The following is a 72,089-nucleotide window of genomic DNA, read 5'->3' as shown; positions in this document are numbered from 1 at the left end:
ACTAATTTATTATTCAATTATAAACAATTAAGTATTCTAATAATTAATAAAATATATTTAACTGATTTTGAGATAAAATTGAAATAAATTTTTCCAGCCATTCGTTTTGTCTCTTATTTTTCGCCCTTTTCCTCTCCCCATTACCGCCTCCACTCCTTTCTCTTTCTCACTTCTTCTCTTTTACCGCCAGCCGCCGCCCCTGCTCCCTCCAGGGCCGCCGTACCTGCTCCCTCCGCCTCCCCATTGGACAGTACAGCTTCGATATTTGTGCTTATTACTCTTCCCCTCTCCAGTAGATAGCACAACTTCCCTTTTCTTTAGCGACCACGTACTACTCTCTCGCACTAAATCTCTTTCCACCACAGATTGATTGATTTACCTGCTTCAGGCTACCAGGAAGGCGGTTAGTTTTCTTTATGCTGCTTTTACTTTGATTTTTTATATCTATCGAAGAACAAACCGTGCCAATCATGTATGCTCTGTTTTGATCACTGCAATGATTAGGGTTTCGATTTGTTTTTATCCTTTTAATTGTTGTCCTGTTGTTCTTTAGGGTGTTTTATGAGTAATGGGTTTCGGAATTTGTCAAAGGGTTGGTTCAATATTAATAGTTCACTTGTAGGTCAATGTCGTTTCATTTGTTATGCCAAATTGCCCCCATTAGGGATTTTCCATGTTTTGGGATGTATTGCTTTGATTATGTGGGTTTTCTGTGAGCACAGAAATAGCAGGGAATTCATTTAAAAAATGCAGGGAAAATTTTTTTTAGAAAAGTAGGGTGAAATTGAGGGGCTTAGACAAGTAAGTGGCACCGCGGTTACTCACCGTGATGCCATAATTTTTATAAAAAAAAAAAAGAATTTCTCTATGTCACCGTGGTTAACCGCGGTGGCAATGATATTTTGAAAGAAAAAAAATTTTTAATAGCCACCGCGATGATGAACCGCGGTGGCATTGATATTTTTAATTTTTTTTTAATAGCCACCGCTGTAAGCAACCGTGGTGGCACTGATATTTAATTTTTTTTTTAATCAGCCACCGCAGTCAGTTACCGCGGTGGCACATTTTTGCCGTTCGAATTTTCGGCCTCTGACATCGCGCTATCTTAGCGCAGTGACAATCAATTTTTCTTTTCCAGTGTCCGACACCGCGTTATCTTAGCGCGGTGACAATCAATTGTTCTGCATTATCTTCTGCGGCACCGCGATTGCTTAACGCGGTTCTTTTAGCTATATAAATCAGACGCTATTCTCACATTCATATACACTGAAAAATCAGGAGAAGCAGCTTCAAAAAATTAGCATTCAGTTTCTTATCCCTTGGACTCTCAAAATCAGCCTTCGAAAAATTCATACACCACCATACCTCGTAATTCTTCTAAAATTTCTTCACTTTTTATTTGAAGATTTACAATTGAAAAGGCGTATAGTAAGTTATTTATTAAATTTTTTTGTTATTTGTTTCTTTTTTAAATCTTATTATATTATGAAAAAAATTTATATTGATGTGTATTTTATTTTGTTTTGAAAATATAGCGGAGCAAAACACTGTTGATATTGTTATATATTTTGGAGGTCAACAAATCAATTCGAATGGTTCTGTAAGTTATAATCGCCCTCCACTCGGATTTATGCAAATTTTTCGTAGTACTACATTTGCTGAGTTAAGAGTTAATTTTGTATGAATAAATTGGTATGGATAGGAATAGTTTTAAATTGGATATATTCTTTAAATACATAACATTTAATTTTGGTCAAAGGAATGAGATGTTGGCAATTAAGAAGGATCGTGATATGAAATTTTTTTTTAAATCCGGTGAATGGATATGTGTCGATTGATATTTTTGTCGAAGCGGAGAAAGTTCTGCAAAATGCTGTACTAGATGACTCAACTGTTGGTGATTGGGGAACGTATATGTCTATGATAACCCAAGATTTGCCGAGCTTACCAGTAGTAACTCAATAAATGGGGCAGTTTGGTCGTAATAAAGATTATGCAGGTTCATCATTGTATGTAGGCCCATCGTCGTATGCAGGCCCATCATCATATGCAGGGACAAATGCATATTCAGGTTAATCGGATTACGCGAGTTCATCTGAATACAATGATGAAGATATCGAGTTTGAAGCGGATAGCTTGTTGAACACTGAGCAAGTTGACTCAAAATCAGATGAGGTCGAAGTACAAGACCAGATTGACCAGAATAATGACGATGATGGTGATGTAAGTATACTTGTTAGGATGGATGTTCTTGGTGAGAATGCACAAGAGCATTTTGATTTGAAACTAAATCTAAATTGCTCTTGTGAAAATTAAAATAAAATCACATTAAATAAAATAGAAATTTTATAGACATCTCAATTTACATATGCAATATTTTTATGCTTTCCGTATATAATACACAACTCTAATAATGCCCTCCAGTGCCAGAACGTGGACGTCTTCTGTTTTTTCGAGGAGGATTATCATCTCTTTGGTCACTGGGTGTATTCACATCGGTGTTTTCGAATAGAATTGGTGATGCAACATATTGTCTTCGAATTTGCGGGTTAACATTATGTGTAAACGTATCATCAAATGATGGCATGTGTGGAGCATATGGAGTGTAAGTAGTCGATGGACCTGTTTTCGAGTTAAAGCTCCACGGACCAGCCTCTATGTACGCTCGACGGACCAGCCTCGGTATGTACGCTCGACGGACCAGCCTCGGTATGTACGCTCGACGGACCAGCCTCGGTATGTACGCTCGACGGACCAGCCTCTGTGAATGCGTTGCCACGAGTTGTGTGAACCAGTCTAACTCGAACACTTGGATACCGTGAATAGAAAAAGTTCATAATTTCACGTCCGATCGTACGTGCTCGCGCTCGAGTATCTCTTGATGACTGTTGATCATCTTCGAAATTTTCACAGTCAATCACTAGCTGCTCCATTCTATTATACTGGTAAACAAAATCAAATTAGCAGCATAATCGACTGGCTAAAATAAATGAACATAAAAAAATATAAGGTGCTTACCACATATTCCTAATCACGGGTGTTAGTTGGTCGATAGCCCGACGTGTTCGTAGACAATGTGTTATGTGAAATCTGGACCCGAATAATTTGATGATACCAGTTCATATAGTCAGGACGGTATCAAGACCACCTTCAATAACGGGTCATTCCACCACCAGTGATTGCACATCGTTCCATTTCGCAATATAGTTCGTGTGAAACGTTGCCCAATCCATGTCATGACGTCCCCGCCTATCTATTGTGTGTAAACGACGTTCACTGATTAATGGGTTTGGGGGGATGTCTTGCACATAGCCAAATTGGCGGAGAACCCTCTCCGGGTAATGCATTTCCACCAGCGAATAATTGATCAATAGGCAGCGTATATTCCACGGTGTGCGTATTGCTAAAAAGGCAATGTCCGAAGCTCGAGTGCATTATCATCATACGGATTCCAAATAAACTACAATACCATATAACGCTAATCAATATACTTGGAACAAATGCATCAGAAATACACTAAACGTAAAAAATAAATCGCAACGATATACCTCATTTAATTGCATACCATCCAACACGTTCCTTATTATACGTAGAGCATTGTGCGCAGTATGAGTACGGGATATATGATACGACCACCTAAAATTAAAATTATGAAAAGTAAGTGAAATCTATATAAATAAATAAAAATGTTCATACCGTGCAGCATATGGAGGGCTAGGTAGAATGTTGTCAGGGTCCATTATGGTCGAAACCAGAGTTGAAGCTTCGCTCGAGGGAATGGGTGCAAGTGTTATGATGCGAGATCATGCCCATATTTGTAATAATTGCATGGCACCGCCAATATTATTTTTCCCTCATTGTGATGCTGTACACAGCTCTCGGTATAGATAAGACAACACTGTTGAACCCCAATTTGAGGTATATTCTTTGTGTATATTTTCCATATGCCGTAAATATAACAATGACACGGTGTTCCCCGTAGCATTAAGGCACAACACACCACCAATAATGCACATGGCACATATACGTGCCTCCTGTAACACAGCCTCAAACGGGCTATCATCATCACATGTATTTTCTAATAAATATTCATATAACACTGTCAGTTTTATTTTTGACCATCTAAAAGCATTTTCATTTGGCATAAAATCCAACTATTGATGACAATAATTTTGCCACCGTTGTGTACTATACCTTGTATCTACCCCGATAATAAGATTATCTTTCACCGGGAGTGCCTAGATGATGGCGATATCCTGTAGTGTTACAGTTGCTTTGCCCGCCGCAAAATGAAAAGTATGCATCTCGGGGTGCCATCTCTCTACTAAAGCAATAATTAAGTAGGTATTAATTTTAACATGCCCACACTGCAAAACACCAAGAAACCCCATATTCTGGAATACTTGCAAAATACGAATATGACGTGGTGCTAGTTGTAAGACACGAAAAAAAACTATGTCACCGCGTCGTATTGATAAAGTTGTATCCGAATTTTTGGACACATCTTCTGATCGATGATTTAATTGCCCGTACAAAATACTGGTATCAATAGGGCCAAAATTAGACATACCCTAATTTTTTTTAAAGAGAAAGGTGTAAAAATTGTGCAAGAACAAGAACAAGAACAATAAAATTGGGCGGAAAATGTTGAAAAACAAGAAAGAGAAAGAACAAGAACAATGAAATTTGCTGAGGAAATGTTGAAGTGAAGTGAAAAACAAGGATTGCAGCTCACATTTAAATAGTGTGAGATGCAATTGTCACAGGGAATTTATTTAAAAAATGCAGGAAAAAAAATTAGAAAAGTAGGGTGAAATGGAGGTGTTTAGAAAAGTAAATGGCTCACCGCGGTGCTATAATTTTAAAAAAAAAAAAAAAATCTCTATGTCACCGTGGTGGTTAACCGCAGTGACAGAGTTTTTTAAAAAAAAAAAAATTTATGTGCCACCGTGGTAAATGACCGCAGTGGCAGGAATATTATATTAAAAAAAAAACAAAAACAAAGATAGCGGTTCTTCACTGAATTCCAAAAAGAAAAAATAGTCAAACTGCAGCCTGCAATTTTGCAGGCTGCAGGCTGAGCCACCGCGCTTACCAAGTGTGGTGGCTCAGCTTTGATTTGACCACACTTTAATAGTGTGGCCCATGACAATTGCAGCTCACACTATTTAAGTGTGAGGTGCAATCCTTGTTCTTGACTTCACTTCAGCAACATTTCCTCAGCAAATTTCATTGTTCTTATTCTTTGTCTTCCTTATTTTTCAACATTTCCCGGTCAATTTTATTGTTCTTGTTCTTGTTCTTGCACAATTTTTACACATTTCTCTTTAAAAAAAGTTAAAGTGGGTATGACTAATTTTGGCCCTATTGATATCAGTGTTTTGTACGGGTAATTAAATCATCGATCAGAAGATGTGTCCAAAAATCCGAATACAACTTTATCAGTACGACACGGTGATATAACCTTTTTTTATGTCCTACAACTTGCACCACGTCATATTCGTGTTTTGCAAGTACTCCAGAATATGGGGTTTTTTGGCGTTTTGCAGTGTGGGTATGTTGAAATTGACACCCACTTAATTACTGCTTTAGTAGAGAGATGGCGCCCCGAGACGCATACTTTTCATTTTTCGGTAGGCAAAGCAACTGTAACACTGCAGGATATCGCCATCATCTGGGCACTCCCGGTGGAAGATAATCTTATTACCGGGGTAGATACAAGGTATAGTATCCAACGGTGTTATTGTCATCAATAGTTGGGTTTATGCCAAATGAAGATGCTTTTAGATGGTCAAGAATAAAACTGATAGTGTTATATGAATATTTATTAGAAAATACATGTGATGATGATAGCCCGTTTGAGGCTGTGTTACAATAGGCACGTATATGTGCCATGTGCATTCTTGGTGGGGTGTTCTGCCCTGATGCTACGGGGAACACCGTATCATTATTATATCTACGGCGTATGAAAAACTATACACTAGGAATATACTTCAAATTGGGGTTCAACAGTGTTGGCTTATCTATACCGGGAGCTATGTACAGCATCACGCGGGAAAAATAATATTGGCGGTGCCATGCAATTATTACAAATATAGGCATGGTCTCGCATCATAACACTTGCACCCATTCCCTCGAGTGAAGCTTCAACTCTGGTGCCGACCATAATGGACCCTAACAACATTCTGCCTAGCCCTCCATATGCTACACGGTATGAACATTTTTATTTATTTATATAGTTATACAGAATTTTGATTTCACTTACTTTTCATAATTTTGATTTTAGGTGGTCATATCATATATCCTGTACTCATACTGCGCACAATGCTCTATGTATAATAAGGAACGTGTTGGATGGTATGCAATTAAATGAGGTATATCGTTGCGATTTATTTTTTACGTTTAGTGTATTTCTGATGCATTTGTTCCAAGTATATTGATTAGCGTTATATGGTATTGTAGTTTATTTGAAATTCGTATGATGATAATGCACTTGAGCTTCGGACATTGCCTTTTTAGCAATGCGCACACCGTGGAATATACGCTGCATATTGATCAATTATTCGCTGGTGGAGATGAATCACCCGGAGAGGGTTCTCCGCCAATTTGGCTATGTGCAAGACATCCCCCCAAACCCATTAATCAGTGAACGTCGTTTACACACAATAGATAGGCGGGGACGTCATGACATGGATTGGGCAATGTTTCACGCGAACTATGTTGCGAAATGGAACGATGTGCAATCACTGGTGGTGGAAGGACCCGTTATTGAAGGTGGTCTTGATACCGTCCTGACTATATGAACTGGTATCATCAAATTACTTGGGTCCAGATTTCATATAACACATTGTCTACGAACACGCCGGGCTATCGACCAACTAACAGCCGTGATTGGGAATGTGTGGTAAGCACCTTATATTTTTTAATGTTCATTTATTTTAGCTAGTCGATTATGCTGCTAATTGGATTTTGTTTACCAGTATAATAGAATGGAGCAGCTAGTGATTGACTGTGAAAATTTCGGAGATGATCAATAGTCATTAAGAGATACTTAAGCACGTACGATCAGACGTGAAATTATGAAATTTTTCAGTTCAAGGTATCCAAGTGTTCAAGTTAGACCGGTTGACACAGCTTGTGGCAACGTATTCAAAGAGGCTGGTCCGTCAAGCTTTTACCCAGAAACATGTTTATCGACTGCTTACACTCCATATGCTCCATATATGCCATCATTAGATAATATGTTTACACATAATGTTAACCCGCAAATTCGAAGACAATATGCTGCATCACCAATTCCATTCGAAAACACCAATATGAACACACCCAGTGACCAAATAGATGATAATCCTCTTCGAAGAAACAGAAGATGTCCACGTTGTGGCATTGGAGGGCATTATTAGAGTTGTGTATTACATACGGAAAGCGTAAGAATATTGCATATGTAAATTGAGATGTCTATAAAATTTCTATTTTATTTAATGTAATTTTATTTTAATTTTCAGAAGAGCAATTTAGATTTAATTTAAATTTAATATATATACATTATGTATATAGTGTATATATTTAAATTTAATCTAGACTCAATCTACAAAACTAAGTTATGTATATAGTGTATATATTAAATTTAATATAAAATATAACATGATTTTAACGTTTTCCATTATTCATCGTTTTATAATTATTATTAAATACAAAGTATGATTATTTAATACTTTGATCACATAAATATAAAATTGATTATTAAAAACGTTGTTTAATTATTAAGTAAGTTCATTTTAGTTCCCATTTAATCATTTGCAATTACAAATTTGTGTGTGAGGGACCAAATTATAAATAAAAAATTAAAATGTCTATAAAAATTTTACAAGATTTGCATTACAAAGTTGCATTTCACCATATATAGCATGATACAAAGTTATTTTAACAATATGAGAAAACTGTGTATATAGCAAGATAGAATCATTCCCGAGGTTGGCGAGCCTGATATTTAAAATAGTCCTATTGTTTCTTATGAATGAGATCCTGGCCATGAGTATATAAAATGTTTAATTTAAATATAATATTTTATATATGTTAAAAAAAATTGATATAATTTTTAAGTATTTTTGTATTTATTAAGTATATTTTATAAACTAATATTTAAATTAATTAATAAGTTAGTAAAGTATTTAATTTAATAAAATTTTAAAATAATATAAAAACAATAAATGCTTAGAACTTTATTACAAAATGTAAGGTGTAAAACACTTTCAAACTTTAGATGGTATAAAGATACTTTCTTAAGTAGAATAATGGAATTATCGGAATGTAACACTGAAAATCAAAAGTTATTGATGGTCTGCCTAGTCTATTTGCAGAAAGGATTTGGAAAAAACTAAGAAAAGACCAGATTAACATTTCATATGAAAATTATACTTGTGGAGCTCTAATAGATACTTGTATTCAAGAAGGGTTAGCTTTGTGTAATGAAATAAAGCTTAATCAACCAATTAAAAGGCAGAACCTTGATGAAAGGAAACAATTAGGACAATTTTGTCAACAATTTGGTTTAGAAAACCCTACTACTAGTAAGGATCATAAAATTAATAAGCCCTACAAATCAAAACACAGAAAATATTCTCAGAAACATATAGAAAAAAAGAATAAAAGAAAAGAAGAAAAATCTCAAAGAAAGCCGAAATATTCGAAAAATAAAAATAGATATTGCAAGATTTGTAAAAAATTTGGTCATACTGCAAAATACTGTTGGATTGAAATGAAAATTAATAATCTTGAAATATCAGATGATATAAAGAATATAATAATACAAACTTTACAAGAGTCAGAATCTGAAAATACAGAAACATAATCAATAAGTACTTCTGAATCAGAAGAAAAAGAAATATTAAATGTATTAGGTAATGAAAATATTTCAGAATCAAGTTCAGAATGCGAACCTTCTAGCTTAGGATTAGCCTGTCCTAAAAAATTAAATAATATTAATAATAAGAATGATATTGAAAAATCTTAATTGTATAAAATACTTTCCCAATTCTCATAAATGAAAATTAATGTTCTTACTTCAAATCATGCTTTTGAATTATTAAAAGCAATTAAAGATCCGAAATTAAGGATGCAAATTATTGATGAAATTAATACTGAATCTAGTACATCCACTTCTTATAATCCAGAAGAAGACTTAAATGAAAAAATTATAAATCTGAAAAGATCATATAATATGAATGAGGTAATGAACTAACTTAGAAGTAAATATCAACATAAAGAAGATAATATATTTCTTCAAAATTTATATAAAGAAATAAACAATTTAAAAGAAAAAATTAAAATATTAAAAGATAAAAATATTATTCAGGAATCTAGAATTTCTGACTTAGAAAATATTTTTAGATTAGAAAATATATCTCAAAATGATAATAAACTAAAAATAGATGAGCATAGTATTTTCTCTGAAAACTTTTTATCTACTATAGAAATGGTTATATCCCAAAAATGGTATATAAAAATATCTCTTTTGATTGATAATCATTATACAAAATCATTTACAGCTCTTGTTGGGATAAAAATCATTATACGAATAATATTTAGAAAAGTTACTGTAAGAGTGTCTGTTTCTATTAATTTAGAAAAGGCCGAAAAATTATGAATTTTTGCATTCTTTTCAATATGAAAACCCTGTTGTAGAAGGTAAAGACCTTGATAAACTTTTCCTAATTCTAGTTTATAATTTCTTTCTATAACAAAAATATAATTTTTGACATACGTATCAATAAACCATGACACAAAAGGAATTAAAGCATTTTTTTCTTTGCAAATCTTATAAAATTCATCTTGAAAATATAACATTTCTTGTTTATCAAAGCTTTGGAAAAACCATTCTCTGAATCGGCTATAACCTACGTTTTTAAATTCTTCTGAAATAATTTTTCTGGTTGGAGAGCCAGGACTAAAATCTATAATAGAACTATAATTCATTAAATATTAAACTCCATTTCTGACATAGTCGGTTCTAACTCATTATTATCCTGAGTTTGATTATTAGCTTCTCTTACAATATTTTGTCTATTAATGTATAATTTTTCTGTAACAGGGGTGAATATTTCTGAATCTCTTATTTGAGAAGTAGAGGCTCTAGAAGGCATAGGAGATTCTACCCTATAATCTATAGATAATATGTAAGATCTCATCGAGTTATATTTCTGAAATAGTAATGATTTCATATTTGTTTCAAATTTAATATTTACAGTTCCTTCATTATTTTGAAGAATATCTATAATATTATTATGATCATATATTTGTGACCTTTTAGGTACAACTTGTTCAATTATCCAGTTTTCTGAAAAAGTTATTTCTTCCCATTTAATGGGTCTTCTTGTAGTAATATTTGAATTACTGAAGTTGGTTTCAATTAATATAGTTTCATTTTTTGATTTGTCAATCTTTTCACATTGTGGATTTAATGTAAATAAAGGCTTATAATATATTCTATAACAGATACATATTACTTCTGTTCCAGGCATATAATCATAACCATGAGTTTTAACATTTAATGTCAAAGCATCTAATATATTAATATCAGATAAAGATAATTGTAAATTTGGATATACATTAAAATAAACTAGTCCATGTGCCAGACTAGATTGTATGATACCCATGAGGGATTGAATCCAATTGAAATTCCTACCATCTCTTAAGGCAGCAATAAAGCTTTCTGGTAAACCTTCCAAAGTTAAAGGTTTAAATGCAATTTGTACAAGCCCTATATAAAGGAATTTATGTGTTTGTCTATAATGACTAATATATTTTTCAGATAATAATTTTATTATCATTTCATCATTATCTAATGAGATAGATTCTTCAGTAGTTTTTACTACTTGTTTGAATCCTAATTTTTCAAAAGTTCCTAATTGATATATTAATCTTGGTTAAACATTTGGAATTGTCCATCTATTTAATAGATCAATATTCTGAGGTATGTCATATTCCTCATTTTTAATATTTTTAATATTAGAATTCTTATAAAGTATGTTCATGTAATTCATGAATAAAGTCATGTGTTCATCCATAACATATTAATTACTACTACCATGGCTCTGATACCATTCACCACCAGAATCATCAACCATCATCAGTAAGGCAGGAATGCAGGGATAGGATAATTTTACAAGATAATGAATAATGGGCAACTTTTTTCATAAAATTATATCCTAATACAATACTCCAAACTGCCCCTAACAACGCCTTCAACATGATATTAAAATATATTTAAATTAATTAATAAATTAGTAAAGAATTAATTTAATAAAATTTTAAAATAATAAAAAAAACAGTAAATGCTTAATTTAAATATATATTAATAGTTTTAGTATAATATTTTATATAAGTTAAAAAAAATTGATATATATTTTAGGTATTTTTATATTTATTTAGTATATTCTAAAAACAAATATTAAAATACATTTAAATTAAATAATAGTTTAATTTGATTAATAATGTAACATTTTATTAAAGTTAAAAAATTTGATATAATCGTAGGATTGTTATATTGATTTAGTATATTTTATAAATAAATATGAAAATATATTAAATTAAATAATAACTTAGTTTAATTTATAATATATGTTAAGTTGTATATATAATGAAGAAGAAGGGTATTTTGGACAATTGCACTAACAAAAAAAGCTGAAATAGGATAAAAAAAAAAAAAAAACCCTACTCTCATTTCCACCACGTGTACAACACCTTCCGTCAATTTTGGACGTAAGGGGTCTTTTTTGCAGGGTTTCAAAATTCACAAGGTCTTTTATGGCTATTTATTTAACACAGGTAAATTTTGTACAATTTTAGCATAACACATGAGGGTATTATGCAATTTTCCCTTTTTAAAATATCAACAAATTATCCAATTACATTAATTCACATATTTAAAAGGATCCTTTCCAAAATTTCAGCAAATCATTCATTTTTTCTCTTGTGAAAATCGCATCTTTCCTTTCCTTCATTAGTATTGATTAAAGCACACAGCGTGGGCATGTTTAATCAGTCTTGCAATACTGTCTTGAAATCTTTTCTTCCCTTTTTGGTGCCTTTAGCTTGATTTTGCCATCTTTATCCAATATCAAATCTTTTTAGCTAAAAATGCAATAAATCCACATGATTATAAATATTTTAGCTAAAAAAGAAAGGTAAAATCACTATAAGATCATGATAATTTGCGTAGTTATCAAATACCCCCACACTTAGCTCTTTGCTTGTCCTCAAGCAAAATCAAGACCAATTATGCATTTAAAACTCCCTCCAAATTTGAACATACTAAAGGCAAGTTGTAATCACGTGCAAAGTAAATAACTTATTTCATGAAAAAGATAATTCAACATGTATCCAAACAAGTTTTCGCATAATGACTATTATCAATGCCAACATGTATCCAAATAACTAGTGGATTATTTCTCTCCACTTTCCATTCTCTCAAGTGGATATGACTCAAGTATTTCTCTAGATACTTATTATGACAATACTTCACCATAGGCTTGCTTGTACATCACATCTCTACCACTTTGAAATATGCACATATATGGATCAAAAGGTTTTTAATTTTGATTGTAATGGGGCTTTTGGTTTGGGGGTAGGATATTAAGGTTAAGTTCCAAGAAACTAATTAGAGCATCAAAGGATTGAGTGAACAATAAACCAAAGCTCTCAAAAGTTCCTCGTTTACCCATTTCATCCCTCAAAATTTGTCAATTCTTTGAATTATGCCTTTCTATTTCTTTTGAAGAGATTATTCATTTTTTTTCGTATTGGCCTCCTCACATTGCTCTGCTTCTTTATTGTTCTCATCTTCTTCCTCATCGCTCTCATCTTTTTCGCTCTCTTCTTCTTCGGTGTTTTAGTCCTATTCTGAGTCATTGTTGTGAGATGGTCTTGAAGTGGAAGGGACATCTCCGGTAAATGAGTGTATTGCATTGACAAACTGAAAAAAAACTACCGTTTCAAGTGACAAGGCCCATTCGTATCAAACTGGCCATGCCTAACGGTTCCAACTCATGTCCCTAACTACGTTGAAGTCACATCCAACCAGCCACGGTATATCAACACGCTGCAAAGCCAGGGTTTCTAGAGAGCCCCATAATTCCCTCATGTCTGCTATTTCAGTGGCACCATACACAGCGGTTATAGCAACAACTTCATGTTTTGCTCGAGTAGCAATATGATAATGAATAAACTGGGGTCCCACCTCAATAAAATTAGCAACCCAGGCAATCCAGATGCAATTACCAATCAACACAAAATTTATATACCATTTTCAGTTAGGTAGCAAAAAAAACTGAATACCACAAGAGTTGGTTAAACGTACACGTGTTTCAAAGAGACCAATAAAGTGTAGACTGAACTTAGCAACAATATCTTTGATTGACAGCTGATGGTCCGTCTTGTTCAGGCCACAGGCATTCCAGACTGCCATATTCAAAATGGAGCACCGCATTTGGGGTTGCTTGTCTTAGGACCCCCAGTAACGTCATCTGTATCATCAAGCATCAAACGTATTGTAAATGACCAACGCCTTACCCCTATTTTCTCGTCTCTTGTCATCTCGATGGGTGGGAGACACATACATGTCCGACATTAGTGCGATATTCTCTTCTGTCGCCGGTATGGAAGATCTCCGAGGTGGTTTAGATTATACATCCTTTGACGTTTCTGCTCCTCTCTCCTCAATCCTAGGTACCAGCGTCCCTCCTGATTTGGGTACATAGACAGACACCAATGGTTTAGTGGGTTTGACCGGTTTAGACAAGGAACAATCTTTGATAGTGGCCCAGGCTCGTGCAACCCGTACACTTTGGAGGGATCTATTCATATTTAACATCGACTTTGCATGGTGTTTTCCTGCCATCCTCATCCGGGTCATAATGATAATATGTTTCGAGGTGATATCAAGCATGGCGCATACACGAGCAAAATTCAGTCTCATGCATACTCTTGTTATGGCATCCGGGTACAACGATTTTTCAATTCCACTCGCCACTGTACTCAATCCCTCCGTAGTCCAAAGCTCCACCAGGACGTGCCTCAACTTAATCCAAACGGGGACTTGTGTGTGTTTCAACTTTCTCATTGTCATTCTTGGCTCCCATTTCTGAAGAACGATCAGCTGCCCCTGATGGAGCCACGGCCCGCCCTCGATTACTTCTTCCATGTCAATGACAGATTTGAATTGGAAGAAAAACCCGTTTGTGGTAGCAATAACCTTAGCCGGCCAAATTGAAACTGCATATTCCTTCAATTGGTGGAAATATGGTCATTTCCCAAGAAAATATCCCACCTCGGTAGCTTTCCATCGCTTAGATCCATTACAGATAGTCTCCAACGTTGGTCACACAATCACTTTGCCATTTTGTAATGTAGGAGCAACATACGAGAGGATTTTTCAGGACGAGTGATTAAATACATGCGCTATTTTGTCATCAATGATTGGTTCCGGACATGCATGCAATGGGATATTCCCAACGTACAATCCCGTTTGAACAGGAACGCCCTGAATAGGCTGTTTTTTTCCCACAAAACTACTAACATCAGCAGCTGTGTCATTGCTGATGTTAGCCCTAGCTTTGCCTGTGTCATCGCTGATGTTAGCCCTAGCTTTGCCTGTGTCATCGCTGATGTCAGCCACCCTAGCTTTGCTTGTGTCATCGTTGACATTCATCGCTGATGTCATCGATGACACAGGCCAAGCTAGGGGTAACGTCAGTGATGACACAGGTAAAGCTAGGGCTGACATCAGCAATGACACAACTGCTGATGTCAGCAGTTTTGTGGGAAAAAAACAGCCTATTCAGGGCGTTCCTGTTCAAACGGGGTTGTACATTGGGAATATCCCGTTGCATGCATGTCCGAAACCGATCATTGATGACAAAATAGCATATGCATTTAATCACTCGTCCCAAAAAACCCTCTCGTATGTTGCTCCTACATTACAAAATGACGAAGTGATTATGAGACCAACGTTGGAGACTATCCGTAATGGATCTAACCGATGGAAAGCTACCGCGGTGGGATATTTTCTTGGGAAAAGACCATATTTCCACCACTTGAAGAAATATGCAGTTTCGATTTGGTCGGCTTTGCGTGAGGTTACTGCTACCGCAAACGAGTTCTTCCAATTCAAATCCATCATTGACATGGAAGAACTAATCAAGGGCGGACCGTGGCTCTATCAGGGGCAGTCGATCGTTCTTCAGAAATGGGAGCCAGGGATGGCAATGAGGAAGTTGAAACACACACAAGTTCTCGTTTGGATTAAACTGAGGCACCTCCCGATAGAGCTCTAGACTATGGAGGGATTGAGTACAGTGGCGAGTGGAATCAGAAAACCATTATACCCAAATGCCATAACGAGAGTATGCACGAGACTGGATTTTGCTCGTGTATGCATCATGCTTATATCACCTCAAAGCTACCGAAACATATTAACATTATGACCCCAAATGAGGATGACGGGGAAACACCATGTAAAGTCGATGTTGAATATAAATGGATCACCCCGAAGTGTACGGGTTGCATGAGCTTGGGCCACTCTATCAAAGATTGTTCGTTGTCTAAACCGGGCAAACCACTAAACCACTAGTGTCTGTCTATGTACCCAAATAGGAGGGACGCTGGTACTTAGAATTGAGGAGAGAGGAGCAAAAACGTCAAAGGATGTACAATCTCAACCACTTCGGAGATCTTCCATACCGACGAAAGAAGAGAATATCGCACCAATGTCGGACATGCATGTGTCTCCCACCCACCGAGATGACAAGAGACGAGAGGACAAGGGTAAGGCGTTGGTCATTTACAATACGTTTGATGCCTTACAGATGCTTGATGATACAGATGACGTTACTGGGGGTTCTAAGACAAGTAGCCCCAAATACGATGCTCCATTACGGGCATTCCACACTTTACGAACTTTGCATGCTATTGAGAGTAGTGGTTTGCTGATCGAAAATATTAGTTAGCGTTGTTTCTTCGATTGTACTGAGCACGCATACATTGAACTCACACGAGAATTTTATACCACTTACGAATTTACTACTCCACTAGCACTCACGTTAGACACACCGGGGGTAATTCAATTTCATTTGATGGGACAAAACTTTTTCATGTCTCTGACTTAGTTTAATGTTGCATTAGGTTTCACGACTGCTAAACTTGCACACACTCACAAGTACAAAAACTCTCTATGTGATTATCATAAGGACTTTAACCCTGTTAAAGAATGGCGAAAATTATCTATTGATCCACTTGCATATCATCCTAGTAGATCCAAAAACCATTATTTGAAAAATCTTGTGCTCAAATATGCTAATCGCTTTCTTGCTTCCAACTTTTCTGGTCATAGAGACACATCTAGAATTTGCTCAAAGGCTGAATTGTACTTTCTGTGGTGTATGTTGCACGGAATAACAATTAATCTTGAATTTTGGTTAGCAACAAAATTTCAATCATTCATGAACCAAAATCGTGCTTTAATTCTTTTATCCTACATCACTTTGTTTGCAATTAAGCTTGGTGTTTTTCATCCTACTAATCTTAACCTCCACATAGCTTGTGAGTTAGAACCATTGAACATAGCCAGTTTGATATGAATGGGCCTTGTCATTCAAAAGAATAGTTTTTTTTAGTTTGTCAATATAGGACACTCATCTACCAAAGATGCCCCTTCCACTCCTTGAGTCGAATGTCATCATCCACATTGAGGGCAATGTGGATTTTGAGTGTGGGGGTATGGTTGGTTGTTGAATGTTCTTGGAAGGATTTTTGTATTTGATGAAAATTTTGATATGATTGATGAAAGTTTTTAAGGGACGAACTTAGTGAAAATTTTTCTTTTCTTTTCCAAGTTGAGTTGAAATGAGGAACTTTTTGGCAAATTTTTTATTTGTGGAAAATTTTTGGCATGATGAACCCCTTCCAATTTTGAACCACTCTTGGCTTGATGACATTAGGTTCAAAAGAATGCATGTTTCATGTTTAAGAATAATTCACAGTTGAAAGACTTATTTTTACCACAATGACTTGAGTCAAAATCTTTGATATAGAATTAGTGGACTAAAACACACCGCGTGAGATTTTAAACCTAACATATTCATGAAATATTCATTCTTTCTTCAGACAAATACTTCTTCCTAGAACTTAACTTGAACCACATCGAGCCACACAAATGTGCATTTATTTGGAGATGACAAAGGCATTAGAAACCACTTTCGGCCTTCATTGACCATCACACTATATTTTAACTTTAGAGAACTCATTTGAGCCTTTTTGACCTGTTTTATTGATACAATCCATCATACACGAACATATTCCGTTGTTTGTTTAACCCCTCGATTTTGACCCTTCCAAAGATTATTAGAGCATCAAGGAAAATTCGTTAACATTCAAAAGAATAAGTTCTAAAAATGGATAATTGACCATTGTGATCTTTGTATTTAAAAGGTATATCTCAAAATGAGTGTGGGGGTTCCAAAATTATGATTTTACACTATGTGGGAGCTAATATCGTTTCCTTGTTCTATGCCTATCACAAAAAGAAAGAAAAAAATAAGAAAAAAAATCAAGTGGCAAAAAAAAAGAAAAAAAAAAGCAATTTTCTTGCCACAAAAAAATTAAAAAAAAAGAAAAAGAGAAGAAGAAAAGTGAATTATCTCTTCAAAAGAAATAGAAAGGTATAGTTCAAGGAATTGACAAAAATTTTGAGGAATGAAATGGATAAACGAGGAACTTTTGATAGCTTTGATTTATTGTTCACTCAATTCTTTGGTCCTCTAATTAGTTTCTTGGAACTTAACCTCATTATCCTTAATATCCTACCCCCAAACCAAAAGCCCCATTACAACTAAAATCAAAGACCTTTTGATCCATGTATGTGCATATTTCAAAGTGGTAGAGATGTGGTGTATAAGAAAGCATATGGTGAAGTATTGTCATAGTAAGTATTTAGAGAAACACTTGAGCCATATACACTTAAGAGAATGGAGACCGGAGAGAAATAGTCCACTAATTTTGTATGATCGGCTTTGATAATAGTCATTATGTGAAAACTTATTTGAATACATGTTGAGTTCTCTTTTTCATGAAATAAGTCATTTATTTTGCATGTGATTACAGCTTGCCTTAAGTATGTTCAAATTTTGAGGGAGTTTTGTATGTATAATTGATCATGATTTTGCTTGAGGACAAGCAAAGAGCTAAATATGGGGGTATTTGATAACTACGCAAATTATCATGATTTTGTAGTGATTTCATCTTTCTTTTTGAGCTAAAATATTTCTAATCATGTAGATTTATTACATTTTCAGCTAAAAAAGTTTGATATGTAGATGATAAAATCAAGCTAAAAATGGAAGTTTAAGGCACCAAAAAGGGAAGAAAGATTTCAATACAGTATTGCAAGACTGACTAAACGTGCTTGTGCTTTAGTCAACACTAATGAAGAAAAGGAAAGATGCAATTTTCACAAGAGAAAAATGAATGATTTGCTGACTTTTGGAAAAGATCCCTTTAAATATGTGAATTGATGTAATTGGATGATTTGTTGACATCTTAAGAACCAATCATGTACTTAACCCCCCTATGTCTAGATTCGTAGGAAGCTTTTATTATAAATAGGAGGGTTCTCTCAATTGTCAGGATAGCTTGGAATTGAATACACAATTTTATTTTCATATTCTCTATTTAATTTTAACTTATGGTCTAGAGTTAATGGAATTCCACTTTTTAGTGTGTACTTCTATTAACATGTCCAGCTAATTTCATAATTTTCTGATTAAGGTTATGGTTATTGTTTGATTCGTAAATTATTGTGAGATCTAACCTACGTTTTTTACGCTTGTTAAATAAATATTCATGTTGTCCTATGTACCCTTATTACAAACATCTGATTTATGAATAATGTATCCAAGTGTTCATTATCAAAAAAGTTTGCTTAGCTAATTGAATTTTACAAATCCGTGTAATTGTTTGTTTAGTTCAATACTCAGTAGCAACATAACATAATTAATTATGTCAAAATAGTTAATTATGTTATGGGGAATGCATGATCTAATTTAAATGAATTATCCTCATAGAAATTTATTAATTAAAATCAGACATTTCTAATTCTTAATACTGCTAATGGATTAAATTTTGTAGACGTTTCCAGAGTTGTCTATTGATTAGGGAAGGGCAAGCAAATTTAATTGCAACAAATAAGGCCACTATTGTTTGATATTTGAGAAAATTATGCAAAGATAAGTTCAATATCAATTCAAAACTTGATTCTTCTTCAGTTAAGTCCTCACTTCTACCCAATATCACACTTGTGCACACGCTAACAAGAACAAAATGGACCAGAATTATACCCGGTAAAGAAATTAAGCATCGCAAGAGCTGCTAGATAAAATCAAGATGAAGTTGATGAAGTACCTTAGGATTTGACCAGTTTGTCAAAGTACTTTAGGCAATCTCCAAGTTAGAATTATAGAAAGGGCTAGACCTAGGATAAAATGTCCATTCCCACTAAGAAAATACCATTAATCCAATATAAAAAAAAAACCCTCTGATGAAATCAACAAAACTCAACACTCCTCTTCAACCAAACTTGATTCCATATTATTCCCATGGGTTATCTTTGCAATTAAGTCACCATTAACAAATATGCTCCAGAAACTACCAATTTGCATAAAAAGATCATTTAAATCCAAAACTATGATTAACTAACAAACGACCAAAGTTTTGTTTCGAAAAAAACAAACATACCTTAAATAAGCAAACTCCGTAGCGCCACAGGTCATCAGATCCAGGTGAGTCGGGCCAAAAGACAAACGCCCGGACTGTATTTTGAGGAGGGGGCAAGCTGCGTTGCTTGATGAGGCAGGGCAACGAGAGAGATCAGAGGAGTAGTGGAAGGAGAGGGAGAAAAGGAAGGGAAAACGAGAGGAGAGAGAAGGGAGGAGGGAGAGAGAGAGAGAAAGAAGAGAAGGGGGAGGGGGGGGGGGGGCCGCGGCAGGCAAGCAGAGAAAGAGAAATACAAGAGAAGTGATTTAAAATATAAATTATTTTTTAAAATATCAAATTAAAAAAGAGGGCGAAGAGGGAAAAATTGGAGTCAAATTTTTCATTAAATTTAATAAAAATAAATTCAGTTTTTTAATTATTAGATTTATTATAATTCTTTTACAAAATTACTTATATCTTTAATTCTATGTGTTTTGATCTTTTATTAATGTAAATTTTTTTATCAATCAATACTTATACTATTATATTTATTTTTATATTTTATTTTCAAATTAATTTCATTTATTTAAATAGATAAAATATAAAAAAGATGAGTATCGAAAATACAAAATTTGAACAAACATTTACCGTCAAATTAATTTAATTTTTCTAAAATTTCTAGATCCGTTCTGACGAAAAGTTTTGTTACCAATTATGCTTATCGTAACAACTCAAAATATTGTTACAGAAAAAAATAGATCATTTATCACCATAAATTATATGCAAGACATGTTTTACTTTGTGTTTCTTTTTGCGTAATAAACTTCTTACTTTCTTTACTAAAATGTATTTTTTTGTGAGGAAATTCAATTTTTTGTAGCGAATTAATACAATTGTTACAAAAATTCAACTTTATTTTGACAAGTACTGCACTTTATTACATGAAAGCTAGGTTTTGTGACAATTTGAGTGTGGGTTGCAAATATTTTGTCATTTTACACATATTTTCCTATAGTGGTGTGGTACGAAAAAAATGAATAGAAATAAATTGATCAGTGGGCCCAATTAAGCCCACAAGCAGAAAGCATGGACGGGCCGAGGAAGAAGCTGATCAGGTTAAAAGCCCATAAGGCCCAAGTGCCCCTGCAGAAATAAGTGAAAGTTAACCCAACCAAACACGCCCTACCAATTACCAAATTCTCCTCACTCCTCTCGCATTCTAACAGTCTCTCGCGGGAGGGCTTCCAGTTCATCTCAGGTCTCTCTCTCTCTCTCTCTCTCTCTATCTATATATATATATGTGTGTGTGTGTGTGTGTGTATGGATGTATTTGTATGTGCGTGTGTATATATTGACTGTGATAAGAAAGTTTTCCATCTTTTTTCTTAAATCTTAATTGGTCTCTATCTTCTTCTTCCCTTTTTTTTTTTGCTCTAATTGAGGTAATGATCATGGCTGGGTGATGATGGGGTTGGATTCATTTGGTGGCGTTAATTATTGTTAATTTCTCTGGAAGGCGTTGTTTAATTTCTAAGAAATCTAATTAGGGCTTTGATTTTCTTTTAATAGTCAGCATTGGGGATTCATTGGACGAGATTTGGGTTGTCATTGAATTATGGGTTTAAGTGCGCAATCTAAAGATGGGATCTTTAGCTTGAATTCTACGTAAAAACCTAAATTTGTTAAAAGGCCGAAGGAGAAAAGGTGGAGTTGAATTTGCTGAGCTGAACTGAAAGTCACATTCAGTATTCTTGACCTCAGATTTTTCATTCATTGTTCCCCTTTTTCTGGTTTTATATTGCATTCTTGGACATAATACTTTGATAAAAAATTCCTCTCTTAAAAGTTGGCTTAATTTCCTTGCTGATTTTGGTGAAAATGTTCAGGGGAAACTAACATATGAATTCATGTTGGGATTTCTTGCAATCTGGAACATGATCAGGACTGCTTGCAATACCGACTAGTTTTAATAAAACAATCTTTTTTCCCCTTCCAGACACTGTATTATCATTGTTTTAACTATTTTCTAATTAATTTTCAAATACCTCTCATTTTCATAAGCTGTTCTTTTATTTTCTTCAAAATCGTTTTGATTTAACACTTGTGAAAAAACAGCACAAATAACAAACCCTAAGCCCAGAACCATTTTGCTTATGACAGACTTCGGCCATAATGAAACAAGGCCCAGGCTATCAATCAGCTTTGGGCTGGGCCCAAAGACTAAAAACTAAAACAAAAAAGCTCTGAGCCCAGAAATTTATTTGCCCAGTTGCATCAGCCTGCATAGTAGACTGCTGTTCCCCCACATCCACAGAATTGAATAGTTTCTGCCGCTTCATATAGCGGATTGTGAAGCCGAAAGCACGTCCCTTCGGGGAAATCCGATAAAATTGGAACGATACAAAGAAGATTAGCATGGTCCTTGGTCCTTGCGCAAGGATGACGCATAAATCGAGAAATAGTCCAATTTTGTTTTGAAAATTTTCTTTCTTATTTCGTAAATTTTCTATGTGAATTTTGGTTCTTAGGAGTTCGGTTTTTAGATTCATCGAGGGGATTGAAGCATTGCAGGGATTGATTGAGGTTAGTTTTGATGAGAATTGCAAGTATACGCTTCTGGGTGTTCGTGTTGTGGCCCATTTGGGATTTTTGGAGCTTTTAGTCTAATTACTGTTTCTTGTGCGAATTGCGTTTCTAATCTTAAATTCCTAATTTCTATAGTGGAAGTGTTTACAAATTGTTTGATATAGAGTTTTTGGGGAGATGAACAAAGGAGGAGCAGGCTTGGGAGGTGGAGCAGGTGGCGGTGTTGGGCCGACCGCTGCTGCTGCAGCTGCGGCGGCGCAAAAACAGAAAACCCTTCTGCAGAGAGTGGACACAGACATTGGGAATCTTGTCGATAATTTCGGTTTCCTAGTTAATGTGGCTCGGGTACGTAAAATCCCCCTCTTCAACCCTTTGTAAATTATGAGGTATACTAATAGTGAAACAACGATATTTGTGAAATTGTTGTGGTTTGTATATCTTGTTATGCAATCTTTTGATGGTATGACTTTTTAGTGTTTTTTGAATTCTTGAAAGTCTAAGCTAACATGAAATGGAAAAGCTGAATTTGGACTAGAATTATTGATGTTGGTTGATTTGATCTTAGAAAGTCGAATAGGTTGATTTCTCAAAATTGACAATGATCATTTGAACACTGAATGAGTACCGTATATCTGCTTTATTTACTCGTTATGGTTGAATTCATATGAGAAGCTTCTATAGATTGATTGATGTTGTTGTTGGTAGATCTATTTGCACAACAGAACTTCCATCGATAAATAGACAAATACTATCTTCTTTCCTTGGATATTTTTTCTAAAGTGAAGGAACTTTTTTTCACTTCTTACGGAAACAAGATCTTCGAGTACTTGGATCTGTCATGGAGTTTCATAGACATAAGCAGATCTCTCTTAACAGACTTTGTAGTTCTTTGAAAAATTAACTTTGATAGTGTTATAGATTCTAGTTTGATAAAGCAAGTTTATATTTGGCTTATCGGCACTTGAAGGCTGAAGCCTCTGCCTTTGTAATGCTATGACAAAGCATTACCTACCTAGCAACTTAGTGCATGAAATGAATTTGAGCTGGAGCAAGTGTTCTGAGTGTAATTGCTTACTACAATGGGTTTGGACTTTTTCTGTTTGGAATCATTACGTAATTTGGTCAAGTATTACCTACTTTAGAGATGTATTATCTTGTTGCTGCTAATACCGCATACCAACTTTCCACATGCCATTCTATTGGTCGTATGGACACTTTTTTTAAATCTCCTTTTCAATTGTAAGCATGACAAGAAGTTCGTAACGAAGCATCAATTAGTTGTTTGTTTGGCTACTCTTATCTCTTTCGGACTTTTACATCATCGGTGGTTGTACGTCTGAGCTATTCTCTTGCTTGTGTTTATATGTCATGAAAACTGATTGTAAATGGAAAATGAAAATTTCCTTATTTCCGACTTTTGGTGTTCCACATATATTAGCCAGTCCAAAGAAGATGATATCTTAGCTCTTCTTTATTCCTAGAGTGCATCTTCTTCTTGCTTAAAATATCTTTGATATTTAAGCCTATTCAATGGCCTATGATTTACAGTCTCTACAATAAAAAATTTGAAGGAAGTTATATTGTTTTAGGTCAATGATCCACCGGTCCGAAATTCTCAAGAGTCTTTCATGATGGAGATGCGTGCTGCTAGAATGGTGAGAGATTCACGAAGCATACACAAAAACCCATGTTACTTCATAAAAAATGAAAATGTCGATGCGGATGCCAGGTTTATTACTGTAGTATGCTATTGGCATTCATGGAAAGCCACAAACGCAAAAACCCAAACGAGCATGCTTTTTTCAACTTTGAGATTCTGCACTATAAGCTGCTAAATTCAATAACCATTTTTCTGTCATTACTCCACATTTCAACTTGCAAATAACAGGTTCAAGCTGCTGACTCGTTGCTCAAGTTGGTGTCGGAACTAAAGCAGACAGCAATTTTCTCAGGATTTGTGTCTCTGAACGACCATGTAGACCAGAGAATGGAGGAGTTCAATAAACTTGCGGAAAATACAAATGGGAGATTGGCTAGAATTGGAGAAGAGGCAGCTGCTAGCCTCAAAGAGCTCGAGTCCCATTACTACTCTTCGACACTAAGGATGAGCGTTCCAGAATAAGCATTAATTTCATTCAAATTGCTGAGCGTAGAATTCATTTGTTAGATTCAGTTGTGAGAATCCTTATGATGTAAAAATCTTCTCCAAATGTTACTCCATTAATAGATGTTGTAAGGTTGGAAACTCAAAGTAGTTTATATTTTTAGTATTGAAATATATGATCAATGTTAAATTGATATCCATTTAGGGTGCATTTAACTTTATTCCTTTTTACTCTCAGAGGCAGATCTGATTTCGTGGATCAACATACTTCGACTACACTTAAAGTTAATTTGATCCACAATTAGGTGACTACGCCTTTTTATATTTGTGTGGATATAATTATTTAATATATGCGAGATCAATTTATGACAGATTCGGCCATACTGAAACAATCCAGAATCATTTTGCTTATGACAGATTCGGCCATACTGAAACAATCCAGAATCATTTTGCTTATGACAGATTCGGCCGTACTGAAACAAGGCCCAACCCATCAATCAACTTTGGGCTGGGCCCAAAGCATAAAACTTAAAACCTAAATGCTCTCAACCGAAGAATTCGTTGCCCAATTGCATCAGCCTGTATAGTAGACTGCTATTCTCCCACATCCACAAAATTGAACAATTTCTACCGCTTCAGTATGGACACATACGACAAAATTGGGACGCTATAGAGAAGATTAACATGGCCCTTATGCAGTGATGACACGCATTAATTGACAAATGGTCTATATTTTTTTTTTTGAAAAATTTTCTTTCCGTCAATCCATAACGTGCGAATACAAATAGAAATGGAGATCACAATGTGATTGATCATCAAGGTATCTATATTCGCACTCCTAATATGAATTTCTATTACTTAAATTTCACTACCCGTCATTAATTATATAGAAAATTGGGTAAAGAAAAACTTATTCTCATTTTTGTTTTGTATTTATTTATAGGAGATAATTATTACACAATGCCACATGTTTTTCACGATGCGACAATTTCTTTCATTGAGTGTGCTGACATGATACACATAGACGTTCAGATCAAAATGTAAATCTTGATCAAGGTATGTACATTCACAATCTTCATCTATTAAATAAATAGTTACTGATCTTATAGTTTTTAATTTTTATGTTTTAATATGTGATTCTCTTTTTTTGAGAAAAAATTTTTAGTTGGAATTAACTGCTTCCCTTTTTCATCCATTGGTTACTTTTTTTATTTTTACTATACCTCAATACTATAATTCGGGTGAATGGTAATTTATTCCCCTGTGATATTGAAAATGAGCACATTACCCTCTTATGAAAAAAATATAGCAATTTATTTTTTTTGGGTAAATATAAGTTTCATTAAGTAAAAGGTACAAAAGTACAATACAATAGTGTTCAACAATTGGTTTCTCCCTCAAAAAACCAAGGGATACGCCATAGTCTATATAATACACATGAACTAATCGAGTAAGATAAGTTTTTGCTAATAATCCTCTGTATAACATCTTCAACTATGACGGTGGCAATGATAGAGGGTGGCGCCTAGTGTCCTCAAATCGTCTCAAGTTTTGTTCTCTCTAAATGTGATAAACGCATGATGCAAGGAGAGTCCGGTAAGCCACATTGAAGATGTGTTTCCTGCATTTTCTCGCTGCCCAGCCAACGTCCCGTGGCTAGTCCGGTTAGGCCAGGTGAAGCGTACAAACCTTCTAACAGCTGTGAGACACTATCGTGCATAACGACATCGAAAAAATAGGTGGTGATGGGTCTCTATCGCGCTCTCTTCACAAAGGAAACAGTTACCAAGGTGTGATAGCCATGGTCAATCAGTCGTAGATAGCTTCCCCAAAATTGCAAGCCAAAGGATGAAGGTATGCCTAGGAATCTTCAGGAAGCCCGAGAGTAGAGAAGGCCAACCTACCTTGGGTCCCAGCGACTCTCATAGTCTATAAAGTGCTTGGGCTGTAGGTCGACCCGTCTCAAAACGCCAGATGATACAATCATTCCCTCCATGAATTTGAGGCAGTGCCTGTGTAATCTCCAAGCACTCTATGTCAATGATGAGAGGCCAGTGCCATTGCCCCTCCCTGATAACACTGTTGAGCTTCTTTGTACCCGGTAGCTCAAGAAGTTCAGGTCCTCGTGGTAATTTATCAATCAGGGGGCCCAGTGATGCCATGGATCCTTCCAGAGATAGAACCTATTCCCATCTCCAATCTGATACTCAACCATTGGCCGCAGTATCATACGCAGTCGTAATAGTTTTCTCCACCCCTACGCACCTCCACGTTCAGAAACCGTCCAAATTGATGTGTTTCGTAATCGCCCATGGTACAGCCAATCCATCCAAATGGATGTCCTATCACAATGAATGACATCACATAGTTTCTTACTCAGCCCTATTTAAACTGGCGACGTCCCGTAAGCCCTGACCTCCCTCCGATAACGGCTTACATACTTCCTTCCGTGCAACATTTGTACAGCCACTGTTTCTTGTACCTTTCCATAGGAACGCTCGTAGTCGTTTCTCAATCTCCCTTATAACTCCTTTCGGCAATAGAAAAGCGGGACACCGATATATACTGAAGGCCATGAGTACCGATTTAATAATTTGAATTCGTCTCGCATACGATAACTTCATGCCCTCCCAACCATTAATGCGCTAGTCAATTTTCATCAATAAAGGCTGACAATCATTTATAGATAATCTAGCGGAGAGGAGGGGAAGCCCCAAGTACCTCAGCGGAAGATGACCTTCCTGGAAGCCAAGCATCTCTAGCATCTGCTCTCGCATCCCTTGTGCTGATCGGGAGAGGATAAGGTGGCTCTTTTGAACATTTAATGTGAGTCCCAATAATGCAGCAAACCTGTCTAGCCCCTGTCTGAATACCCCAATAGAATCCATGTCCGCTCTATAGAACAGTAACAAATCATCTGCAAACCCAAGTTGGAACACCCTTGCAGCCTCATATTTCCAATGGAAAGAGAACAACATGTCCTGCTCAATCATCTATAGGAACAATAGGTGCATAAACTCCATGACTAAAACAAAGAGATAAGGTTGTAAGGGATCACTCTGCCGTAGTCCTCTCGCACCTGAAAAGAATACATAGGGTTTCCTATTTAGCCCTACCGAGAATGAAGGTGTCGTGACACACTCCTCTATCCATCCTATGAAAGTCCCCGAGAATCCAAATAATTGCAACATTGCAAGAAGAAAATCCCACTCCACTGTATCATATGCCTTCTGAATATCCACTCTCAGCGCACATCTAGGTGGCAAGCGTGCCTATTTATACCCCGTAAACAGCTCCTGTGTTAGCAAGATATTGTCCCCAATGCTCTATCCAAGGACAAAGGCAGCCTGACAAGGATTAATCAACTTGTCCAATACCACACTTAACTTTTGCACAATCAGTTTAGTAATAATCTTACAGAGTACATTGCAACAAGATATAGGGTGAAAGTCAGTGACTAACATAGGAAAGTGTACCTTTGGTATAAGTGCCAAGAGTGTCGTATTGATTTGTTTTAGCAACTTCCCCCTAGCAAAGAACTCCAATACAGCCTTCGTAACTTCCCTACCGACAATCGGCCAAGCAGCTTTATAGAAGCCCGATGAGTACCCATTAGGTCCTAGAGCTTTGTCCTCAGCAATATCGAACACAGCCCGCTTCACATCAGCGGGGCTAAAAGGCACGAGGAGCTGATAGGCTTCCTCTTCAGTTAAGACATGCCTCGCCCATGGTCTTAGATAGCGCATGTCCATCTCCTCTCTGCGTCTTTCACCACCTAAAAGAGTCCGGTAGAAGGTGATAAATTCATGAATAACCGCCTCTGATTACGTGTGAGTGGATCCCTGCTCATCATTAATTTATAAAATCCGCCTAGATGTTCGTCTCTGAGCAATCTTTCGAAAGAACACATGTGAACATTGGTCTCCCCGTTCATCCACTGTATCTTGGCATGTTGTTGTAGCATTATCTGTTCGAGCTCGGCCGCCTTAGCATAAACCATTCGACAACAATCTTCTAAAAGCAATAAAAGCTCGTCCTGTCTATCCAAGCTAACCATAGTCTGGGCCGTCTCAAGAAATCTCTTAGCCAGTTGGACATTTAGCAACAAGTCCCCTTTATTTCTCCTCTTCTGGCGAAAAACGGGCGTCAGTGCCTTAAGTTTCCATGTGAGCGCATACATGGGCACACCTACTACAGCATACTGCCATACATTCTGCACATTATGTATAAAATTCGGTGAGAGAGTGAAGTAGTTATCGAAATAGAACATACCTCCAAATTGTTGTCGTTGGTCCCCCGATAACACCAATGGCTAGTGGTCGGATGTGCGGAGGAGAATGCTGGAGTAGTAAGATGTTGGAAATCGCAACACCCATGCATCATTAATGAGCATTATGTCCAACCTCTTCCATAAACTTCGCGAATTCGTACTACAGTTGTGCCGCGTGTACCATTCTCCCTACATGGGAAGTTGGAGCAATCCAGTATCCTGAATACATGCATTAAATTCCTCCATAGCCATTCTTATATTGCCTGAAACACCACATACCTCACTGTGATCCCGGACAGCATTAAAGTCTCCCCCAACTAGCCATGGGGTGTCCATACACTGCGTAGCCAGCATCCCCAAAGAACTTCATAATTCACGCCAATCGGCCACCTCATTGGCCCCATAGACAACAGTAATTGCCACAGTCTCATGAAGTGCTCTGATAGTAACACGTCAATGTATATATTAGACTCCCATATCAGTCACATCCACATCAATGAAATTGTCAACCCATGCAACCCAAATACGGTTACCAACCGACTCATGATCCACAAACCACATCCACTGAGGTAATAAAATGATTGTATGTGGGATACATTATTCATGCAAACACGTGTTTCAAAAAAACCAAGAAAGTGTAACCTGAACTCAGTTATGAGATCTTTAACTGTTTGCTGATGGTCCCTCTTGTTTAGGTCTCGCACATTCCACATAGCCGCGTTCAACATGGGTCACCACTCCTTGGGCTACTTGTTTTAGGACCCCGAGGAATGTTATCTGCATCATCAAGGAGTTGTAAGGTATCAAAAGTATATAGATGACTAGTGTTTTACCTTTATCTTCACGTCCCGCCTCCCCATTTGAGCTGGAGGATTCACGCACACCTGCCTGTTGTGGTACAACCTCTTTCCTTGCAGGCAAAGGTGTTACCCGAGGAGGCACTAGTCTATTGACACCCAACGGTTGTGAGGTACGAGCTTTGGGAACATAAACAAACACCGGGGGCTTCACAGGTTTCACCAATTTTGTCAGCAAGCAAGTTTTTACCAAATGGCCCAAACTCATACAGCTTGTACATTTTGGGGGCACCCACTCATATTCCACATCTACTTTGCATAGCGACTCCCCACCATCCTCGTCCGGGGTCATAACAATAATATGTTTCGGCAGCTTCGAGCTGGTGTTTAGCATGACGCATACACAAGCGAAGTCCAATCTCGTGCATGCCTGTGTGATCGCATCCAAATACAGTGGCTTCCCAACTCCACTAGCCACAGTGCTTAATCCTTCCGATGTCCATAGCTCTACCGGGAGGTGTCGCAGCTTGATCCAAACCAGGACTTGCGTGTGCTTCAGTTTCCTCATTGCCATCTTGAGTTCCCATTTCTAGAGCACGATCGGTTGCCCTTGGAATAGCCATGGCCCACCCTCAATTAGTTCCTCCATATCAAAGACCGATTTGAGCTGGAAGAAAAACCCATTTTCTGTGGTAGTTACCTCTCGAACCGCTGGCCAAATCGACGAGACATATGCTTTCAAGTGGTGAAAATATGGTCTTTTGCTAAGAAAATACCCAACTACCGTGGCTTTCCACCTCCGAGACCCATCACGGATAGCTTCCAACGTAAAGCGCACAATTACCTCACCATTATGGGTTGAGTTATTGAATACATGGGCAATTTTATCAGCAATAGTTAAATTTTTGGAACATGCATGCAATGGAATATTGCCGATGAATAATCCAGTAAGCTCGGATTATACCTTTGTCAATTTCAACTTCATTGTCGCCGGAATAGTCGCCGCCAATAATAGGCCATCTGCCTTTTGACTGCTGAGCCCCATCGGAACGTCCCCAGACGCCATTCGATTACTTAAACACTGAGGCTGGTGCTGCCCTAGACGCCACCGGCAGGACGCCGCGCGATACCCATGGAAGCCCATGAATCGCTACCCTCGCCTCTCCCGTCAGTCTCTGGTCTAAAGGCACGGGCCAGAGGGTGGTCGTCCACCATCGTTAGCAGCGGCGCCTGGTTCAATTTTCCGGCGCCAAAACGCTCCTCCCATCATTTTCTCAACGCAGCCAGCGCCTCCATGGATTGGGCATCACCATCATCAATTATCTGGTTCGCAAGTCGAAGAAACTCCGCCATGTTGAAGTCACAAGGTGGCGGAACCCTCGTCTTTCCACCATTAACGACGCTCAATCTCAAATCGTCGGCCACCGCATACAAGGTGGCGCCTTTTTCCGTTTCTAATGTTGTTGAAGCCTCCAAGACGTTGAGACTCTAAAGAGTCACCTCACAATCACCAACCTCCGTCGCGCCTACTCCATTCAATGCCCCATCGTCATTAATGGCGTTGTCAAACCCTAAACGAGGGCTACATACAAAACCCGTGTCTGAACATTAAAGTCATCTTTCTCCTTGTCTGAGGTTTCACCTTCAGCCATTAATGCGCCATCTGTCAAAAAGGCGCCATCTTCCATAAGGCGTTGTCGCTCATTAAACCGGTCGCGCCTCCTCCTTTCAATGCACCATCGGCATTTAAGGCGTTGACAAACCCTAAACAATGGCTGCACACAAAAACCGTGGTTTCAACATTCAAGTCTCCGTCTTTCGCCTTCTCCAAGGACTCGCCCTCGGCCACTAATGTTTCATATAAGGCGCCAACTTGCATTGCGTTGTCTGCCATTAAATCGCTTTCACATTGCTGCTATTTCCCATGAAAAACACTTCGATCGTCCTCCCCATCACCGCCGTCTCACCGCAGCACTCTTGCCGCCAGCTGCCGCCTCGCCGCCATGCTCACTGGTTGTTTTCCCATTTCTCTCTTTAACAACTTACTCATCCTTATCACCTTTTGTTTTCCCTTCTCACAAATAATTCATCAAACACTTGGCGGCAATGAATCTATACGGGCTTAGTAAACCCCTTTGTGTATCTTCAAATTGGTTGATCAGTTAAATGCAGAAATCGTCCAAGGAACTGTGCAGAATTCTAAGGAAGCGTGCAAATAAGAGATGAAACTTTGGAGGAAAGAAGAGCTTATATGATAAGCATTATATATGATGTTGAAACCAGCGATTCATCCGAGCCAGATTTGCTTTGGCAGTTTAACCATTCCAAATTTGGGAGCTTCAACAATGGAATTGGTCCAGAGGTCGAGAAACCTCACGTGAAACAAACCAAAAGTCCAGAATTCAGGTATTTCGCCATTCTTTGCTCTTCATGATGCTCTATGTTTCTACTTTTTTTAAATATAGCAATTTTATCCCCTGTACTTTTTAAATGAAGCAATTTACCTCCTTATACAGGGAGGTAAATTACTTCATTTTAAAAATCATAGGAGGACAAATTGTTCTATTTTAAAAAGGACAAAATGCATAAAACCCCCCTGTGTTTTAAAAAGTCTGCAAAAAGCACCTTCCTATTTTCAGAATAGGCTAAAACCCCCCTCATGTTTTGTTTTAGTCAGCAAAAACCCCCCATTCTGTTAGCAACTAACAAGAAGTGGAGAAGACGCGCGTCTGCTGCGTTTGGTAGTCTTTTTCTGCGATTTAGGTTGATATTTAATGATTTTTTGGACCAAAATACCCCTCTATGGGTCTATATAACACACAAAGGGGTTTTTTTCTTGTTTTGTGTATTCTTTTTGTCATTTCTCACCTTAAAAAATAAATTAAATTTTGGCATATTAAATTTAAATTAAAATATTAAATTAAATTATATTTAAATTCAAATAATTTTGTAATTGTTAATTATTAAATCTAACTATTATTTTTAATTAATTAAAATATATATTTAATTACAATAATTATTATTAATTAGCCAAAATATTTAATTATTATAATTATCTAAAATATTCTTAATTTACTAAAATATATTTTAACTAATATAATTAAAATTAATTAAAAAATTAAAAAAAATAAAGAAAGAAAATCTGGTATTTCGCCCATTTTCGCCGGAAACTTCGAAACAATTTTCCGACGCCGTCCGGACGAATTTCTGACGCCCAATGGTACCATTAGAATCGTTTCTTTAAGACGAATATTTTCATACCTTCAATTTGAGTTTTCGTCGATCATAGAGAGTGGGCTCAAGCAACGATCGCCGAATATATTTTTCATCGATTCGTCTCCGTCCGATCGAATCTCGATCTCAAACTAGCACCATCAGACTCGTCTCTTCAAGACGATTCTAATGAGACTAGCCTCACTCAATTTGGTAAAAAATTTATGGAGATATGATAATTTAATCGAAATCTCGTCGCCGGCGATGAGATGTGGTGGGGGGGGGGAAGCCGGGGTAAAGGGGGTGGGGGTGGAGGTGGGGGGGCAGCGGGGGGAAGGGGGTGGGTGGGGTAGTTAGTTATTTTTTTTTTAATATATAATAATAATATATTTTTTAAAATTTTAAATTATTTCTATATAATACAAATTAAATAATATGTTGAATCTAGACCTTTTATTTTTTCAAAATCTAACGGTTGAGATTAATTGATTAGATCTAACGATTAATATTTGATCAAAAAAATCCAACGGTCATTAGAATAAGAAATAATATATATTAAGTAAGGGTATAACGGTCATTTTCTAAAAAATTAACACCGTTAGTTGGATTTAACGGAGAGGGGGCGATTGAGCTGAGTTTACAAAACACATGGGAGCTTTTAGCCTATTCTGAAAACAGGGAGGTGCTTTTTGCAGACTTTTTAAAACACAGGAGGGTTTTATGCATTTTGTCCATTTTAAAAATTATAAGGAGGTAAATCGCTATTTATTTTTCATAAGGGGATAATTTACTCATTTGCGATATCACAAAGGGATTGCTTGCATTTTTTTGTCTGTAATTCATGTAGGTGACTTCTAGGCTCAATTAGAAGCATTAGTATGTAGTGAGAATATTATAACATATCAATGTATGCAATTAATTTTTATATAATTATTTAGGGCCATTTATATGCATTAAATCTTACTCATGCAAAAAACAAATAGTCAACAACGTTAGCTGTACACGCACACTTGATGTGTCTATAAAACATCTCAAAATTTTAAATAATAATATTTTCACTAACAATTTTAATATTACATACTCATTTGTTATCTAAGTAAATAACGGAAAAATATATGATCTTAAATAAAATAGCAAGAAAAAACATAAAATGAAAAAGATAATATTTTGACGTAACATGAATATTTTCTTAAATATTATAGAAAGAAAAATATAAAATTATATTTTATTAAATATAATAGAAACAAAAACATAAAACAAAAAAAGATAATATTTTGACATAAAATAAATATATTCTTAAATATAATAGAAAGAAAAAAAATATAAAATTATATTTTTATATAAACATATATTGTCTGAAATATAAGAGAAAGAAAAACATAAAAATAAAAGGATAATATTTTGACATAAAATAAATATTTTTTAAAAATTAAATATTAAAAATTTGAATTGGAAGAGAGGAAAAAAGCGTAAATATATTGAATTAAACAAATATACATAACTAATTAAAAAATTTGATTTTTAATTGAAAATAGTGGAAATAAAAGTTGGAGGATGAAATAGCAAAAAAGAATAAAAACAAGTAGTCAATGAGGCAACAATACCAAATTCTTTGTTCTTCAATTATTAAAAGAATATATATTAGAACTTATTGGAACTCTAATTATTAAAAAACTGTATATATATATATATATATATTTGTTGAATCATGCTATCAATATATACGGTATGATTAATAAGCAAAGTTGAAAAAAATAAAAAATAAAACTGTAGAAGAAGAAAAAGTCGATTGGAGATTTTGTTATTTATTTATTAGGAAGGGTCACTTCACTTAATAAATTAACATACAATCATGTTATAGTATAAATTAAAATATTAATTAAGTTATATTTTCATTAATGAATTTGCTCATGTAATCTCAGATTGAACTTTAGGGAGATCCATTCATAATATTCGATATTTCAATTGAACAACTGCTAATGTGCGATCTTTTCTCCGTCCATATTGATATAATACTATTGCAAGAAGTTTTTACGAGAATAAGGGATATATCATATTTCAGTTTCCCTTATCAAAGAACATGCGTACATTGTGGCGCCAAATTATTTCAAGGTGAAACATCTCAACTTTGTTGTCGTAAAGGATTGATGGTATTGCATCCAATACCATCTCCGATCGAATTGTGAAAATTATTTAATGAACAATCGGCAGAAGGGAGACATTTCAGGGAATATATATGAGCTTACAACCATGTATTCTCTTTCACATTTATGGTGTCCATATTGATTAATATTTGGCACATGTTGGTCAAGGAGTATACGCATTTTGTGCCGATGGTTTAATATATCATCAGATAGAAAGCTTTCCCTCAAATTCAAATCATAGGCGGGGATATATGCAAATATGGATAGTAGAAACTTAGCACAAAATAGACAATTGACTCTTGAAAAATCAAGAGTTGGATAGAAATATACTAATGAAGCTACAAAGGATTCTCAACCAATGTAATCCCTTTGTTAGTGTATTTCGACCACTAGGTCAATGTTCATATTTACCTCAATGCAGACTCATCATCAAAACAACAAGCATATAATTAGTATCAATATGCTCTTCCTATAGCATCTCAAGTTGCTGGAATTATTGTCTATGGTGAAGGAATAGAAAATTTGAACAATCAGGACATTATGATTGAAGCAACGGATGGTTATCTTTTGAATATTCAAGACATTGTTGGTTATTATGATTTTTTTTTTGCAATGTCCTTTACTTCTTTCCCATGGTACATATGGTTGGGATATTAATAACCGAACTATTAATGCAAGATGTTTAACATGTCAAGATTTTTATGCATATATATTCCAGGTTTGATATATGCTTACGTTTTAATGATTTAACTTAATTTATGAAGTAATTTAGAACCAATTCTAACTATTCAGAGATTTAAATATTTAATATTTCATATTCGTGAGAATGACACTTCTTTTGATACTTAAAGGAGGTCATTTGTTACAGCAATATATGGTGGACAATTATGTTAAAATTGAAACTAAAAAAATCTAGATGGTTACATCAACTTCAACATACTACTCGGTCAAAACTTTACCAAGGCCTTCAAGATTGTTTGCATAGTGGTGAAACTAATGTAGGTATAACTTTGTTACTTTCTTCATTTCAATTTAATGATTGATAATGTTACTAAATATATAATAATTATTCTAGAAAATGTGGATCATCGAATATTGCTTCCGTCATCTTTTATCGGAAGTCCACATGATATGTATCAACGGTATAAAGATGCCATAGTTTTGGTACAAGTATATGAAAATTCATATTTAATGCTCGCTATAACATGCAATACAAATTGGGTTGAGATAAAAAAAAAAAAAAAAAAAAAAAGGAGTTGAAGAGAGGACAAACCCCACAAGATTCGCCAAATTTGCTAACAAGAGTATTTTGAGGAAAATTTGAAGAATTTAAAAAGGATACAGTGGATATAGAGAGGTGTTTAGTGAAAGGTCTCTGCTTATACGTATGTTATTGAGGATAAAGAACGAGGATTACCACATAGACACATGTTGGTCGTATTTGAAAACAATGATAAGTTGTGAACTCTTGAAGACTTTGATCAAGTGGTACATGCTGAAATTCCACTAAAGGAATTGGAGCGTGAATTATGTGGAGCTGTTATGAAGCACTTGATTCGTGGGCCTTGTGGTCATTACAATCCTCATTCTTCATGTATGAAAGAAGCCAAATGTAAAAAGAATTTTCTAAAGTCATTTGTGTAATATACTTCTCCAGGAAATAATAAGCCATTTCAAAAGGGGTTTTCCAATAATGCTTTTGAGAAATGTTACACCTGAACTTGGTCTTTGCAATGAAACTCGACTAATATGTCACAATCTTTGCACAAACTTCATAGAAGTAGAGATAATGACAAGGCCGTTAGAGGTACACGGTATATCCTACATCAAATACCTTTCAAAAGTGAAGAGAACTCTGGCTACCATTTATGTTGACACGTGTCCAATTTCCCATCATATTAATTTTTGCTCTTACTATAAATAAAGCTGAAGGCCAGACAATTCCAAATATGGGAATCTTTTTGCGTATCATGTTTTTAGTCATGGACAATTATACTTAGCACTTTCAAGAGAAGATTGAAATGGCCTCTTCGCAAGGATAACCTGCATAAATCGACAGATGGTCCAATTTTTTTTAAATTTTTTTTTCTGATTTCTTGAACTTTTTTGTGCAAAATTTCATTCTTAGAATTTCGCTTTTATATTCATCGACGGAATTGAAGCGTTGAAGGGATTTATTGAGGTTAGTTTTGATTAGAATTGCGTGTATAAGCTTTTGGGTGTACGTTTTGTGTTATTTGGGATTTGTGGACTTTGAGTTAAATTATTATTTCTTGTGCATATTGTGTTTTTAATCTTGAATTTCTAACTTCTACGGAAGTCTTGACAGATTATTTGATATCGAGTATTTAGGGAGATCAACAAAGGAGGAGGAGCAGGTGGCGGAGATGGGCCGATCTCAGATGCTGCAGCTATGGCGGCACAGAAATAGAAAACCCATCTACAGAGAGTGGACATAGACATTGGGAATCTTGTAGACAATTTCGGATTCCTTGTTAATGTGACTCGGATACATAAAATTCCTCTCTTCAACCGTTTGTAAGTTATGAGGTATACTAATAGTGAATAGTGGGATTTGTGAAATTGTTGTTGTTGGTATATCTTCTTGTGAAATGTTTTGATGGTTTGACTTTTCACTGTTTTGAAATTCTTTAAAGTCTAAGCTTACATGAAAAGTAAAAGCTGAATTTGGATTAGATTCAATGTTTTAAAACTCGGATTGATCATCAAATTGGAATATTCAGTAGGTTACAAGTCACTGGTTCAACCGTTGGTCCAACCTTGGTCGAACTGATGACGTCATATATCTGTAATAAATAATTATAAAATAAGTTTAATAATTAAATAATATGAATATACTAAAAAGTTTTGTCTTTTAAATATTTTTCTCTGTGCAATTAATATTTTCAATAATATATGCTTATAATTAAGTAACATAAAACAGATATGTCATGCATCATTCATTCATCATTGGATTTTGATCGAATTAATACTGGAGAAAACTTTAATTTTGAATTTTTATTTATTAAATTGTCATGTTAATTAGGACAAAATGTTCGTTCCACGACCATATATGATCAAACACAAGTGCAAGAAACCAACAAAAAATGGATTAATTCTCTGCATTTTCATATTTAGAGTTTGGTTATTTTCTTGGTTGAAACTTTTGCTATTGCATTTGTCACATCAACAATTCTTGCTGGTTTTTGTCTTAATTGGTTGCAGAAATTGCCCAAAAAATAACTGAAATAATTAAAAGAGAAAGAGAAAGAAGAGAGATTTATACCTCCCGCCCTCCGCAACCACTGTTGTTTCCGCCACCGTCGCTATTTTTCTGGCACTACTGTTGTTTCCACCATTGCTGCTGCACTTGAGAGAGAAGAGATGGATTGAACAAATTGAGCTTTGGACTTTGGAGTTTGGCCCTTGAGGCTTTAGCGTGTTTGGTTGAAGTTGAACTGAAGAGAGGGGAAGAAAATTAGGAGATAATGGACATTTAAGCATCCTTTAAAAATTGGTCAAGACCTAGTCGGTTTACCTGACCCGGGACCGGTTCGAATAGTTCTCTCAAAATAACACGATTTTTTGTTCCCACTGACTTTTGCCTTTTGCCAACTCGTTTTTTAGTTCGGTGAGCGGTTCAGGCGGTCCGACCAGACGGTTTGGGTTGTGTTTTAAAACATTGACTAGATTTATTGATGTTCGTTGATTTGATCTTAGAAAGTAGAACAGGTTGATTTCCCAAACTTGATACCTATCGATTGAGCACTAAATGAGTACCATATATCTGCTTTATTTACTTGTCGTGTTTGAATTCATATGAGAAGCTTTTATAGATTGATTGATGTTGTTATTGATAAATTATTTCCACATCAAGACTTCCATCGCTAAATAGACAGACACTATCTAATACTATAGTTATGCTATTAGCATTCATTGAAAGCCAGAAACTCAAAAACACAAATGAGCATGCTTTTCAACTTTGAGATTCTGCTATATCAAGCTACTATATTCAATAACCATTGTTCTGTCATTTGCATATTTCAACTCGCAAATAACAGGTTCAAGCTACTGACTCGTTGCTCAAGTTGGTGTTGGAACTGAAGCAAACAACTATTTTCTTATTTATGTCTCGGAACGACCATGTAAACCAGGAAATGGAGGAGTTCAATAAACTCGTGAAAAATACAAATGGGAGATTGGCTAGAATTGGAGAAGAGGCAGCTACTAGCCTCAAGGAGCTCGAGTTCCATTACTACCCTTTGACGCTGAGGACGAGCGTTCTAGAATCAGCATTAATTTCATTCAAATTGTTGGAACATATAGTTCATTTGTTGGATTTAGTTGTGAGAATCCTTCTGATGTAACAATCTTTTTCAAATGTTACTCCCTTGACAGATTTTCTAAGGCTGGAAACTCAGAATAGTTATATTTTTCGTGTTGAAATATATGACCGATGTTAAATTGATATACATATAAAGTAAAATCCACTTAATACTTTTTTACTCTCAGTTGCTAAGGCAATCGGAATACGTTGATCAACATACTTTCACTACTTAAGGTTAATTGGATCCACAGTTATGTGTTTATATGATTTTATATCTACACACAATCATTTATGATATGCGAGATCTATATATCAGATAATTAGATGACTTATCCATTGTAGTTTTTCAACAATTGGTAGATAGATAGAGAAAGATAGATATGTGTACATGTTAATGTATTTAATAGGATTTTTTCATGTAATCTCGTATTGGACTTTCGTGAGATCAAACCTCATTCATAGTATTGGACCATTCAATATGATAACCCGCTAATGTGTGATCTTTTCTCCGTCCACATTGATATCATAATATTGCAAGAAATTTTCGCGAGAGTAAGGGATATATCATATTTCAGTTGCCCTTATCAAGAACATGCATACATTGTGGAGCTAAATTATTTCAAGGTAAAACATCTCAACTTTGTGGTCATAATGGATTGAGGCTACTGCATCCAATACCATCTCCAATTGAATTGCGAGAATTATTTAATGAACAATTGGCAGAAGGGAGACGTTTTAGAAAATATATTTGAACTTACAACCACGTACTCTCTTTCACATTTATGGGTGTCCATCTTGATGAAAATTTGGAACATGTTCGTCAAGGAGTATATGCATTTTGCCCATAATTTAATATATCATCAGATAGAAAGCTTTCTCACAACTTCAAATTATATGCAATATATGCAAATGGGGATAGTAGATACAGAGCACGACATAGACAATAGACTTTGAAAAATAAAGAGTTGGGCAGAAATATACTAATGAAGCTACATAGGATTATCAATCAATGTAGTTCCTTTGTTAGTGTATTTCGACTACTAGGTCAACATTCAGATTTACATCAGTATAGACTCATCGTCAAACAACAAAGCATCTAATTAGTATAAATATGCTCTTCCTATAGCATCTCAAGTTGCTGCAATTATTGTCTATGGTGAAGGAATAGAAAATTTGTACAATTAGTATATTATGATCGAAGCAATGGAGGGACATCTTTTAAATATTCAAGACGTTGGCTATTATAATCTTTTGTAATTTCCTTTACTTCTTTCACATGGTATATATGGTTGGGATATTAATAGCTGAACTATTAATAGAAGATGTTTAACATGTCCAGACTTTTATGCATATATATTCCAGGTTTGACATATGCTTAAATTTTAATTATTTAACTTGATTTATAAAATAAATTTAGAACCAATTCTAACCATTTAGAGAATTTAATATTTAATATTTCAAATTTGTGAGAATGACAATTCTTTGATAGTTCAAGGAGGTCGTTTGTTACAGTAACATGTGGTGGACAATTATATAAAAATTGAAACTGAGAAACTTAGATGGATACGTCAACATCAACATACTATTCGGTCAAAACTTTACTAAGGCCTTCAAGATTATTTTTATAGTGGTGAAACTAATGCAAGTATAACTTTGTTTCTTTTTCCATTTCAATTTAATGATTGTTAATGTTACTAAAAAAATAATAAATATTCTAGGAAATGCGGGACATAGAGTAGCGCTTTAATCATCTTTTATTGGAAATCCACGTGATATGTATCAATGGTATCAACATGGTATGGTTTTGGTGCAAGTATATGAAAAGTCAGATTTAATGCTCGCTATGACATGCAATCCAAATTAGGTTGAGATAAAAAGGTAGTTGAAAAGAGGGCAAATCCCACAAAATCGACCAAATTTGCTAACAAGAGTATTTCAAGAAAAAATTGAAGAATTTAAAGAGGATACAACAGATAGAGGTGTTTTGTGAAAGGTCCGTGCTTATAAGTATGCTATTGAGTATAAAAAACGAGGATTACCATATGGACACATATTGGTCATATTTGAAAATAATGATAAGTTGCGCACTCTTGAAGACTTTGATCAAGGTGTATGTTCTGAAATTCCACTAAAGGAAGAGGAGCCTAAATTGTATGAAGCTGTTATGAAGCACTTGATTCATGGGCCATCTGGTCATTACACTCTTCACAATTCATGTATGAATGAAGAAGAATATAAAAAGAATTTTCCAAAGCCATTTGTGTCATATACTTATCGAGAAAATAATAAGCCATTTGATGAAAGAACCGCAAAAAGCGAGTGGATCAGCCCAGGAATGCGCAAGCGGAAGCAGTAATATCAAAATATGTAAATAAAAATGAAACGCAATAAAACTATAATTCCAGGGGGTGTACCCTTGGAGTTCCCGGTCGTTTATGTAGTTAATAATAATACTAATAAAATTAAACAGGATAAATAATTGAATGAAAAGCGAGGAGTACATAAATCATAAATCAAGAATTACCTTTTGATTTGATTTACTTCGAACCTCCTTCATTTGATCCGCTCACGCAAGACTTCTATGTAGAAGCCCTCTAAAGTTGCAGCAACACCACACCAGAACTTGGGATCCCTCAACTCAATTTGCTAGAAAAGAATTGAGGAGAAAAACATACCAAGTGTGTATATGAGAGGGGAAGGCCAAATTGGTGCTAGAGAGGAGGAAATTATTTTGTGTTATTTTGTTATGTATTCATAAGTCATTCCAAATAACTAATAATCCAATTACTCACGTAATTAATTCTCAATTGATTTCTCATCCCTTCTCGATGATTTGTGTGTGACTCTTTAGGTTCACCTTTCAACTAGACTTAGTCTAGTGTCAAACACTATTATTAATTAAATCTAATTTAATTAATAATTCTCGATCGACCTTTGATCAAGAAAGCCCGTCTCCATGGGTGGCCGTCTAGCAACGGTCCATAGTACTGGAGACTAAGCGAATCCATGTAAACTTTTAGGCTCTCGAGTACATACCGTCTCCCGAGCTTAATCTAGGGCATGAAATTGGGTATCGGTTCTTGTCCTGGACTGGGCGTCTATGCTTAATACGTGAGATCATGTTACGCCAAATTGCTTGACATAGGAACCTCTTTTTCCTATTCAACCAATGACTGTGGCCACAGGTTTACAATGTAAATGCATCTCCAAGTGCGTAGGAGATACCTCTGTCATGTTTTGATAAGGGACGGATCCTCTTCTTGGAACTCACCATCCTCGCTATATCTTTAGTACTCCACCACTGTAAATCAAGAACATATCTTTAGTCCTTTTCAGGTACTTAAGTATTGTCTTGACTGCGCTCCAGTGCACCTCCTCGGCGCATGCCTGATATCTACTGGTCACGCTCAAAGCGTACGCGACATCGGGCCTGGTGCACTGGACAACATATTGAATGCTTCCTACGGCTGAAGCATAGGGGATGTCTGATATCCTTTTAAGTTCCTCACCGATCTTTGGAGACTGCTTCTTGGACATCTTAATCCCATGCCTCATGGGAAGGAATCCTCGTTTTGAGTTCTTCATCTTGAATCTCTTCAAGACTTTCTCAATGTACGAGGATTGGGTTAATCCTAACATCTTTCAAGATCTATCCCTATAGATCTTGATACCAAGGATGTAAGAGGCCTCACCCATTACCTTCATGGAAAATTATGTAAACAACCATGCTTTTATATCACCCAACGTCTTGACATCATTTCTAATGAGCAAGATGACATCTACATAAAGTATAAGGTACGCAACCGCGCTCCCACTAATCTTCTTGTATACACAAGGATCGAATTCATTTTTTATGAAATTATAACCCCATATAACTTCATCAAAACGTGTGTTCCAACTTCTGGAAGCTTGTTTGAGGCCATAGATGGACCTTTGGAGACGACGGACCTTCTGTTCTTCTCCAACGGAAATAAAACCCTCCGGCTGATCCATATAGATCTCTTCCTCAATGAAACTATTGAGAAATGTCGTTTTCACATCCATCTTCCATATTTCATAGTCATACCATGCTGCTAAGACAAGCAGAATCCGAATGGACTTGGCCATGGCTACGGGAAAATAGGTTTCCTCAAAATTGATCTCCTGTCGTTGAGTGTATCCTTTTGCCATGAGCCTATCCTTGAAGGTTGTAACCTCCCCGTTACCTCCAAGCTTACGTTTTTAGACCCATCTGCACCCAACAGGTTTAACACTTTTAGGTAGGTCTACAAGGATCTAAACTTGATTTGAACCCATTGAGTCCATTTTAGATCTCATGGCCTCAAGCCACTTATCCGAATCGATGTCCGATATCGCTTCTCCATATGTCTTTAGATCGTTCTCTAATTGACTGGTCAGTCCTAAGAATCCGACCTATCAGGCGGTCGTGATTCCCTAGTCGACCTATGGAGGACTGAAATACTATCACTGAGAACTATAGGATCAAATGATGTTCTTTCATTCTGTTGAGGTGCCTCACTTGTTTCCTCAAGTAGCACCTCATCGCTTCGGCTATCCACAAGAAAACTCTTTTCCAAGAACACTGCATTTCTTGAGACAAAAACCTTTTGCTCAGACGGATCATAGAAGTAGTATCCCTCTGTTTCTTTAGGATATCGATAAACCTACACAAAGTAGACCTTGAGTTTAGTTTATCTCTCACTAGCCTCTTAACGTATGCGGTACTACCCCACACTCTCAAGTACTCGTAGGACGCAGGCTTGTCATGCCATATCTCATATGGAGTCTGGGGTACCATCTTAGATGGCGCCATGTTAAGAAATTTGGCCGTCGTCTCAAGAGCATGACCCCAGAAGGAAGGGGGGAATTTCTTAAAACTTATCATGGATCGAACCATGTCTAACAGGGTTCTATTCCTGCTTTCAGCCATGCTATTAAGTTATGGCATTCAAGAGGAGTCCATTGAGTGAGAATTCCATTCTCTTTTAAGTAATCAACAAATTCACCACTTAAATACTCTCCGCCTCAGTCTGATCGAAGGGTTTTAATTTACAGCTAGTTTGATTCTTGACTTCAAGTCTGTACTCCTTGAACCTTCCAAAGGCCTCAGACTTGTACCTCATTAGGTAAATATATACATATCATGAGTGATCATTGATAAAGGTTATGAAGTACAAGTATTCTTCTCTAGTCGGAGTATTTAATGGTCTACAGACGTCTGTATGGATCAAATCTAAAAGACCGTTGGCAAGAGCACTTTGTCCAATAAAAGGCTTCTTTGTCATTTTTCCTTTTAGACAGGATTCGCAAGTTGGTAGGTTGTCCAAATTGTCTACCTCTAGACTTTTTGAATTCCACCAACTTTCTCATCCTATCTTTCGAGATATGGCCTAGCATTGCGTGCCATAAGTGCGTGTTTTAATGATTATATAATTTTTGTTTGTGTTGGAGAGTCATATTCCAATTAGACTGTTGGAGAATATAAAGACCATTGACTAATGTACCAAGCAGATGAGAGTTATTATCAATCATCAAATAGAAACCATTTTTATTGATTGCAAATTTATAACCATCATTGTCTAAAACAGGAATGGAAATAATATTCTTGATCATACTCAGTACATAATAACAATATTTTAATTCTTTCGAAATATGATCACTAATAACTAAGTCGAGAGATCCCACGGCTTCTGTAGCTAGCCTTTGAATCATCTCATCCTTACTTAGCTTTTTGTTTTTTTCCAGCACCTACAAGTTATTGCAGATGTGAGCTCCACAGCCGGTATCCAATACCCAAGAAGCAGAGTTAGTTATCATATTCACTTCAATCACAAACACGCCTGGGTTAGAGAGGAGTTGTGGACAATCTCTCTTCCAATGCCCCTTTCCTTGGCAATATATGCAAACATCATTTGCCTTCGACTGCTGAGAACCGCCAACCTTCACTTTCCCTTTGCCCATTCCCACGGGAGCAGTAGGAGCGCTCTGAGTGCTAGCAGTGGCTGCACTAGGTTTTCCCATGCCCTTCTTTCTCTTCCAGCGTCCGGCCCTCTTGCCTTTTATTTTAGAGGTTGAAGCCTCTCTTACCAATACCGCTAGCGTAGACTTGCGGGTCATCGCGTCTATTGGACTAGCATATTAATTAACTCATGAATAGACTTCTCAAGTTTGTTCATGTTGTAGTTAATAATAAACGGGTCGTAGGACGGAGGAAGTGACTAAAGTATCACGTCAATGTACATGTCATTTTCAAGCCCAACTTTAAGGTCTTCGAGCTTCTCCACTAGGTATAACATCATAACCCCGTGACTTTTACAGACGATCCTTCAGCCATCTTGGTCTCGAAGAATGCTTTTGTGGTGGCATATCTAATATGCCTATCAGGAACCGCATATACTTCCTTCATGCGGAGCATTATTGAGGGAACATCATCCAGCCTATCATATTGCTTTTGGATGTGACTGGACATCAAAGCTAATATGATACCGGACCTTGCGATTGTCCTCAAGCCATTTCTCGAACGTGATACGTTCTTCGGGCGAGGACCCTTCCGGCAAGGCCGTTGGAAGTAGCTTGTCCAAGACAAAGCCCTGGTTCTCAAAATCAAGGAAAATCCTCAAATTATGCAGCCAGTCGTTGTGGTTCGTGCCATTGAATTTTTTAGTCTCTATTATCAAGGTTAAAGGGTTCTTCGACATTTTCTAAAAATAGAAAATTAAACAGGAATCAATGAATTATTATAATATTATAATTAAGCTTAAAGACTTGGTCTTTAATGTTCAACTCTCCCACTATTTATATGAAAGCCCACCACTCTCAAGTGGGGTCTCGGGAATAATATTTCCTAATGGGCTTGAGATCCACAAGCGAATTTTCCATGCTCCGCTTTTACGATTCACATGGTAAAAGCCTGTAGGTGGTATCCAATACGATTCTCATTTTCATGAGATTCACAAGATCTTTTGCCTCATCTCTTCACATGATTCCGAGGAGCCCAAGCAAATCATGTTACTTCGTGTTAGACGACCCATCAATCACATCACATTTCATTCATCGCCCCCCACGAATCGTGAGACAGGGAAACGGTGAACCTTCATTCACAATAATGGTGCAGCTTTTCTCTATCCCAAATGTGCCACAACTCGTGAGACTATACTGTATGGGTAGCTTCCTCACCACATTGTTGTGGGTGGAAGGCTTGGACAAATCAATACCATTTTGATCCAAGTCCATTATGGGCCTAATATTTAACTCGGTCCAACCAAGTGAGAGTTATTATTGAGTTTAGACTGAGACCTCATCACATGTTAACATTGTATGCATAAATATAAAGCATTAAATAAACTCATCGCATGCAATGAAACCTAGTATACCCTTGTTGGATAATCACGAGCCAAATCTATGTTACCCACTGAGCCCACAGTGAGTCTAAGGTGTATGCTTACAAAATGTTTTACCCATCAACATATAGATGGGCCTTGTGATATCTTAATTGACCTTCTTCTCCATGGGCTTGCATAAAATAAAAATCTTACCAAAAAGGTCCTACACTACTCTCATTATAATTTAAAAAGAAACTCCGATCAGAAGTCAGGAGGAGTACATTAGGAGGGAGATAGCAAGCCTTATTATTCCAAGGCTAAAAACGAGGAAGAGGGAGAAAATAAAAATCACAAGGGCACACGGGCCCACCCAACAAAAAATTAAAAAATATACATGCTGTTTAGGGCTCTGTGATCATCCATTCACATTCATTTTAGCACATAATAACAATTAATCATGCTAGATAAGAAAATGGACATCCAAAGAAAATATCGTGATATCCAATACCACGACAAATTATATATTGAAAACAATAAGCTTAAAATTTGCAACTCAAATGGATGATTAAGCCTAGTGCATCCAATGCACGCAAATAAACCAAATTGATTAAAGCAATTTAATTCTAAAAAAAAATCCAATTTTCTCCAAAATTAAATCAGCAAAAATTAATATTTTCAGAAAATATGCAGAAATTAGAAAATATAATTTTTCAGAAAAAAAACAGCAAAAAAAAATCCAGTCATCAGCAGCAGCAATGGCGGCACAGCCAGCCGCACGTGCATGGCATCCACTGCCTTCCTGCGCTCTGGCCAAGCTGTGCGCAAGTTCTCACCTGCACGCACTGTTGGATGGTAGTGCACTGCTACAGTACCAAATTTTTATTTTTTTATTTCCACACATTAAACTAAAATTAAAAATCAAGTATTTTACCAAAAAATCCTATTTTCATAAAATACTTAAATCATCCAAAATTGCAAAAATTAAATAAATTAATTTTCTCATATAATTATACAAAAATAAGTAAAAATAAATCATGCTTCAAAAGCAATAAAAATCATATTGTCACTCTTATTCATACAAAATCATAGCCCTTACATCGAATCGCGCTTTGATACCACTTGAAAGAACCGCAAAAAGTGAGTGGATCGGCACGAAAACGGGCAAGTAGAAGTGGTAATATCAAAACACGTAAATAAAAACGAAACGCAATAAAACCATAATTCCAAGGGATGTTCCCTTGGAGTTCTCCAGCGTTCGATATAGTTAATAATAATAGTAATAAAATTAAATGGAGTTAATGGTTGAATGAAAAGTGAGAGGTACATAAATCATAAATCAAGAATTACCTTTTGATTTGATTTACTTCAAACCTCCTTCATTTGATCCGTTCACGCAAGACTTCAACGTAGAAGCCCTCTAAAGTTGCATCCACAGCACAACGAAACTTACAATCCCACAACTCAATTTGCTAGAAAAGAATTGGGGTGAAAAACACATCAAGTGTGCATATGAGGGGGGGGGGTCGAATTGGTTCTAGAGAGGAGGAAATTATTTTGTGTTGTTTTGTTATGTATTCATAGTCATTCCAAATAACTAATATACATATGTATATACCTTGAATGGATGTATTAGAATGTGTCGTGGTTCTTCTATCATCCATAAGGTAATAAAATTTTTTATTCCAAATAAAGGATGACTAACATAGCACTTCCCAAAAGTGAATTTGTTAGTCAATAATTTCCTTTTCTTAGAATTTCCACCAACCTAATTATGGGCTTGCATTAGTCGATTTTAATAAATAAAATACAAGACACAATAATTTTAATTATATCCAATTTAATAAAGTCCACCTAATTAAGCCCATCATATATTTAATTGTATTAAATATATGAGCCCAATAAGCCTTTATTGATTAATAAGTCCAACTTATTAAATAATAAAGGCAAGCCCAATATAAATTAATCCTATTAATTTATTCTTGGGCTCCTCCATCCAATGATCTCTTTTATATATATGTAATCCAATTACTCACGAAATTAATTTTCAATTGATTCCTCGTCCCTTGTTTGTGATTTGTGTGTGACTCTTTAGGTTCACCTTTAAACTAACTTGGGCTAGTGTCAAATAATATTATTTAATTAAATATAATTTAATTAATAATTCTCGGTCAGCCCTTATCAAGAAAGCCCGTCGCTATTGGTGGTCGTCTAGCAATGGTCCATAGCACTAGAGACTAAGTGAATATCCATGTGAACTTTTAGGCTCTCGAGTCCATACGGGTATGGTTCTTTTGTCTACCTTCTCCTGGGCTTAGTCTAGAGCATGAAATTGGGTTTCGGTTCTCATCCTCGACTACGTGTATATGCTTAATACTTGATATTGCATTACGCCAAATTGCTCGACATAGGAACCTCTTTTTCCTATTCGACCAATGAATGCGGCCACAGGTTTACAAAGGGTAAACGCATCTTCAAGTGCATAGGAGATACCTCTGACACGTTTTGACAAGGGACGGATCCTCTTCTTGGAACTCACCGTCCTCGCCACATACTTTGACTGCACTAGACAAGACTTATGATGATCATGTCTAGGACATGATCACCTCTCGCACAAATTCAAGATACAACCATTGCATACACATGACTGCCGTAATTCCTCAAGTCTGAAGACTACTCCCATACCAGCGGAGATGCGAATTCGAATCATACCAACCAAGCCTCTAAGGCTTCCATGTGATGATACCCGCGAGTCAGCTCAGTCCATTTAATGCCTAGCCAAACGACCCACTAAGTTCACGTAGACATCCCACGTCTGTCACCGATGAAACACGACACTCATCAAATGAATACGACTCTTAATGCAAGTCTCCATTGGACACTCAATGCCCATTCTCGAGGTCCTTAACTTGGAACATTTCAGACCCAATCCTAGATAGTAGGTTTCTTGACCGCCACCAATGCGTAGTCCAGCTGTTGCACGATTGTTAATGTGGTCTGTGGGCTTTGTTGTGATGTTTGAAAGAAATGCAAATGTATGTGTAATGAGAACAACAAATGAGATTCCAAGAGCGAATACTCATTTTATTCACAGAATAATATTACATAAAATCAAGTTATTTGTTAGAATAAATTACAAGTTTGCCAATCTAATTAGCTTTCAGGTAACCTATTCTAACATTTGAGGGGTTCTCCTATAATGCTTTTGAGAAATGTTGCACCAGAACTTGGTCTTTGCAATGGAACTCGACTAATATATCGCAATCTCTGCACAAACTTCATAGATGCAGAGATAATGACAAGTCCCTTCAGAGGTATACGATGTTTCCTATATCGAATACCTTTAAAAAGTGAAGAAAACTTTGGGCTGCCATTTGTGTTGAAACATTCGCAATTTGCCATCTGATTAAGTTTTGCTCTTACTATAAATAAAGCTCAAGACCAGATAATTCCAAATATGGGAATCTTTTTGCGTGATCATGTTTTTAGTCATGGACAATTATACGTAGCACTTTCAAGAGAAGATTGGAATGACCCATGCACAATAATGACATGCATAAATTGACATATGGTTAGGTTTTTTTTTTAAATTTTCTTTCTTATTTTTTGAACTTTCCTATACGAAATTTCATTCTTAGAAGTTTAACTTTTATATTCATCAATGAAATTAAAGGTTTGAAGGGATTGATTGAGGTTCATTTAATTGGAATTGCGCATATAAGCTTCTGGGTGGTCGTGTTGTGGCCCATTTGGAATTTGTGGAGCTTGGTCAAATTATTATTTCTTGTGCATATTTGTTTTAATCTTGTATTCCTAATTTCAATAGTGGAAGTCTTTACAAATTGTTTAATAAAGAGTATTTGGGAAGATGAACAAAGGAAGAGTAGGCCTAGGAGGTGGAGCAGGTGGTGGAGATGGGCGTACCACCGATGCTGTGGCTATAGCGGCACAGGAACAGAAAACCCTTATATAGAGAGTAGATAGAGACATTGTGAATCTTGTCAATAGTTTTGACTTTCTAGTTAATGTGACTTGAGTACGTAAAATCCCTCTTTTCTACAGTTTGCAAATTATGAGGTATACTATTTGTGAAATTGTTGTTGGTAGTATATTTTCTTATGCAATCTTTTAGGCCGTGTTTACCAGCCAAGATGGGATATTTAGGTTACGGGATTGAATTTGGACAATGTCCTGTATTGCAAGAGTGAGACTCGATAATCAGATGTTTACTTAGGCCATAAACAATCCCAAATCATAAGAGGAAAACATGCTTACTAGGCCTCATTACATGAGTTATTTGCATGTGAAATTACATTTTTGGGTCCTTCAATATAACAATCCCCCCTTCTCTGTCTTCTACCCTCATTTGTCTTCTCCCACTTACCTCTAAACTCACCATCCACAGACTTCGAAGTAGCCGGAGCAATTGCAATCCCAATCTCCGACTGGAAGTCGACGACAACCATTTCAGGCGAGGTTCTAAACTCTTACATATGTCTGTCTCCACCCCAACTTCTTCATAAACTACATCCTTTTGGGTTTTATTTGACTAAATTTTTTTCGACTGGTTGTGTACAAATTTCCATTGTTAATCCACAGTTGTAGCTCCTCCGTTCAACTCCAGTTCGATACCAATCCTCTTATTTTTCAAGCCCTGTAAGTTAGCGAATCACTGTTTCTAACTTATAATTGCTAAGATTTGACGAGATGCATCTTCATATTTTGGGTCTCTGTTGATTTATCCTAATCTGTTTAGACTGTTATAGCTCGTTGTGCATTGTTTGTACCTTCTTTTACCTACATTTCTATAAATCTGTTTAAGCAACTTTATATTCTAAGTTAATAGTACAGGCATAGTTAGTTATTATGCTTAATTTATAGGCTTCAGGTTGAAATTCGGGTGGTAGTTATGACCACATTTCATCGAAAGTGTTCCTGGTGCAGATTCTTTCGCTAAATACATTTTGGTTCACACTGATTAGTTTTACATGCAATTTAGTAATAATTTAGATGAGAAATACCCTTACGCTATAGTGACCTTGCATATTATGATCATAATATTGCATCCCTGCAGTTAAGGACATAGGGATTAATACATGGAGAATGGGCATTTCACATACAGTTTCAGTAGTGGTACCAATTCTGGGGTAGATCGACCAATAAGCAACATTCCTCATGGTCTCTGACAATGTTGTGCTCATTTGCACTTGTGTAAGGAAGTCGTACTACGTACTTCATGGACTAGTATAAATCCAGGGACACGATTTCGCGATTGTCTTGATAGTGAGGTGCATTTTTTGATAATTTAATGATCTCAATAAACTAGTGGCCGCTAAGTGTCAGTGCTTAACCTTTGCGGTAACGAATGTTATGTTCATTTGTTGTTGTTGTCTTAATTGAAGACAGGTCCCCATGATACATCATAGTCTTTTTTATTCAGGATTGTTATTGTGGCACAGTCTAATGGGTTGACCCCCCAATGTGCCATAGGTCCAAAGAGATTATTACTGGATTGCTTAACCGGTTCTTTCAATGTGAAACTGGCATCAAACGTGCCAAGGAAGGCCTCGAACCTAAGCAGAAGCATAGGTGCATGTTAGAAAAGTACTATTACGTTTTACTTTGTCTTAGGGTATTCACCCTTTCAATTGCTATACAGAGTTTCCTGGGTTGAAGTTGTTGTTGGTTGCTTCTTTTCCATCGTTGTACATGGAATTATGTAAGGAGTCTGGGGTATCTAATGCTCATTTCAACTTTTACATAGGCCGATATCATAAGCAATGCATAGCCAGGTTAACGATTTAAGATGAACGACAACATTTTAATGTTTTGTTCCTTGCTATACCCTTCGTCTCATTCCCTCTATATGTACATGTACTCTTTTTGATGTCTGAAATAGTGATAAGTTACTTGTGAACTTGTAAATGTGTTTGAATACAAGTTTTTTGTTTTTTGGTAAATTTATATCCACTTGTTTCATCTATATGTCAACAATGAGGTGTTATATTGTGGTTAGCTAGCACATTTCTTACATATTGAATGTTAATGTTATTTGCTCATCACCTTAACTGCAAACACCACTGGATGAAACTTCATTTTGACTCGTTACATTAATACATTACTCAATAATATGTCTTATTTCTGTGTAAATTAAATTTTGGTATCGACGATAAATCTAGAGGCAGAATTTTGTAGCAATAGATTTGTTTACACCATCCATTTTCTTGCCACCTTGTTCCAGGAGAACGGTTATATGAAAGATATTATTTTGCACAATGTTCGGTGTTTGTCTGAAACCCCATTTCATAGATAACTAAATAACATAATGGAATAAACCGAGGAAATTGTTAAGTTGGACCTCTTTTGTGTGAAGCATTTAATATTCCCAACCACCCCACCTCTACCTACTCCATTAATGTTGACAAAACAACCATCATTAATGAATAGCCCCTGCAATTGTACAAATGTGCAGAAGCTTGGTAAAATGGCGACATGCCATTTCTGTCCTATTTCACCAATGCATACCACTAACAAACATTCAATCCCAACCAACTACCTCAAATATGGATTAATTCTTTGCACTTGCCTGTATTAGTATACCCAAATACCTAAATTAATGGCAATGTACTAGTTCCTTTACATCAATCCAGCAGCACTAGTTATTCTCTTTCTTGGCCAAACCAGCCACGGAGACGTATCCTATTCCCTTATAAATGTAGGAGTTTCTACATTGTTTGCTTATTGAAACCAAAATCAGCCACAACAATACATTACAACCCCACACCCCTTTTTCCATTGGAACCAAACATGTGGCCTGAAGGGTACTACTATCAACGCTATATGTTCTATAGCTCTAGGCGGACCAAAGACATGGAAAAAACTTTTGTTGACAAAGTGTTGGAGCATGCCAAAAAATGGATTTTGTTTTACTCTATACATGAAGTCGTGAAGCGACATGGTGGTAAAATCAATTATGTGTGGGGAAACTACGTGCTCAAGTTCCTTGGGGAAAGGCACGACATTTTTGGTAAGCTAGTCAGCTGTCGTGATGTGGTTTGGAATAAGCATTTGAGATTTGTAACCGCGCTAGCTACTGCTTGGAAGGAATTTGCTAAGGTGATTTCTTGAAATCAACTAATCTCGAGATATTATAATTTTCTTGTATTTCAAATGCTGACAATGTGATGCAACACATGTTCTCTGGTGAATTAATATGCTTTTATAGGAATTGCGGATTGGAAAATGCTATGTCAACGTTTATGAAGACAAGTGGGAGGAGCTTTCTCAACTTTTTGCTTAGCCGGGTTGATTAGGATTCTGAAACCCTGGGGGAACCAACGTTGTAATGCAAGGATGTTAAATCAGAGGAGTTTAAAGCAACTGCAGTGGTTGAGACATCAAAGCCTAGAGGAAAAGTTGACACTGATCCATTCCCGTGTGGTTATGTATCAGACAGCACGGCTTCTAGCTCGTCTCTTTGGAATTTCATGGATGAGTTTGACGGATCTGATAGTGATGCTTACTCAATGTTGCCTCTTCCTGGCATCCCGAGCTTCAAAAAGAAGCCTTCAATTGTGAATTGTGAAAGCTCTCCTAGTGTAAAATCTGAAGGCCCGGCTAGTTCTACCGCATCGAATGGGACTCCCTTGAAGAAGTTTGACTGACAAAAGTAAAAGATCCAGGTGTAGACTGCTACTTAAGTCTTTAGAAATATATATATATATGTACCGCATGCGGCATTTTTTTAAGGGATGATGTTGTCAGTGAAAAAAGGTGGTTCACTCTGTCGTACTTTATTGGGCTTTTCTTTTTTAGGACGTGTGTCTCGTTGATCACGTTGATGCATGCTAGGTTTTTTGTGAAATATGTTTGCATGGGAATTTTACATACTGCCATGGGTACAACTCGCACTGAAAAATCATGCAAGTGGTAGAGCATTAGAATCTACAGGAAGATGTACCTCTTTTGTGCACCTAACACAATTCCATGTGGACTGTTGGAATATGTTTAGTGCAATTATATAAATATAGTTGGCTATTTTTATTAAGTATTAATGTCATGCTTATTTTGTACTTTATTATAATGTCGAATCTTCCAAATTATTATACATGCGATCAACCAACACCATTTCATTATATACTGTAGCCTAGCAGTACATAAATTCATATTATATACATCAATGAATATATATATATATAATGTATTACATTACTCACTTAATGAATCGGGCCTTGATTGTTGGTAATTAAGGCAATCCTAGGACTTTACGGAAAAGCTAAAAAATAATATATACATTCATTAAATACATTAATAAATATACATATATATAATAATGTATATACATTACTCAATTAATTATATATATAATAATGTACATATATTAATGTATATACATTAATAAATATATATATATACATTACTTAGTTAATTAATCGGTTATTAATTGTTGGTAATTCAGGTAATATTGCTACTTTACAAAAAACCCTCCCATAATCATTGTATCGATCCGTCCAATCACCACCACAGCTCATCATTACATAAAAGACAAAGATGCTTTCGTGCCTTTTTAAGACTGAAAAGGCTGTTGCTCGTCCCACAATCTCTTTTCCTTTTCCTCTTCGTCCTTGTACCTCGAACCCTAGTTTCTCACCATTTACCCTTCTGCAAATCCAAAGATTTCAAACTGCTATGATACTGAGTCGAAAAAATCCCATGGCACAGAGTAGGTACTTCTATACCAGCACTTGGATGAAGAGAATGGACAATGCATTCGTGAACATTCTCTACTATCATGTCTTGCTCAGCCGAAATCAATCCGTCCCACTTCGGTCGAATGAGGAGGCGTTAAAGTTTGCTGCCAATGTCGTCAATCGCTATGCCGACAAGGCCTAGCCGTATGATTTTTTCAAAAGTAGGCTTAGTTTGCTTCGGTTAAGGCACGACACCTTTTGATTGGTCTTGCCAGAATCAGCATTTACTTGGAATGAGGGCACGAACCGAATACTCGGTCTTCGTGAGGACTAAAAGAAAGTAATCCGGGTAGGCCGATCTTTACCCATTCTAAATTTTGATCTTTTAAATGAAAATACTAATTTTTTTTGTTATAATATGGATGTTTTCATGTGAAAACATCCCCACTGCAGCAATACCTTTTTGCTAAAGCGTATCGTTACTACGGCGAGTGGAAGTGGGAGCAGTTTCAGGAAATATTCGATCATGCTGTCAATTTCGCCCTCGGTAGACTATATTCACGCCCTATCTTAATCAATTTCTTTTCTTCCACTTATCCATGTACCATTGTCACTAGTTTGCTTCCACATGGGACAGTTCATGATTTACCCTTGTTTTGTTTGGTGATGTTGAAATTTTAATAACTTGTGCAAGCTACTGCTCTTAGCTACATGTATGTTTTGCTAAGCTTTAAGAATTGTTTATTTCTCTTTGAATTTGCCTACCATTTACCGTCTGCACTTGAGTAAACAGATGTCTACACCCACACTCAATTTCTACCTTTATATATATATATATATAAACATACATACATACATATACATATATGAAGCATATTCTATGTTTAAAAAAATAACTCAACTTTGTTTATTGGTATCAATTTTTCAACCAATGATATTTTATTATCCGAATATATCTCGGGAGATTGGCTGAGATGAATCTATAATGATTAATCCAATAACTAAATAAGATAATATATTCAAAATTAAATTTGTCGCCATTAATTATTTTATTTCTTTGTCTTAAAGATAAAGATTATATATCTCCGGGAGAGGAAAATCTTACAATTATAGTTAATCTTAACTCAAATCAAATATTCAAAATTATAAATGTGAACTAATTGACACCATGCACACGTACTAGAATATAAAAGAAAATTCGTTATGAGCCCTTTTAGATTATAATATTAATTACTTACAATTAATATTCCCATTAACTTGCTACTACTAATTTCCAACAATACAAAAATTTTCATAAATCAAATGCATTTAAAATTAAATTTCTTATTGCAATTCATATTGTACGTAACGGAGTTATTTCATAAATCGAATTTTTAAAAATTGAATTGTTATTGCAATTCATATTGCATGTAATAGAGTTATTTTTATTTTATTTTATATACACATATCATATATATATATAAATTGTCAAAATTGATGATGTAATTTTTAGACACAAAACGTGCAGTTATAAAATAGAATATAAGATGCAAATATATACATTTATCTTGTGAAATGCAATTCCATTTGCTATGTACATCAATCCAGTTGTTAACCTGCCTTCAAAATTCTGTTTTGCAATGCAAATTTTTGGAATTTACGACACTAATTAGTTATGTTAAACATACAAATAAAAAAAATAAAGTAAATCATGACAAAATGAATCAATAGAATGGAATTCAGTAGGAGGCCTTGGCCTTTTGGACAATACAAAATATCGCAGAAAAAGCATTCTAGTATAGCTTACACAACTAGTACACTTCCAACAAGAAAATATAGACAACCTTTTTAAATCATTTGTAGGCAACGAAAATTACAGCATAAAAAATTAGTGATTGCAAATCCCGGTTATGGTTGCATGTCAAAAACTATTAATAGCTTTATCATATGGAATGAACTGAGCCGATTGGTCACTAAACCTTATCAGCAAGCATCAGCCTTACCATCTTCACGCAAGAATCCTTAGATAAACCGAGGAAAAACTCAATTTCCTTTGGGTCCTTAACAAGTCTGTTTGTCACCATCAAGTGTTCGTTTTCATCAAATGCTTCTAAATCTCTAACATATTGCAGGATTACAGGGCACTGATCGAGGTCTCCAAATTCGTTTTCAAGTACCCGAGTCAATGTTCCTAAGCGCGTGTTAGCTGATTCACAAAACGTAGAACCCATTTCAACTAACTTTGGGATATCTCTAGTAGTTTCACGTACCTTATGTTTCCTTGAAGTGCTACCGTCCGTTTAGTGGCACTAGATAAGTTAACTATGGGATCCACGTTCACATTGAATGGCGACATGGCTCCTCCTCCAGGCTGATGAAACCTCTGTCTGGATTCCATTCAACAGTGGGGACGTAACAATCCTGCATATCGCCCAGCTCCTCAATCCTAATGTCATTTGCATTCTTGTAAGAATTCGCACTACGATCCCCATTCGCACGATCCTTCCTAAAGATTTCTCTCCATGACATGAAGAAAGGCTAAGTCTTATAATACATCTCATTTGCGTTAGGGTCCATCTAAAACCGCAAAGGAATAAAGTCAATCACATTGCACGAAAGATCAATCTAGGTGGAAAACTATTCTAGGACTCATTATTTTTGTTCGTACCTTCACGTAATCATCCTACGCATTATCGTCTTCAACCATTACCATGTTGCGCCTTTCATCCCAACCTAGGCCGAACTTGGTCATCATAGTGATCAGTGTAGAGTAATGTTAAAATGCATGATCTGCAGTTGGTCCGTTGCAGCTGCTGTTGAACAGAGTACAGAGTAACAAGAGGAAGAAGGAGACTAGCCTTGGTTGCATTTTCAGCTCGCGCTTTTATCTTTGAACACGTTTCTTTAAGTTGTATATTTCTTCCATTATCGTGTTCTTTTCATTATTAGTTGCTTTAGCATTTCTATTGGTAACAAGTGCGAGTTATCGTTAGTTGTAGTTAGTTGGTGCTCGTTGTTTATAAAAGAAGAAGGGGTCTTCTTCTTTAAGGCAGAACGTTAGAATCAATATTCAAATATACAGAAGCTCTACTTCAATTTCTTCTTTCAAATTCTCCAAACTCTGTGAAATTATCTTCCAATGTTTCCGCTGTGCGCATTTTTACATGGTATCAGAGCCATCAATTGATGGTCTCTAATATCCCTTCCGCTAAAGAAATCGTCGACTATTAGTTCTTGATAATCAAGAAATACACTGACTTCAAGAATGGCTGAAGATCCGGATATCTTGAGGCTACAACCGGGAGACAATCCAGGAATAAGCCTGGTCACCACATTATTTGATGGAACGAACTTCCTTTCATGGAGTCGCTCCATAAAGCTGGCATTAACGGCAAAAACGAAACTCTCCTTCATTAACGGAGAAAATCAAAAACCAGAAAAGAAAGCCAAGGAGTTTGAGCAATGGATAAGGACGGACTCAATGGTTGCTTCATGGATCCTGAATTCCATCAAAAGGGAATTAGCAGATTGCTTTATGTACACAAACACATCGACAGCGCTATGGAAGGAATTAGAAAACAGATATGGCCAAAGTAATGGGCCAATGGAATACCAGCTCAAGAAGGAGTTGGGTGCTACCGTTCAAGGAACATTATCTCTGTCTGCATACCTTGCCAAACTTATGAAGTTGTGGATGAATTGACCTGCATCACTCCCACACCCAGCTGCACCTGTGGAGCCTCAGCTGAATCTGCAAAGATTAAAGAAAATGACCAACTCATTCAATTCCTCATGGGATTGAATGAGGCATATGACAGCGTGAGAGCCCAAATCTTGGTGATGGATCCGAGGCCAGATATCAACAAAGCCTATTCCATGGTACTCAATGTAGAAAAACAAAGGGAAGTTAATTTCAAACAGCCACAAACAACTCCCAACATGGCTATGCAAGCTTTCAAGAAACAAGACAATCCCAGAAATTTTCAAAAAAGAAGAAATCCAGTGGACAAGAAATCTTGGTTTATAAGCACTGTGGGAAGACTGGACATCAGAAAGAGAGCTGCTTTGACACCATTGGATATCCTGAATGGTACAAACCGTTTCAAGAGCAAAAGAAAACCAACCAAGGGATTACCAACAGATTAGCTGGTGTCATAAATACTGAAAATGAAAGAGCCAACAACACTTTTGATGAAAGGGCCATGTCCAATTTAATAAGGTCAGAATTCCATAAACTCTTTGAGGAATTAAAGTCTCAAGGTTCTGGAAGCATACATACAAACAAGTATGAATTTTCTGGTAAGAATCTTGAATACAACCTTTTAAATATGAGAAATACTGATTGCTGGATTGTTGATAGTAGGGCAACAGCCCACATGTGTAATAACCATTCCCTGTTTGACTATGTTAAACCTCATGCTCAAAACACTTATATAAACTTAGCTGATGGTAGTAAACATTTGATCAAGAGCTCTAGGAATGTTAAACTTACTGAAAGAATACTGTTGGAGAACACTCTGCATGTGCCTGATCTTAAATTCAATTTACTGTCTGTTAGTAAACTTTGCAGTTGTTCTTCTGTTAGATTTAAATTTTCTAAATCCCACTGTATCATGCAGGACCACAAGACTAGACAGATCATTGGGATAGCATGCCTAGTAGGAAATCTGTATATCATCAAGACATAATCCTTTGACAAAAGCTTCATAGAAGATGTGATTACAGATTTCAGAAATACTGGTTTTATAGCCTCTAGAATAGAACCTGAGATATGGCCTAGGAGGTTAGGGCATCTTTCTCATGATGTATTGATCAATACAGGATTAATTGATAAAGATACAAACAAAAGTTCTAATTGTGAGATATGTCCTCAAGCTAAGCAGCATAGACTGCCTTTCACTGTTAGCAACTCTTATTCATCTTCAGTTTTTGATCTTATACATGTAGACTTGTGGGGACCTTACAATGAGTACTCCCTTTCTAATTGTATGTACATGTTGACCATTGTAGATGATCATAGTAGATGTACTTGGACTTTCTTAATGCAACAAAAATCACAAACTTTTGGCTTATTAAAGGACTTTCATAAAATGATTTGGACTCAGTTGACAAGAAGATTAAAAGGATAAGAACTGATAATGGTCTGGAATTTTTATATGAACAATGCCAGAACTTTTTTAAAGAAGAAGGCATAATCCATCAAACTACATGCACATACACCCCACAACAAAATGGCATTGTAGAAAGAAAACACAAGCACCTATTAGAAGTTGCTAGATCTCTGTTATTTCAAGCTAATTTACCTAGAATGTTCTGTTCTGAAGCTATACTTACATCTACATACATCATAAATAGAATTCCCACACCTGTTCTTAAATGGAAAACACCTTATGAGGTTTTAATGGGAAAGCCAGTGAATTATTCATATTTTAGAGTTTTTGGTTGTTTATGTTTTGCCACTAACACTTTGCCTCATAAGTCTAAATTTGATAGTAGAGCTACTAAATGTATCTTCCTAAGCTATGCTAATAATCGAAAAGGTTATAGAGTTTATGACATTAATAAGAAAATCATCTTCACATCTAGAGATGTTATTTTCAAAGAAACCATATTTCCTTATGTCAATGAATATAGTGATCCTATTAACTTTTCTGATAATCAGACTTACAATCAACCTAATACTAGCATTATAGAGGATCAAGATGATTAAGACTCTAGTTTACAGCCTAATATTGAAACTGTAGAAGAACACACTTCTGATATTGATCCACAAGAATCTGAACAAATTTCTAAAAACGTGAATCTAAGGAGATCTAGAAGACATATTGTTAGACCTACCAAACTGCAAGACTATGCATGTGCCTGTGAAAAGGAAAACAATGACATTCTTACTGTCACACTTCAAAACAACATGAATAGATGCATGAGTGTTGTTGTCAATTTGCCTAGTGAACCTAGAAACTATACTGAGGCTGTGAAGAGGAAGGAATGGGTAGAAGCTATGGAATCTGAGATTAAAGCCTTAGAGGATAATGACACTTGGGATATCACTGAACTTCCTGAAGGTAAAAAGGCTATAGGCAGCAAATGGATATACAAATTAAAGCTAAAACCTGATGGTAATTTGGATAGGTGTAAGGCTAGACTTGTTGCAAAGGGATACAACGAAATTGAAGGGATTGATTACAATGATAGCTTTTCACCTGTTGCAAAAGCAGTGACTATCAGAACTTTTCTTGTTGTTATCTGTAAACAACACTGGTTTTTACATCAATTGGACATTAATAATGCCTTTTTACATGGTTTTATTAAAGAAGAAATCTATATGAAACCTCCTGAAGGTTATGATGTCCCTATTGGATAGGTTTGCAAATTAAAGAGATCCCTGTATGGCCTTAAACAAGCTTCTAGGTAATGGAACCTAGAATTTACAAAACAGTTGGAAAGGATAGGATTCACACAGTCAAAGGCTGATCATTGCTTGTTTACTATCCACACTGATGCTGGTTTCTTTTGTCTTCTTGTTTGTGTAGATGATGTATTAATTGAAGGCCCTTGTGAACATACCATAGCTGATTTTAAGATTAAATTGCATAATCTGTTTGCTATAAAGAATCTGGGAAAAGCCAGATTTTTCCTTGGATTAGAAATTGGCAGGTCCAATGAAGGGATGATTGTCACCCAAAGCAAATATGTGAGGGACATTATAGCAGATGCAGGGCTGACACAATGCAAAGCTACCAACACCCCCTTACCAGCTGGCCTACAAGTCAAGGCTGCTTCAGGACAACAACTTAGCAATCCTGAACCGTATAGAAGGTTGTTGGGTAGGCTGCTGTATCTTGGCTTTACAAAGCCAGATATCTGTCATGCCACCCAACAACTAAGTCAGTTTATGCAGTCTCCATGTCAAGATCATTGGGAAGCAGCCTTACACTTAATCAAGTATCTGAAAGGGACACTACACAGAGCGCTACACTTCAATTCTAACAACAGCTTCACTTTGGAAGCATATTGTGATGCAGACTGGGCTACTTGCAAGGAGACTAGGAAATCTCTCACAGGTTATTGCATATTTCTAGGAGGGAGCTTGATATCTTGGAAAACTAAGAAGCAGACTATTGTCTCACGGTCTACTGCAGAAGCTGAATACAGGAGCATGGGATCAACCACTTGTGAACTTATATGGATTCACAGCTTGCTCAAGGATTTGAAAGTTGATGTCCAGACTCCTATTCCCTTCTATTGTGATAACCAAGCGGCCTTATACATTACTGCCAATCCAGTCTTCCATGAAAGGACCAAACACATTGAAATTGACTGCCATCTAGTAAGGGATAAGTACAAAGAAGGATTTATTACGCCAAAGCACATTGCATCAAAGGAACAACCTGCAAATCTCTTCACTAAGATTCTAACAGGTGCAAGATTTATGTATTTGGTGTCCAAGTTAAATCTTGTCAACGTCTTGACAAGCTCAACTTGAGGAGGGAGTGCTGAAATGCATGATCTGCAGCTGGTCTGTTGCAGCTGCTATTGAACAGAGTACAGAGTAACAAGAGGAAGAAGGAGACTAGCCTTGGTCGCATTTTCAGCTCGCGCTTTTATCTTTGAACATGTTTCTTAAGTTGTATATTTCTTCCATTATCGTGTTCTTTTCATTATTAGTTGCTTTAGCGTTTCTATTAGTAACAAGTGCGAGTTATCGTTAGTTGGTGCTCGTTGTTTATAAAAGAAGAAGGGGTCTTCTTCTTTAAGGCAGAACGTTAGAATCAATATTCAAATATACAGAAGCTCTGCTTCAATTCCTTCTTTCAAATTCTCCAAACTCTGTGAAATTATCTTCCAATGTTTCCGCTGTGCGCATTTTTACAAGTAATGCTTCTTCCAAACGTGCAATTTAGAGGTAATATGTGGTTCGATTTTTCATATCACATTGTGGAAAATTCCTAGCCATATGAGCCTCCAATTGCACTAGATAACCATTCCTAAAGCCATTATACATTTCCATCCAGTTACAACCAGATACTTAAGTCCAGCTAGAAGACATTCCTCTTCCTTAATCGTTCACGTTCGGCGATTGAAAGGCCTTTCTTTGTTCTCTCCTCACCAATGTTGTCTACTGCTCCCTTCATCAGGTCCAAGATCCATCTTATCTGGGACTTTAGCTTTGGTTTTTTTGGGTAAAACCTGCAACAAATATCAATATTATGGTTAATTACCTAAATAAAAATAATTGACAGTGAAACACAATCGGTAGACAATGGAAATAATATGCAGGTACAAACCCAAAAATAAATTTAAAAGAACTGTATAAATTGAAGCAGATTAATATCATCTCCAACACTCGGAAGTCAACATTGATAGAATTATCACAATTGATTCTAAAACATGAGACCACACCCATTCCCAGACTGTCTTCACAAAATTTCGAGTAAAAAGTGTTGGCAGAGTACAGTGACTACAATTAACTAACAAAATACAACATCTCACACGTATCATTTCACTTATGAACATAAGCTAGGAGTTCAGGCATTGTGTTGATAAAATCAAAATAATATCATCGATAATTATTCCACTCATTGTACATCGATGTAGCCAATGGGGTCCAACTCGCCCATGATGGGTTGTTGTCAATAGTTGAGATACAGTCATACTGGCCCCACCTTCACCATGACTTGGTAGCTCATTTTCTAACGGATCATCAGGCATTTCATTCCTTAAAAAATTGTAACATGCAACGGGCCAAGATTATCCTATTCCGCATCTTGATGGGGTAGAATGTCTGACTTCGTGAAATACCCCAACTAACTTTAAGTAGACCAAACGTTCTCTCAATGATGTTACGCGCAGATGAGTGCTTGAGGTTGAACAACTCCTGATGATTTTGCGGTCCTCCACAACCATTGTTCCATTCTCGTAGATGGTAGAGAACACCGTTGTATGGAGTCAAGAAGCCTTTCGCATTCACATACCCGTTGTCACATAAGTAGTAATTGCCTACACGAGGTTTGAGAGTAGGTTACATTGTCATGATTACTTGAAATCAGTAATGTCCCTTTTGAGTAATATACACAACATGAAAGCATGTATGGAAAAGTGGCATACCTGCAGGAACTCTTAGACCACTAGGTCTTTGGACTGCATCATGCAAAATATGACTATATGTTGTGCTCCCATTCCAACCGGTAAGGACATATATGAATTGCATATTGGGGTTGCACACCCCAAGTACGTTCATGGCCACTTGACCTTTGCGTGTCCAGTAGCATCCCTTTTCATGCTCCGGAACTCGAACATCAATGAACATGCCATCTAAAGCACCGAGACATCCCTATCGTATGGATTCCAATAATAAATTATAGTGAAAAATAATCAGCAGATCTCATAACACAGTAGCATATTACACTCTATCATAAGCATTAAAGAAAAGTATTTTACTAGTAGTACCTTAAACCATTGCCAGCGGGGGTCCATGCAGTCCTTTGTAATTGGAGTTGGCTGCGCTAGCAAAACATTGTACAACTTAACTATTGCTTCAATACACAATGTAAATATTTGCTGATCATGCGGCCAAAACGTAAGAAATCATGCTTCACCATACAATTCTTTTTGTAATGGGCCACCACACTAAGGAATATCGCGACTTGCTCCGATACTGTAAGATGTTTTGTTGACGAAACAACTCTAGAATATTCAAGTAGATAGCAAAATCGTCCAAAGGCGTTACGGTCTATATGTAGGTTACGCAAGCAAGACTCATTAGAAATAGAAAGTAGCCATGTGTCGAACCTGGTCAGGTATATTACTATTAATCGTGTAACTCCAATACCGAGACCGATGGTGAGTACAGTTATGGGAGGTGAGGTAATTTATTATAGAAGTAAATATAGTCAGAGCAACTGCAAACTCGTCCATAACATGCTGTAAAACTATTAAAGCCAATGTAACTCTTTCAATTGACCTCATCCTAAATAGCACAAAAACAGTTGGCCACACTGAAAAATTTTGCACTATTGCAAGATATAAGAGCAACCACATTTGACATTTTGATTATCCACATTTTCCAAACACATACCAAGGTTGTATTATTACTGAAATCTGCAGTAAATAGTAAATACCAACAACATATGTTGTCACAATTTAATATTTATTATAGATATGGGGTATAAACATAAAACAACTGTGTAAGAAGGAAACTTTTAATAGCGACAAAGATGGACCAGAGTTCAAACCCCCAAAAAAAAAGGCAGCACACCACATTTTGCTACATTACACACTAGAGTACAAAACAACTAAAAAGGGTGCACCAATCATGAAATAAATTAACAAAGGAATCTAGCATACCTGAGCTTCAGATCTAGACGCCTTCTCAATTTGTCAATGAAGACACCCCTCAATGTGAAGCAAATCTGAGAAAACAATGTTAGTGCTGTCTCCAGTAAGGAAGTTTTCAAAACTAAATAACATACAATTTACCTAACATTAGTTTCTATACCAGCTAAGTGGAGGAAAATATGAAGCTATTGAGGAATAAGAAAAAATTGAAGAACAATGTCACCAAGACCTATGTCTTGGTGAAGAAAAAATCACCTAACCACAATGGGAAGTGGTGTCTGGTTGACCGGCAGCAGCCTTCACTAAAGAAATTCTAGCTGCTCAAGCACCATCGGACTGAGATCAATCTGCTCTAAGACTGTGTTTCATTTCACGCCTCTCTTTAAACAGAGGAAGAAGTCGGTTAGAAAATAAATTTTAAAACAGTGGAATTAATTTGGTAGGTGCAGAGGGCGAAGTCGGACATTTCACATTGGAAAATTGGGGGCATTATTGTCAAACACAACCATGGAAAGAGATGAACCAGGCGATCGGGATTTGTATCTAGGGTGCCAATGGGGGATTTTAGTGACCTGCACAATTCGGGAGAGAATCGTGCCTCGGCTAATTTTAGTGGGCCTCCCATTTGGTAAGTAAACACGCTACTAGCTGGGACTAAGGCAGATATCTGCATTAGTCCCAGCTGGTAAACACGGCCTTAATGTTTTGACTTTTCACTGTTTTGAAATTCTTGAAAGTCTAAGTTAACATGAAAGGAGAGCTAAATTTAGACTAGATTTATTGATGTTCGTTGATTTGATCTTAGAATAGGTTGATTTCGCAAACCTAACAATTATCAATTGTGCACTGAATGAGTACCATCCGCTTTATTTACTCATCGTGTTTGAATTCACATGAGAAGCTTCTATAGCAACTTAGTGCATGAAATGCATTTGAGCTAGAGCAAGTGTTCTGAGTGTAATTGCTTACTACGATGGGTATAGACTTTTTCTATTTTTGTTTGGAATTATTACGTAATTTAGCCAAGTATTGCCTCCTTTAGAGTACTATCTTGTTGCTGTTGATACTGCATATCAACTTTCCACATGCCATTCTCTTTGTCATATGGACATTTTCTTTTATCCCCTTTGCAATTGTAGGCATGACAAGAAGTTCGTAACGAGCATCAATTTGTTGTTTGTTTGGATACTCTTATCTCTTTCGGACTTTTATATCATTGATTGTTGTACATCTGAGCTATTCTTTTACTTATGTTTAGATGTTATGAAAATTGAATGTAAATGAAAAATGAAACTTTCCCTATTTCTGACTTTGGCGTCCCACATAGATTAGCCAGTCCTGGGAAGATGATATCTTAAGTCTTCTTTATTCCTAGAATGCATCATATTATTGCTTAAAGTATCTTTGATATTTGATTGTATTTAATGGCTATTGGTTTACGTTCTCTATAATAAAAAAAATTGATGGGAGTTATATTGTTCTTGGTCAATATTCCACTGGTCGGAAATTCACAAAAGTCTTTCATGATGGAGATGTGTGCTGCTAGAATGGTGAGAGATTCACATGCATACACAAAAACCCACAATACTTCATTAAAATGAAAATGTCGAAGCATATGCCCTGTCTATTAGTGTAGCTATGCTATTAGCATTCATTGAAAGCCAGAAACTGAAAAGGCCGAATAAGCATGCTTTCATTTCACCTTTGAGATTCTGATGTATCAAGCTACCAAATCACTAACTATTTTTTTGTCATTACTACATGTTTCAACTCGCAAATAATAGATTCAGGCTGCTAACTTGTTGCTCAAGTTGGTGTCGGAACTGAAGCAGACAACTATTTTCTTAGGATTTGCGTCTTTGAACGACCATGTAAATTAGGAAATGGAAGAATTCAATAAACTCGCTTAAAATACAAATGGGAGATTGGCTAGAATTGGAGAAGAGACAACTGCTAGCCTCAAGGAGCTCGAGAGTTCCATCACAGAATAAGCATAATTTCAAAGAGTTCATTTGTTGGATTTAGTTGTGAGAATCCTTCTTATGTAACAATCTTTTTCAAGTGTTACTCCATTGAAAGATTTTCTGAAGTTGGAAATTCAGAATAATTATATTTTTCGTATTGAAATATACAACCGATGTTAAATTCTACTTAATTTTTTTTTACTCTCAGTTGCAGTGGCAGATCCAAATACGTCGATCGAAATACTTCTGCTGCTTAAGATTAATTTGATTTATAATTATGTGCCTGTGTGATTTTATATCTGTGTGCACATAATTATTTATTATATGCAAAATCACTTTATGAGATATAATTATATGAATTGTCCATTGTAGTTTTTTAACAATTGGTTAGATAGATAGAGAAAGATAAATGCGTGTATGTCTTGATGTCTTTAATATGCTTAGTTTTGCACTTTGTATTAATATGAGAAAATTATAAATGAGTTATAATTTTTACACATATTTCTCTGATATTAATTAAGTTTGCATTCGGGATCGAAATATTTGAAATTATCAATTTCAAATTTCAAATAAATAAATCTTTGAATTTTTTGTATTTAAAAATATAATCATTTAAATAGAAAAATAATTTTCAAAAACACTCAAAAACTGAATGAATGAATTATGTAATTTGGTAACATACTCTCAGAAATTTATAAACATAAGAAACTGTAGAACAATTATTCAAAAGTTTATTTTTAGGATATATCTATATATGTGTGCACATTGAGTTTTCTTGGTACATTTTTCAAAATCAAATAAGATGATTATCATATTATTTCAAGATAAATCTTATTAGGATGATAATTTCACTCTATCAAGATAAAAAACACCCAAAAGAATATCAAGACTACAATTTTAATTTTATTTTCATAATAATACTATTAATCTATCTAAATAGTTTTGTGTTTTCATATTTATTTTATTATTTAAATAATTATATTCTCGATTCATAAAAAATTAAATAAAAAATAGTAAGAGTACATAAAAAATATTTTATTTACTACAATTCATTCAACTAAATTACTAGTTTTTACAAACTGATATTTTTTGATGTAATGGGTGCAAATGAAATGTTTATGTTACTATAGAGAGTTTAAGGTAATTAATATTTAATTAGAATTATCATAATTTTATGAACACCGGATAATTTACAATTCCACAAAGATAATTCCTATTGACAAAAGATTTATATATGGATAATTTAATTAACTAATTAAATTAGTTTTCTTAATATATTTATCCTTATATATATTCATATAGCCGGTGGTCAATTTCCTAATTTATGCTGCTTTAATTTTTTTCTTCGCAATATAATTTGTTTGCATTTTTATTTTTAGTTTTCAATTTTTGAAACAGTAACTAAAGTGAATTATGCTTGTTTATATGTAATCTCATTATACAAAAGTTGAATATAAATCTTAATTTCATTAACTAATCAATCTTAGTAACATTTAAATAAAAACCTATACAAAATTAAAAATACATATTTTTCATTGAAAACCAAAACTAAAAACACAAACAAACATGATTAAATTCGAATAATGTTTATATGTTAAATTACATCTCGTTTACTTGTGTTGGAAAAAGTGAGTATTCAGTCAATAATTTGTAGTATCGTTTTGAAAACCAATCAGATTTAATAATGACAGCTTGAAACCAAGATTGGCAAATCAAACACATTGGAACAAACAAGTAAACAGTTAGCTATGTTGTTTTACTGAAAAGTGAAGAGGAAACTTACAAGAGCGTTGTGTCGTAACAACTCCTAGTTTGAGTTAAATTACCAACCAAAGCACAGAATTACTTTTGTTTGCCTTGAAAAATTTATAAGTCCCATTTTCTACGTGCACCCCCAGTACTACGCAACTCTTTCAAGATAAGATGGTTCCATTCTATTGGTATTGCACTATAACGAAAAACACCTCGAAAGACACTAAAAAACCTTAAGAAACTTGAACTACACTATTTTTTTCTCAATTTTAACTTTATCTAACTTATGGATATAATCATGTACTTGCATTCATATTTTAGATTTCTTTGTTATTACAAATTAGCAACTAATTATACCAATTACAACAATTTGCCACAAACTCATATATTTCACTCAAACTTCCATAACTTGCTTTCAACAATGGTACCTTCTGGTTTGAACTACTATGTATGTTATCTTATGCCAGCTATCACCGGGTCAAATGAAACTAAGCCTTGAATTTGAGCCCGTGATTGTAACAGCGTCTGTCAGTAATAACAAATCATCGACTTTGTGCTGATCTTTAAGGTTGACACTTTAAGCCAAATGTGGATCCTGCTCGTGAATGCTTTCAGGAATAACCCAATTCTTTAGTTGCGGTCAAACAACTGCATTCATTTAGTTAGGCATCTCCAAGGATAAACTACTAGCACCTCGTCTAAAAGACTTGACCTTATTCAGAGACAAACTCTTACTATACTTGCAGTATGAGCACCTTCCGGAGTTACAGGGGATAAACTCAAGATACAAAGTATTAGTCTATATTGGTGCTTTGACATATCCTATGACTTGTGAATACCACATTGAACCTTTTTTGTTGGATCTCCACTTAGAAGGTTGAGTTGCTATCACAGATATAGCAGTGATAGGTTTTTAGTCACGTCCCCAGTCTGAATTTTTGTGCTAGTGACAAATTTAATATTTTCGTCAAAAGATCAGCCACATTGTCCTTTATTCCCACAAAGTCATTGCAAATAACTCTATCCAACACTAATTCCTTTATAAACTGAAGTCTAATTTAGATGTGTCTTTTGGTTGTATTACGATTCAGCAAAATTTCACTTTTGGTCCCATTAGATAGGGCCCTTCTCACTTTCGGTCCTGCGCTTTAGGTGCTCAACACTTATAGTCTCAAAACCCTAATTTTTTAACACTTTTAGTCCCGCGCCATTAAAAACTGACGGAAACAATCACGTGCCGTTAGTCTGTTGCAAGATTGGCCTGAAAACAGACTGCAATGCTTATGTACAGTGTTAGGAGGAAAATAATGGCGCCAAAGACACATTTTTTTGCTATATATATATCCAAACAAACCCACAAACACCACACTACATTCTCATCTTTTTTTCATAGGCCAAAAGATGTCACAAACATCTCAAAAATTTTCAAATATTGAATGCTATTGTCAGAAAGCTGCTCATTTGAGAACCTCGTGGACAAATGACAACCTAGGTAGAAGGTTTTATACTTGTTCTTCGAGGAGAGGTAGAGGTGGATGCGGATTTTTTATGTGGTTTGATCCACCAATGTGCGTAAGAGCTACCATAATAATTCCCGGTTTGTTGCGCCGATTGAATTTGCAAGAAGAAGAAATTCAAAAATTACGTCGAAGAAATCAAATTTTGATTTCTGTAATGGTTGGATTTTTTTTGCTGTTGTTACGTATGTTGGTAGCTTGAACAATTAAAGTTATTATGCATTATTTTAACGTTCTTATATATTACTAGATGACCTTTTAGTAATGGTCAATTATGTGTAAAGTGACTAATGGATATGCCTTTTTTACAAGTAATTATAGTTTATGTTGTGTTTAAATGTGTAAGGATAAAAGCAATAAAAATGCAAACTAAATTGCACAAAAGCAATAATTTAAATTGCAAAAAAAACAAGAAATATACTCAAATGCACTGGTTTTGACAAAAGTCTTCTTACAATACCTAGCAATATTTTGTTCCTTGAAACTTCACAAATTTCCCTTACCAATACAAGCAAAAAACCTGATGCTATACAAACCAAAAATGGCTGCCAACAAGTCATCAAAAATATGTTGCTATACAAGCCAAAAAAGTTATTGCCAATACATCTCATTTTGCCTTCTTAGTTATTTTCTTCTTCTTCTTTTTAATTGCATCCAATACTGCACTTAAGTTTATCATTGTGACAAAATTATTTCCTCCTTTTGTGAGACAAGGGACTCCACTAACAGAAGATTGGTTCACTTTTGAGCATTGTGTAAAGTTGTGGAGCATGTGTTCACTTGTCTACAAAAAATCAGCTTAATGAGATGAACATGAATTAAGAAAAATGAGTTTAATGAGATGAACATAAATTTTCTTTTACCATTCCAGTGGTATTTGACTGAGAAGTTGCAAGATTTGGTTCAGAGGATGACTCAATGAACATAGATCTTGTAAGTCTCCTTGACTGCACATAAAGTAACATTAGTTTCAACTGCATAATTAATGGCACTACATTATATTTCAACTTACATCAGAATTTGCAGAAACTTGTTTCATTTGACCCTGCTTCATGGATTTTCTTGTAGACTTCCTTGTCTATACATAACATTAAATCAAAGTTAGTGATATCAATAACTGTTAGCTGCATTAAATTAAAAGACTTACAGTTTTTTGTGGGGCCTTTTCAATAACTGTAAGCTGCATGCTTGTCACGGGTTGGTTCTTCTTCTTCCTTGCACATCCTTTTTTATTGTGGCTTGTTTCTCCACAGTAATGACACTTCACTTTGTATGGTTGCCTCTTCATTTTGGTGATCTGGTTCCTTTGGCCTCTTGTCCTTTTTTTCCCCTTGTTAGCTGGCTCA

The 72,089-nt window shown here is 35.8% G+C and overlaps 2 protein-coding genes, 2 long non-coding RNA genes, 3 other non-coding genes and 1 pseudogene across 11 annotated transcripts in view; 6 read left to right on the top strand and 2 right to left on the bottom strand.

Annotated features, from left to right (window-relative positions):
• The window catches only part of LOC110012000 (uncharacterized), a 20,135-nt gene extending 117 nt beyond the window's left edge, over window positions 1-20,018 (bottom strand). Inside the window, exons 1-2 of the long non-coding RNA XR_002287129.2 lie at window positions 19,786-20,018; window positions 1-389 (exon numbers count right to left, since the gene is read on the bottom strand). The exon at window positions 1-389 is cut by the window's left edge and continues 117 nt beyond it. This is a non-coding gene — a long non-coding RNA (uncharacterized LOC110012000). The remainder of the gene's footprint in view (window positions 390-19,785) is intronic.
• Window positions 262-10,513, top strand: LOC105162283 (uncharacterized). 3 transcript variants are annotated; one of them, XR_016065560.1, is made up of 4 exons: window positions 262-403; window positions 1,536-2,223; window positions 2,425-6,904; window positions 6,981-7,587. It is a non-coding gene; the product is annotated as an uncharacterized LOC105162283 (long non-coding RNA). The 3 variants fall into 3 exon arrangements; XR_016065559.1 differs by lacking the exons at window positions 2,425-6,904; window positions 6,981-7,587 and adding an exon at window positions 10,091-10,513; XR_016065558.1 differs by lacking the exons at window positions 2,425-6,904; window positions 6,981-7,587 and having other exon boundaries at window positions 1,536-2,355.
• Window positions 20,019-20,869: 851 nt separating the features above from the next.
• LOC105162284 (mediator of RNA polymerase II transcription subunit 22a) lies at window positions 20,870-24,633 on the top strand. 3 transcript variants are annotated; one of them, XM_088880759.1, is made up of 4 exons: window positions 20,870-21,001; window positions 22,494-22,674; window positions 23,919-23,984; window positions 24,218-24,633. In XM_088880759.1, exons 2-4 carry the CDS (start codon window positions 22,507-22,509, stop codon window positions 24,449-24,451), a joined length of 468 nt encoding a protein of 155 aa, XP_088736885.1. In that variant the 5' UTR covers window positions 20,870-21,001; window positions 22,494-22,506; the 3' UTR covers window positions 24,452-24,633. The 3 variants fall into 3 exon arrangements, with proteins under 3 accessions (XP_088736885.1, XP_011078591.2, XP_011078590.2); XM_011080289.3 differs by lacking the exon at window positions 20,870-21,001 and adding an exon at window positions 22,022-22,326 and having other exon boundaries at window positions 22,465-22,674; XM_011080288.3 differs by lacking the exon at window positions 20,870-21,001 and adding an exon at window positions 22,023-22,326.
• On the top strand, window positions 22,109-22,216 carry LOC148788143 (U6 spliceosomal RNA). Its single transcript, XR_016065649.1, has one exon. It is a non-coding gene; the product is annotated as a U6 spliceosomal RNA (small nuclear RNA).
• Window positions 24,634-25,065: 432 nt separating the features above from the next.
• Window positions 25,066-25,170, top strand: LOC148788142 (U6 spliceosomal RNA). The gene has a single exon (XR_016065650.1). It is a non-coding gene; the product is annotated as a U6 spliceosomal RNA (small nuclear RNA).
• An 11,656-nt stretch (window positions 25,171-36,826) lies between these two features.
• On the top strand, window positions 36,827-36,931 carry LOC148788141 (U6 spliceosomal RNA). The gene has a single exon (XR_016065651.1). It is a non-coding gene; the product is annotated as a U6 spliceosomal RNA (small nuclear RNA).
• An 8,548-nt stretch (window positions 36,932-45,479) lies between these two features.
• Window positions 45,480-45,882, bottom strand: LOC148788140 (uncharacterized). Its single transcript, XM_088880370.1, has 2 exons — window positions 45,671-45,882; window positions 45,480-45,621 (listed from the first exon to the last, which is right to left on the bottom strand). Exons 1-2 carry the CDS (start codon window positions 45,880-45,882, stop codon window positions 45,480-45,482), a joined length of 354 nt encoding a protein of 117 aa, XP_088736496.1.
• A 4,489-nt stretch (window positions 45,883-50,371) lies between these two features.
• On the top strand, window positions 50,372-67,501 carry LOC148788139 (mediator of RNA polymerase II transcription subunit 22b pseudogene; annotated as a pseudogene).
• The last annotated feature ends 4,588 nt before the right edge of the window (window positions 67,502-72,089 follow it).

Source organism: Sesamum indicum, linkage group LG5 (assembly GCF_026168435.1).
Source record: "Sesamum indicum cultivar Baizhima isolate 11 linkage group LG5, ASM2616843v1, whole genome shotgun sequence".
NCBI classification, from domain to species: Eukaryota; Viridiplantae; Streptophyta; class Magnoliopsida; order Lamiales; family Pedaliaceae; genus Sesamum; species Sesamum indicum.
This window is presented reverse-complemented; position numbering and strand designations above follow the sequence as displayed.

What these genes read in the sequence shown, in the direction of transcription:
- LOC148788140 (XM_088880370.1), bottom strand. Translation starts at nt 45,882, where the DNA reads ATGTCGAAGAACCCTTTAACCTTGATAATAGAGACTAAAAAATTCAAT. An exon ending in GAGGACAATCGCAAGGTCCG is followed by an intron (nt 45,622 to 45,670) that starts GTATCATATTAG and finishes GCAATATGATAG; the next exon opens with GCTGGATGATGTTCCCTCAA.
- LOC105162284 (XM_088880759.1), top strand. Translation starts at nt 22,507, where the DNA reads ATGAACAAAGGAGGAGCAGGCTTGGGAGGTGGAGCAGGTGGCGGTGTT. An exon ending in TCCTAGTTAATGTGGCTCGG is followed by an intron (nt 22,675 to 23,918) that starts GTACGTAAAATC and finishes ATATTGTTTTAG; the next exon opens with GTCAATGATCCACCGGTCCG. An exon ending in AGATGCGTGCTGCTAGAATG is followed by an intron (nt 23,985 to 24,217) that starts GTGAGAGATTCA and finishes TGCAAATAACAG; the next exon opens with GTTCAAGCTGCTGACTCGTT.